Source organism: Megascapheus bottae, chromosome 34 (genome assembly GCF_031878675.1).
Source record: "Megascapheus bottae isolate mThoBot1 chromosome 34, mThoBot2.hap1, whole genome shotgun sequence".
In the NCBI taxonomy this organism is placed as follows: domain Eukaryota; kingdom Metazoa; phylum Chordata; class Mammalia; order Rodentia; family Geomyidae; genus Megascapheus; species Megascapheus bottae.
Genome location: NC_143542.1, coordinates 3,858,341 through 3,919,288, shown reverse-complemented (window position 1 = coordinate 3,919,288; position 60,948 = coordinate 3,858,341). Strand labels below are relative to the sequence as shown.

The window sequence follows — 60,948 nt, the reverse complement described above, 5'->3', positions numbered from 1 at the left end:
TAAATGTATGTATGTGTGTGTATGTGCATGTGTATGTGTGTGTGTATGTGTGTATGTATGTATCTGGAAAGCATTCGTGTACACAGGCACATTCTACTCAGCTCTCTCATGTTTTCTCTCTCTGAAGTGACCTGCTCCTTCAGCAGTGGCAAACGCAGACTCTGTTCTTTTTCATATAGTATGTTGGGAGCCAGAGTGGAATCAAACTGTACTTTGATTTGCATCAGATAATTGCTTGATTGTCTTAATGTTTTTTGGCCTTCTCCTGTTCAATTGATCTGAGATTTACCATATGAATGTAACCCCCAACAGTTCCCTGATTAACCATCTGGATGTAACACCTGGCAGTGCCCTGGTCTCAAGAAGGGATATAAGCTATGAGTTGAGAATAAACGAGGCTGCAGTTTTTTTTGCTTGGGCTGCAGACCTCCCGGACCCGATGTGTTTGTCTCTCTTCTATTTTTTCCAGTCCCTGCAGTTTCTGACATGATCCATCTCCCATCATGTGGCCAACTTCTATTCCTCCATGCCCTCCACCTCCACTGCGCTGTGCACACCCTCTTGAGGACAGGCTTCCCTTCTCCAGGCCGCCCATCTGCACGGCTCCACCTCACTCTGCTTGGGTTCCCACATCCAGGCCAGGCTGCCCCTGCAGGTGGAGAAGCTCCCAGTTCTACTTGACCTCCGACTTGAAGCCATCATACCTCCCTTCTTCACTGCTACCAATCCACCACCTTTGTGTGTGCTACAAGCTGTGAGACTAAACTATGAGGAAAAAAGGAAAAAAGAACAGAAAGCGCCAAAGAAAGTGATGGAGGAGAGGGGAAGAAAGGATACTGTTTGAAATATGTGAGTGCTTTAACATTGCTGTCGAATCAATTGACCATGGACACACCATGTAATCACTGATTCTGATGGTAAAAGTGGAAGGAAGATCCTCATCCAGGTCCCCATGTGAGTAGATGGCCTCATAATCACACTCTTTGGAGAAGCGAGTCGGATGTCAACTTTCTCAACACAATACTCATTGTAGAATGATGCAAATTAAACATTGGAGATAGGTCTTTGCCAACAATTACCACAGGAGCTCTCCTTTCCCTGACTAATTGTCCATCAGATTAGTGATAACTGTCTATATTCTGATCAGAGCTCTGAGAATGACAATAAAGACAGAGTAGAGAGAAATACCCCTGTGAGAACAGAAAGTCACTTCCTTTATGCCACACAGCAGATCAAAGCCCACCCAGCCCTTGAAGAAGCACGAAAATGTCCACAATTGCTGATCACAAACTCACTGCAGAAGACCACCCCACCTTCATTTCTCACAGGTTGTAAAAGGATAAAAATGCACAAACTCAGCCCCATCTTCAGTTCCTAGACCAGTCCACTGCTCTCGTTCCTTTAGAGCTTGACTGCAGCTCAGAAACCTGGCTGCAAGTCCAGATACACACAGAGTTGAAGAAGGCTTCCGAGCTTGCACTGTTGTACAGAAGTCCTCTCTGGAAGTGATAAGGAGATGCTCTTGTGATCTCATGAGCTCCCGTCCTCCCCAGGTGCCAAGCCCTCACCTTATTGGGAAAAGTCCTGTCCACTTCCTCTTGCAGCTTCTTTTGGACATCAGGGTGAAGGGCCAATAGATACATAATGAAGGAAAGAGTGATGCTGGTGGTCTCGTAGCCAGCGAAAATAAAGATAATCGATTGGGCTGCCATCTCCAAGTCAGTTAGAGCTAAAGGGAGAGAAACATATATTGTAGATAACTGCAGTCAGTACAGGATGCCACAATTAACCTCTAGAAAACTGGAAGTGAGGCTTGGCTCAAGGGTAGAGCGGTAGCCTTGAGCTGAAGAACTCTGACATTGCCCAGGCCCAGGGGTAGGGCTATAGCCTTGAGCTGCAGAGCTAGCTCAGAGACAGCACCCAGGCTGAGTTTAAGCCCCATACCCCCCGCCACACACAAAAAAATAAATGATGAGAGGAAAAGAAAAGTTTTGTGGTGTGTATGTATGTGTGCACGAGTGTGTGTGTGTGTGTGTGTGTGTGTGTGTGTGTGTGTGTGTGCACGTGCGCGCGTGCGCCAGTTCTCAGGCTTGAACTCAGGGCCTGAGCTTTATCCTTGTCTCTGAGTCTTTTAGCAGAAGGCTAATGCTTTGCCTCTTGAGTCATAGCTCCACTTCTGGCCTTTTGGCGGTTTATTTGAGATTAGAGTCTCACAAACTTTTCTGCCTGGGCTGGCTTTGAACTGTGATCATCAGATTTCACCTTCTGGAGTAGCCAGGATGACAGGCGTGAGCACTGCTGCCTGGCTGTCAGTGTAATATGTAAGGTCATGGTGATGCGTGTGATGCCCTGTGGCTGCAATGCATAATATCTTTCTGCAATTCTGCAGAAATATGCCTCTGTGCAAAACTGACTTCACATGACCCCGTGAATAGACTCCAAAGGAGTCCCCAGGACCTTTGTGAGACGCCATGTCTTTGGAATTCTGGGAGTTAATCACCAGCTGAAGTAAATACACTTGATGCTGGAAAGAAGACAGATGGATTTCAAGGGCAGAAGGTCATCCATGACATGAGAAACGAATCAGAAGAGCAGCGCTTAGCCTCCCTCTGTGAATATGACCCATGTAACTCCACAAGCCTTTCTTTTGTTCATTCTTTTTTCTTTTTATCAGTTATAGGGCTTGAACTCGGGACAGATGCCCTATCACTTGGAAATCAAAGTCTCACAGATTTTCCTTCCTGTGGCTGGCTTTTAGCCACCATTCTCATACATCAGACTACAGAGGGACAAGGCCTGAACCACTGGCACTTAACTAAGGTTTGGTGTTCTGTCTTTTTTTTTGTCAGTCCTGTGGCTTGAATTCAGAGCCTGGGCACTGTCCCTGAGCTTCTTTTGCTCAAAGCTAGCACTCTACCATTTAGCCACAGCAACACTTCTGGCCTGTTTATGTGATACTCCAGAATTGGACCTAGGGCGTCATGTATCCTAGGCAAGCACTCTACCCTAGGCCACCTTCCTGCCTGGTACAGGGTTTCTGATTGCAAAATCTTCTTCAATTGACAGTAGTAATGACTGCACGTTTCTTTAAATGGAGTGAAAAAAGTCATTGAGGTGTACAGTTAAGTGAGGTACTGAGGTGTCTGAATGAGTTATATATCAATGAAGTGTTTTATTAAATAAGGAAGGGGATGAGAGAGGGAGAGAGAGAGAGAGAGAGAGAGAGAGAGAGAGAGAGAGAGAGAGAGAGAGAGAGAGAGAGAGAGGGAGAATATCAACAAACCTGAAAGAAACAATGGATTGAAGAAATCCAATTTTAGAAGCCTCTTGACTTTTTCTACAAAGACATCCTGTGGGTTGTTGAGGGAATCGAGGTTCACCCCAAATGATGTCCCCGTGATCACATCCAAGCTGTAGGCTCCAAAGATGCTGCAGCAGAGAAAGACACAGCACAATGAAAACTTGCACTTCTCTTTCCCCTCTCTCGCTCCTTTCTGTTACACAGGCAGCACAAAGTGGAAGCGAAGCCCTGGGTCAGGACAGGCCAGTCACAACGTGTTCTTCGAGGACTCATTGGATGGGGCCAGACCTCTTCCCCAAGATATTTCCAAGACACCCATGGTCCCCCAACCCTTGTGTGAGGGTTGACAAGGAAGATTGGGTGAGTCAGACTCATCAGGGAGCTCTAGGTACTCAGTGTCAGAAAACAGAAACACCCCACCCCCACCACCACCAGACACATCACAGCAGTGCAAATACCATGTGGATGATACTAGACTGCTGTAGATAGTGATGGATCCTAAGAGGTCATAGAATGGGATTGGGGCAGGCCAAGCGTGGAACAATGATCTGGAATGCGCTTTCTCTCTCTCTTTCTGTGTGTGTGTGTGTGTGTGTGTGTGTGTGTGTGTGTGTGTGTGTGTCTCTTCTCTCTCTTTCTCTCTCTCTCTCTTTCGCTGTCTCTCTCTCTGTCTCTGTCATTTCTCTCTCCTTCCTTCCCCACCTCTCTCTCTCTCTCTCTCTCTGTCTCTGTCTTTCTCTATGTCTCTGCCTGTCTTCTTTCTTTCCCTCTTCCCTCCCTCCCCCACTTTTCTCTCTCCCTATCCTGGAGCTAAAATTTAGGGCCTGAACTTCTTTTGCTCAAGCCTACTCCTCTAGCACTTAAGCCATAGCTCCATTTCTGGCTTTTCTGAGCAGCATTTCACAGGCTCTTCTGCTGGCATAGAATCATTACCTTCAGATCTGAGTCTCCTGAGTGGCTAGGAGTACAGGTGTGTGCTACCAGAACCCAGCAATACTCACTCCTTCAGTGCCACAGGATTGCCTTTCTCTGCTCGTGGTCTCAGGTTCTTCACCAACCCATCAGAAAAGTTACGAATGACAGGGAACATCTAGACACAAAACAAGAGAAGACTGAAAACACAGAGGCCATGCCTCCCTCCCTCCTCCCCACGCACCCCCTGTGAGAAGTGAAACACGACATCCCACTTACGAGAAAGCATGGAATCTGTGGGCCATGAGGACAAAACGCCATTGTCAGGCCATTCAACCTTAGAGGATGTGCTCTTGGGAAAGGACTCTCATCTGCCTCTCACCCTGTCCCCTATTCATTCTGCAATGTTCCAGCCCCACGCTCTCAGGTTTGATTACTTCCTTTGGTTTCCCACTGGTGAAGGTGGGGGAAAGCACTGCTCTTATTCTCTTCCATTCTTTGTCCTCTGACATGGAGATGGCATTTTTCATAAATCCTGTTGGGTGGCCAGGAGTTTGGCCTAGTGGTTAAAGTGCTTGCCTAGCATGCACAAAGACCCAGGTTCAATTCCTCAGTACCACATACATAGAAAAAAGCTGGAAGTGGTGCTGTGGCTCTAGTGGTAGAGCACTAGCCTTGAGAAAGCCCAAGGAAGGTTTTCAGGCCCTGAGTTCAAGCCCCAGGACTAGCAAAAAAAAACTCCTGTTGGGCCAAGAGGCTACACTCAAAAAAAAATAGTTTTGTTCTCTGTCAATTGGAAAATCTTACTAAGTTGTATAAAATTGGTGAATTGGCAGCTTTGAGTTGATAATCCCCTGTCTATGTGAGCAGTTGTCCCTGTGAGAAACTCAACAAACCTTTATCCCAAATGTCTAGTTCCAAGTGAGGCAGCTACCTCATGTGATTTCAGGATTTCATATTCTAGATACTTTTCTTTCATTTGATCCATTTATTTATTAATTATGTTATAATCTGATTATCATGTATGTTAATTATCTTATTTATAGTTATTAACAGAAGGGTTTCAATCCAACATCTTGACTCATGAACCAAATGTATCTTGGCCAATATCACTACTGACAACATTCTTTCCCACTTTTCCCCAGAGCTTAAAATTATTTCATGATAAAACAGGATAAATATCTATTTTCTTGATTAATCTATAATGAGATGTTTAAAAAATGGGGGGGGATGAAGCCTACCTGGCACTTTGTGAAAGTAGTGTAGCATTTGAAACCAGCAGTGTTTTGTTATGTCTGGGTCTGTAATTGCCAGCACAGGCTTCTGACCTTCATACAACCTGTGTGTGCAAAACACAGCTGAGTGGAAAACCTAACCAGCCAGGAGCCAGAAAGAAGAAATCCAGACTGTGAAGATGCACTAGCTCCTCAATATCTGGCAATAATACCTAGGGATTTTGTACACAGAAGCCATGAAGTTTCACAAAATGCAGGCCAATGTAGCTGAGGCACAGAGGAGAGCCCTAAAGACAAAGAGCCCTTCCTAGAGTGCATGGACATTGAGACATTTGGTTAAGTCTTGGTGGGGCATTTGTGACTTTTGTTCAAGCCAAGTACCATGGCTTTTAATACATTTAAAATATTAAACATAATTGTAGCTATTCAGGAGGCTGAAATCTGAGGATTGTAGTTTAAAGACAATCTGGGCAGGAATGTCTATGAGATTCTTATCTCCAATTCACCACCAAAAAAAAATAATAATAAAATAAAAAAAGCCAGAAGTAGAGCTAGCTTTGAGAGAAAAAAACTCAGGGACAGTGTCCAGACCCTGAGTTCAAGCCCCAGGACTATCCACACACACACACACACACACACACACACACACACACACACACACACACACACACACAAATAGTGTTGCCAGATTGGTGAGACTCAAGAGGCTCTGGGCTGATAGTGTCCCAAGAAAATACATCGTCTCATCTTCACAATCTACCTCATGGAAATTCCCAGAATACGTACCCCCAAAGTGTTCCATATTTCATATAACATTCTGCATCAAAAAGTGTAATTCCCTAGGAAGAGAAATGACGGTAGGTATTACATGTTTAAGACCTCATCAAAGTGCATTCTCTTTGAATAAGTTAGAACAGGTTTGTACATGCAGTGTGTCACTTTGATGTGGCTTTCATTTAAGCATTTTTTTAGGGGGGAGAGAGAGGTGAGCCTGAGCTGACTTCAAACTGCAATTTCCAGGTTATTGGTTCTCTAGTAGCTAAGATTACAGATTTGAGCCACAGGACCCAGCTGACGTGTCCAGTCCTTTATCTTCTATCTCCTTGAGCAACATCTTTCTTGTTTACCAAATGAGGTCCCTGTAATTAAGACATTCAAGTCAGCTCCTTTGGTATAGGCAATTAATATATGGCTCTGGAAAATTCATATATGGCTCTGGTCAAGGTCAGAGAGTGAGTGAAAACAAAGTGAACTTGCCAATGTGAACAGATAAGAGCGATACCACTTCTACATGTACCTCACCACAAATGAAACCCTTCCTATGAGCTTGTACTTCTCAAGGTACCAAACAAAGAAAAAGAAAAAAGAAATCTTCCAGGTAGGAATTCTCAACTCTTCTATTTTAACTGTGCAAATAAGCGCACAGTGGCTCTTCCTGGATTTGGGTCTGGTAGGGAAAAAAATCTTCTTTGGTGCTCACAAAGTGTAAGCATCAAGTTCTTAACGTGAGTGCCAAGATACTGGGAATGTGGATGGAACCTCTGATACCCAGCACATGCTCAGGAGCACTGGACACAGAGCCCTGCAGTACATCTGCACATTCTCTAGGGGAAGTCCACACAGATTTTTCTGAAGGTGAGCACTTCCTCTCTACAGCACTTTCATGGATGGAAGGAAGCAAGGCTTTGCAATTATAAAAACAAAGCAATCTATAGAGCTCAAACAACACTCACCTTGCGATGAGAAAAACAGTTCTCCCAAAGGGCAGAGGTCTTGGGCCAGGAATTCCTAACTTCTTAAAAATTATATGGATAGCCCCCAAATCTGTGAATATTAAAAAACCCAGTCATACAAACACACACACACACACATATGCACATATATCCTGTACACATACGGTGGGTTGAAGAGATAGACCGTCAAAATGGACAGTAACATTAGGCAATAGTAACAGTAGGAGCTCAAATGGCAGTGATAACTCTTGCTCTTCAGTTTTTTTCTTACAGTTCTGAGAGAACTCCAGAATCACAACAAAGGAGCTAAAAATAGCTAGAGACTTTAGCCTCCCTAATTTAGAGTGGAGAGTTGGTTAAAGTCTACAACCTTCTTTTGAGGGCTCTCAAGTCTTTTCTTTGACACATGCCATCTGATATGGACAAGCCAGGGCCCATAAGTGTCTTGGAGCTCTGACCTGAAAGGAAAGGAATATTCTCTTGCTTTCTCCTGACTCCTACCTGGGCTTGTTGTTTCCATTATTGGCTTGCCTTCTTCCTGTTTCCCCCCCCACACACAGAAAGATTAAGATAACTTGCTGGACAGGACTGTCAATATACAAGGGAGATTGCTGCATGTGCATGATTATTACAGCTCTATTCACAATAGCAAGAGCTGTAGAATCAGCTGAGTGCACAATAACCAATGAAGAGACAATCATATGCATACACACACTATGGAATATTATTGTGCTAAGTGGAAATCATGTTATTTGCAGGAAAGTGGAAAGCATACCTTGAGGTATGTCAAGTTGTAAAAGCCAAATGTTGCCTGCTGTCACTAAGCTGCAGAATGTTGCTGCTGCTGCTGGTGAAGGTGGTGGTGATGATGATGATGATAGCACAATAACAGGACATAAATGAAAGGAGGATTGTCTGGGGTGATTTGTGGAATGGGGAGGGAAGAAAAGGAGTGAAGACTATGGAAATATGTTACATAAATGTTATATATGCTAGCTTGTGTGTGTGTAAAGATAACACAATGTGCTACACATTGTGTAAAGATGTTAACACTACACAGTTTAAAAAGATAGAGGGAGGGAGTGGAGGAGGAAGAATAGAATGGAGGAAGCAAATATATTCAAAGGTTATTGCTTCCATATATGATATTATAATAAAATCCCACTGAATTACTAACGTATGCTCATTCAAAAATAAATTTAAATAACCAATGAAGGCAATGTGGTTAGAACGCAGGGTTAAAAAATACGTAGACAGGACTCCTGTCTCTAATCAGAGCTACACAGGAGGCTGAGATCTGATGATCTGATGTGGTTTGAAGCCAGCTTGGCCAGGAAAGTCTGTAAGTCATTTTGTGAACTAGGGCCTGGCCACCGAAAGTCAATGAAAAACACTGCATTTCCAGTTGCAGCACCCTTTCCTTGTGCTAATTAAACTGAGCCGTAAGACAAAGTGAGAAACAAAGAGGAGCTGTCTAGAGCAAATGCCTGGGTGCCCTGTCTGCTACACAAGCACAAATAGAGAACTATATTCCAGAACCACCTCATACGAAACTCTCAATCTACTTTTAATCATCTGTTATATTCTTATAAATGGCAGTATTTCCCATGTGACTAAGACACGACCTGCAAACCAGAACCTGAACACTGACACAGCACTGCCACCTGGTGCCCAGATCTTAACATCGTCTGCCAGTCTGTCATAGTAGGGGTGTATCTGTGTGTTTATGGGTATGTGCCATCCTGAGCCTTGAATTGAGGACCTGGGCACTGGCCCTGAGCTTCTTTTACTCCAGGCTAGCACTACCACTTAAGCCACCACACCACTTCTGGCTTTTTGTCTGGGCTGTCTTCCAATGTGATCCTCAAATGGCAGCTTCCTGAAGACTTAAGATGACTGGTATGGGCCAAAGGCACCTGAGCACTTCAGCTCAAGGCTACCACCTGTTCCGGAGCCACAGCCCTACTTCCCGTTTTCTAGTGATTAATTGGAGATAAGAATCTCACAATCTTTAGTGCCTGAGCTGGCTTTGAACCATGATCCTCAGATCTCAGCCTTCTGAGATCTAGGATCTCAGCTAGGATATCTAGCTAGGATAACAGGCGTGAGCCACTGCAACCAGCTAGTATGTCCTTTTGTAGGAGAAATAAACAGCACTCATTTGTTTTTCCAAGACTTCCTTATGGTCCTGAAAACTTTTTTATTCAGTATTCAACTTTCTAAATATTCACTGTATAGAATATTATGAACTCAATAAAAAGCCAGGATTGGAATTTTTTCTTTTCAGTTTGGGTATGCATGATAATTTCTTGTGATTTTTTTTTGCCAGTCCTGGGCTTTGGCTCAGGGCCTGAGTACTGTCCTTGGACTTTCTCAAGGCTAGAGTTCTACCACTTGAGCCTCAGCACCACTTCCAGTTTTTTTGTATGTATGTGGTACCAAGGAATCGAACCCAGGTCTTTGTGCATGCTTGGCAAGCACTTTAACCACTAGGCCAAACTCCAAGCCCTTTCTTGTGATTTTTAATTAGGGTTGCCTTCTTGGTAGGAGAACCAAAAAAATGATGTGTATGTCTCCTGTGTTCTATCAGATGTCCCAAGCTTGAAGAATTCCACCTGAGACTTCAAACTATTTGATTTTTTGTGCCCATCTGGGGCTTGATTTCAGGGTCTGGGTGCTGTACCTGAGATTTTTTTGTTGAAAGCTATTGCTCTACCACTTGAGCCACAGCTCCACTTCTGGCATTTTAGTGATGAACTGAAAATCAGAGTCTCACAGACTGTCCTGTTTGGGCTGGCTTTGAACAACAATTCTCAGATCGCAGCCTCCTACTAGCTAGGATTAGAGGTATGATCCACTGGTGCCCAACTTATATTCTATATTCTTGATAATGGCCATTTTGAGTGTACTTTTGTTTTACACTTTCTTATTGAATAAAGACATAGCATAGTTTCTCATACAATGACCATCCATTGTTATTATTTTTCTAGAGTGTCTGTGTAGTTCATTTAGTCAATATCGAATAGATTTCCTGCTCTTCCAGAGTTAGAACTGTTAATAGATGTATAGTTAATGCATGCATGCTTGGTTATAAAAACATAATTATCTATCTATCTATCTATCTATCCTTCTATCTATCTATCCATCTATCCTGTTATCTGGAAAGCATTCGTGTACACAGGCACATTCTACTCAGCTCTCTCATGTTTTCTCTCTCTGAAGTGACCTGCTCCTTCAGCAGTGGCAAACGCAGCCTCTGTTCTTTTTCATATAGTTTCTGACATGATCCATCTCCCATCATGTGGCCAACTTCTATTCCTCCATGCCCTCCACCTCCACTGCGCTGTGCACACCCTCTTGAGGACAGGCTTCCCTTCACCAGGCCGCCCATCTGCATGGCTCCACCTCACTTTGCTTGGGTTCCCACATCCAGGCCAGGCTGCCCCTGCAGGTGGAGCAGCTCCCCGTTCTACTGGACCTCCGACTTGAAGCCATCATACCTCCCTTCTCCACTGCTACCAACCCACCACCTTTGTGTGCGCTACAAGCTGTGAGACTAAACTATGAGGAAAAAAGGAAAAAAGAAAATAGAAAGTGCCAAGAAAGTGATGGAGGAGAGGGGAAGAAAGGATACTGTTTGAAATATGTGAATGCTTTAACATTGATGTCGAATCAATTGACTAAGCAACTATTTTTATTCAGTGTTCATTGCATTATCACATGGGGGAGATGAAAAGAGATTACAAAGGAATATGCAGGGAGAGGGCAGAAGATGAGAAAGAAACATGACATCAAAACCAATACAACGCATCTCAGCAGAGTGGTAGAAAACATAAACGTAAACGTGGTGGCACCACACGATCAATACACCTTCAATGAGGAAGGTGGACTAACTCTGGATGATAAATAATCAAATTGGAGACTTGATTGCACAGGACACTCCATGTAATCACTGATTCTGATGGTAAAAGTGGAAGGAAGATCCTCATCCAGGTCCCCATGTGAGTAGATGGCCTCATAATCACACTCTTTGGAGAAGCGAGTCGGATGTCAACTTTCTCAACACAATACTCATTGTAGAATGATGCAAATTAAACATTGGAGATAGGTCTTTGCCAACAGAGTTACCACAAGACCGCTCCTTTCCCTGGCTAATTGTCCATCAGATTAGTGATAACTGTCTATATTCTGATCAGAGCTCTGAGAATGACAATAAAGACAGAGTAGAGAGAAATACCCCTGTGAGAACAGAAAGTCACTTCCTTTATGCCACACAGCAGATCAAAGCCCACCCAGCCCTTGAAGAAGCACGAAAATGTCCACAATTGCTGATCACAAACTCACTGCAGAAGACCACCCCACCTTCATTTCTCACAGGTTTTTTTTTTCTCCCCACAAAATCATTGATTTTCTAGTGCTTCCATTTACAACCTCCTTGTAAAACAGAAAAATCGTGGTAGAGAATCATGCTGCACTTATGGTCCCATCTCTTGACACCATCTTTAGGACAATGGGTTTTTCTGGTTGAAGAAGTCCTTGATTACCCAGTTTCAGAGGAATCTACAACAGTGGAAGAAGCACAATGAGAAAGCCATGGGCCATGCACCTCCAACCACAGCAGCACAGAAAGATATATTGAAGGTCATAATGACGACAAATAGTTTTGATATAGCCTGTCATGAAATCTTTCTACTCATTCATTAAGCTCTGTCAAGACTGGGATAGGAACAGTATTCTTCCATCCATTCACCAGGAAAAACTGTGTACCTAAGTTAGGTTACTTTACAGATATACGTTTTAATAAATCAAAAAAAAATTTAACCAGTCAGGGTTGGTGACTCAGGCCTGTAATCCTTGTTATTCAAGAGCTGAATCTGAGGACCACAGTTCAAAGCCAGCCCAGGTAAGAAAGCTTATGAGGCTCTTAGGGTTTAATAACCCTAAAGCTGCATGTGGGTCTGTGGCTCAAGTGGTAGAGCTCAAGTCCCAGGGCCAGCACACAAGCATACAAAATTTGAACCAGAGTCTTAGCCATTAAGGCAATATATTTTTGAACACTCAGAAGAGGTTTAATTTTGGATTTGTTGAATCTGTCAAGATAATCATGAGAAAATACTATACAATTTCAAGCAGTCTTTAAATTCTTTTCTAGTCACATCTTCCATTTGAACCAATTCAGTTTAATGATGGGAGAAACTTCAAGAGGACTTCTTTCTTTCTTTCTTTCTTTCTTTCTTTCTTTCTTTCATTTATTTTCTTTCTTTCTCTTTTTTCATCTCTCTCTCCCCACCCTTATCTTTTTCCTTCCTTCCTTCCTTCCTTCCTTCCTTCCTTCCTTCCTTCCTTCCTTCCTTCCTTCCTTCCCATTTTGGGGCAATAGAAGTCCTGAGGGTTGAAATGAAGGCCTGTGCTCTCCCTGAGTTTTCTGCTCAAGGCTACATGCTTTATCATAGCTCTACTTCAAGCTTTTCAGTAGTTAGTTGGAGATAATAGTCTCATGGGCTTTCCTGCCTGTGCTATCTTCCACTTCCATCCTCAGATCTCAGAATCCTGAGTAGGTGAGACTACAAGCATGATAACTGGTGCCTGGATTCTTCATTCTCCTCCCACCACCACCTCCTTCCCTTTCTTTTTGCATTCTAGCTTCGGTTTTCCTTCTTCCTAGTGTATCGAGAAATAGGGGATTTCTGAGTGCTGCACTAAGGACTCCATGCTGTGAGTGGGGCTTTCAGTGGTCATGGGCTAGCCTGACTAAGCCAGAACAGGAAAGACAAGCACATTGTTATGAAGATGAACACTCTCCAGTCTGGAAACATACTCTGGAGACTGGCAGAGCACCTGTCCCATTTCAAGTATGCCAGTGGCCCCTTTTTCCTAAAAATAAATTTGACACAGCTGCTCTAAAATCATCCAGGAAGCAGAAATATGCTACCTACCTACCTATCTATCTATCTATCTATCTATCTATCTATCTATCTATCTATCTATCTATCTATTCATCCATCCATGTTCCCAGGCAGGAATCCCACTGTAAGGAAAGAGCACAATTTTAAATATATGAGCCTTGGCAATAATCCTTTGTCCTTTGGGAAGCCTCCGTGAGCCTTGGCAGATGAGAACCTCTCACACATCACAACGACACCATCATTCTGTATCACCATCCTGCATACTTCACCCTAACACCAGCCTATAGGAAGTTCAAATGCACCCAGGTCCAAGACCCTCCACACAGACATGCCATACTAAGGTGAGCTGAGCAGAGTCAATCCAAGCTTCATGCTTGGATTCTATCAAACAAGAGATCTGGCTCCCTAATTGGGAAATCCAAGAAATGAAACAACAAAAATGACAAGGATTCTCTGCTTCATCAAATATTAAAAGATGTGTAAAAAACAAAACAGAGCAAAAAAAAATAAACCACAAACCCAAGTCATATGATCATTAAAATCCTAACTACTCAGGAGGCTCAGATTGTAGTTTAAAGTCAGTCCGGGACAGGAAAAGTTCCTAAGACTTTTTCCTTCAATTTAGCCAGCAAAAAGCAGGAAAGTAGAGGTACAGCTCAAGTGGTACAGCACCAGCCTTAAGTAAACAACCCAGGAGACAGTGAGTTCAGGGCCCAATATGCAGCTCCCAACAACTGCCACAAAGCATTGTTCATGTAGGAACTGACCTGGGTTTCCTTACAAGGTTGGAAGGAGAAGTTCTGCATGAGTCTCACAAGAGCAATTTTGATGTTCATGAGCGCAAACCTCATGCCGATGCAGTTTCTGGGCCCAGCCCCGAAGGGCATGTAGACGTAAGGATTGATGCTTTCCTTGTTCTTCTTGCTGAACCTGAGGCAACAAAATTGGGGGAACATGAACATGTCAAGGACCCAGATGTTTGAGGTTCAACTTCACACTTCCCTAACCAGTACTAGCCAGGATCAGTCAATGAGATCCTGCTAGGTTTGTTTTTATTGTTTGTCACTTCGGCAGCTTGAACTCAGGACCTGGGCACTGTCCCAGAACCCTTCAGCTCAAGGCTAGCACTCTACACTTTGAGCAACAGTGCCACCTCTGGTTTTCTGAAGATAAGAATCCCATGGGGGGGAAGGGAAATGGGTACCAAGACATGTGAAAGGGTATCAATGTATATGAATTAATGCACTTTCTATCTGGCAAATATCGTGTAACCCTTTTACTAATTACAATAAAAAATGCAAAAAAAAATCCCATGGGGACTTTCCAGCCTGGACTGGATTAAAACCCCGATCCTCAGATCTCAAACTCCTGCGTAGCTAGGATTCCAGGTGTGAACCACCAGCCCCTGGCTCCTGCTGTGGTTTTTGCAGTAAGAACTGCCAGCTATAGTGGATACTGAATGGCATGACTTCACTAGTTCACCATTCCTCCCTCCCTTTCTGCACCAACTCTAGGAAGAAAAAAGAAACCATAGGCAAAATGAAATACTTCAAGCACCATCAACAACAACCACTCAGAAAATGGCAGCCCTGCTGTACCACACCTTAGTACAACAATGAAATTATATTTAAAAATGTCTAACCAACAACAAAGGAATTGAAAGCTGGAGATCTTTTCCTATCCTCTCACCCCAGAAGAGTGATTTTCAGTCTGGCTCAGATGGGTGGGGATGTAGAAGTGACACATTACAGGCAACGCTGCAGTTGTGTGCAGCAGAGTGAGCAGAGGGTTCTCTGATCTGTACTTTGCTTTTTTCTCCCTCTTTGAACCAGAGCGAGGCGCACACTTCATGCTGGCTCTGGGGACAGCACAGACCACAAGACAAGGCTCTGCTACCAGGAAGAGGCAAGTTCCAGGACAACTGAGGTAAAGATCACATGTCTTTTGATTTTATAATAGTTGTTGCTGTGCAACGTAACAGTGAAACTCTTTGTAGAGTATAAACTGCACCCAAAGCCTGCTCTTGGCTCCATATTTCTCAGGGGACCTGAGAAAGGATATCCCAGGAACTGGCCCGGACAGCAGCCCCTCACGTGTCCATGAGGATACATACTCTCCTCTGGCTTCAGCGAGGTCCTCAGGGCTTCAGCCTGCCCTCTGTGATCACTCTGCAGGATCAAGGACTAATCAGTGGAGGGTGGCTATGTTTTCTTTTTCTTCAGAAATTTTAAAATGTATTTTATTGTGGGGGTAATGTATAGAGGGGTTAAAGTTACATTTGTCAGGTAGTGGGAATATAACTTGTAGAACATGAATAACCCTTATCATGTTTTTGTGGCCCTTTTTTTTTTTTGCCAGTCCTGGGCTTGAGCTTAGGGCCTGAGCACTGTCCTTGGATTTTCTCAAGGCTAGAGCTCTAACACTTGAGCCTCAGCACCACCTCCAGCTTTTCCTATGTATGTGGTACTGAGGAATCAAACCCAGGTCTTCGTCCATGCTAGGCATGCACTCTACCACTAGGCCAAAATCCCAGTCCCCCTTCTCATGTTTTTCTTCTCCTTTCCCTCCCTCCCACCCTCTCCGGAAGGCTAGGTTTTCTAAACGGAGAGGGAGGAAGGGAGTAAATTTACACAGCTAAAGGGGAGGGCACAGAAAAACAGAAGGAATAGAAGACTTAAACACCTAATGCACAGAGTACAGAATAAATGATGATAGGTACACACGTACATACAAAGATTCCAAATCCTTGCACATACACACACAACTGCTGAAGATCGACATTTATGCAAATCACTGAACAAGAGCCCACTATCCCCACCACATCAGGGAAGGCACCTTTCCTCCGGGTCTGCTTACCTCTCAGGGCGGAACTCCTCAGGCTCTGGCCAGTACTTGGCATCGTGATGAAGAGCATAGACTGGTACCATCACCACCATGTTTTTGGGAATAAGCATTCCACTGATTTCCACATCTTTCTTACAGACCCTCTCAACTCGGACAGCAATGGGGTACAGCCGGAGAACTTCGTTCACCACCATGTCCACATACTCCATCTCCATCAGGGCATCATAGGTGACAGGGGCCTGAAAGGGAGGAGCACATTTCCATCATTTCAGGTTTGGATACACGCTGAACTCAACCAGTGAAATTCTGCCAATGCTGCTAGGAGCTTTGAGGAATAACTCCTGTTGGTAAAGAACCTTCACTTTTACAAGGTATTTAAATAATGATCACATCCAAAGACCCTGCTCAAGAACCACAGAAGAACACACAAAGGAGAGATGGCTGTGCCAGTCCATTCCCTCCCCACTCCACACCCACCCCCCACCCTCCGCCTCTGGGTGTAACCTCATGGTTGTTGTGTGCTGTTTATTTTCTCTTGAGAAGGGGAAATGACTAATAGATGCAGACAATGAGTGACGCTCCAGTAAGATATACCAACGTCAGTGTTACATCTTACCAGAGACAGAACAGAGGCTATGGTGATTAGAAAACAGAATTCCTGTTCTGTTTAGTTGGAACAACCTGCATGGCCACTTTTGTCATTATATAACACACAAAGGTCCATTCTGGTACATATATGTATAAAATATCATATTTCATATACAACTCTATAATCACAGGAAAAACTAGTCCTTTATGACCAGAAATTAATGATTTTTTCAAACAGGACACTATCAGCACAAATCCTTTCAGTTCTAATAAAAGCTATAAAAAGCGGGGCTGGAAGTTTAGCCTACTGGTAGAGTGCTTGCCTAGCATGCACAAAGACCTGAATTCGATTCCTTGGTACCACATACATAGAAGAAAGCCAGAAATGGTGCTGTGGCTCAAGTGGTAAAGCTCTAGCCTTGAGAAAGCCCAAGGACAGCGCCCAAGCCCTGTGTTCAAGGCCCAGGACTGGCAAAAAAAAAAACTTGTAAAAAGGGTACAAATGCACAAACTCAGCTCCATCCTCAGTTGCTGGGCCAGTCTACCGCTTGTTCCATTAGAGGTTGACTGTGGGCTCAGAGGAAGAGGCCGTGTACCCTCCTGACTGCCAGTCCAGCTGCCCACAGGATTTATGTGTGGTCAGAGGTGACAATGTATGGCTGACACTCAGGGCTCCAATGAAGGTCAGCTTAGATGCCAGATGTCCTGGATCATAACTTAGCTTCCTCAACTCTAGCTCTGATCCAGGAGACATTTTTTTTTTGTCGGTCATGGCTACTGTCCATGAGCTCTTCAGATTAAGGATAGTGCTCTGTTGCTTGAGTCACAATGCCAATTCTCAGACTGTGTCTTGAGTCACTGTGCTGTCCTGCTAAGACCACCCTGGCTTGTGCATGGTCCATCCAGCACCTATTGTCACCTAAACACTTATTTCATGTGTGCTTATACTTCTGTGGCTCTGAGATTTTTGCCTTTTTAAAAAAATTTCTGATGCTTAATCTCTGGCTCTGGGAAATGGACCCCAGCTTCTTTTGCCCAAGGCTAGAGCTCTACCATTTGAGCAACAGTTCTACTTACAGCTTTTTGTGTTTACTTGGAAATTAGTGTCTCATCAACTTCTCTGCTTGGACTGCCATTGAACCCACATCCTCCCATCTTAGCCACCTAATAGCTTGAACAACAGGGGTGACTCAACAGTGCCTGCCTTAGCCACATTATTGTAATGACAGATCCTGGGTCCAGTTGGAAAAATGAGCTTTTTACAAATATCTTATATCCCACTGAGTAGCGCTTACTACCTTCTTTCCCTCACTGCCTTTCATTTTTCCCTTCAGACTCTTCCCAAATGGAATTGAAGAAGGCTTCTGAGCTTACACTGTTGTACAGAAGTCCTCTCTGGAAGTGATAAGGAGATGCTCTTGTGATCTCATGAGCTCCCGTCCTCCCCAGGTGCCAGGCCCTCACCTTATTGGGAAAAGTCCTGTCTACTTCTTCTTGCAGCTTCTTTTGGACATCAGGGTGAAGGGCCAATAGATACATAATGAAGGAAAGAGTGATGCTGGTGGTCTCGTAGCCAGCAAAAATAAAGATAATCGATTGGGCTGCCAGCTCCAAGTCAGTTAGAGCTGAAGGGAGAGAAACATATATTGTAGGTAACTGCAGTCAGTACAGGATGCCACAATCATGGTTTAAACAATCCCAACATGTAGTGATAAGACATAGAAACCCAAGGCAATAACATCTTGTCATCCCATCTGAGAGGAACCAAAGGGACAAAATAAGTTTAATCTAGTATCCCACGTGTTTGTGCTACCATTTCCCATCTTCTCCGTGTTCTACATTTTTGCCACTGAGATCTGGGTCATTGAAGAGAGCATATTCTATTTAACAGTGTGACCTCACGGCAGTGTGACCCCATCTGTCTTATTGGAGGACATTGCATGCACGCACATATGGAAATATCACGATGAAACACCTTTGTACAACTAGTATGACCTAATAAGAACTGAAAGAAAACATGGAGGAATCTTTTCCATCAAAACACATTTGAAGGCTCTAAGAGAACCATAGGCTCTAAGGATGCAGAAATCAACACACTGCCAGGTGCCAGTGGCTCATTCCTAGAATCCTGCTACTCAGGAGTCTGAGAGCTGAAGATGGAAGTTTAAAGCCAGCCTAGGCAGAAAAGTCCATAAGACTCTTATCTCTAATTACCCACCAAAAGGCCAGAAGTGGAGCTGCAGCTTAAGTGGTTGAGTGCCAGCATTGAGCAAAACATCTAAAAGATGGTGCCCTAGGCCCTGAGTTCAAACCCCAGGACTGGACAAAAAAAATAAAGAAATTAATATAATACGTTTGGATGTTAAGAGGTTAGCTATATGTAGGTAGAGGAGTAGAAGGAAAATATTTTTACATTCATCCCAATTTGAACATGAAGCCATAGTTTCTCTAAAATGCGGTCTACCCAAAAACTTGGAGAAGAAAGGACTCAAGAGTCCACTTGAAATGATTTTGGTGTGCAAACTTGAGAGAAATTAAGTTTCAAAATAAATGATAGGAAGAGAAAAAAGGTGTGTGTGTGTGTGTGTGTGTGTGTGTGTGTGTGTGTGTGTGTGTGCGTGCGCGTGCACGCATGCGAGCCTGAGTAAGTCATGGGGATTGAAGTCAAGAGCCTGAGCTCAGTCTCTTAGCCTGCTAGCACAAGACTAATGCTCTACCACTTGAGTCACATCTCCACTTCTGGTCTTTTGGTGGTGCATTGGAGACCACAAACTTTCCTGCCTGGGCTGGTTTTGAACCAGGATCATCAAATAGCACCTTCTTCAGTGGATGCCTGCATGACAGGCATGAGCCACTGCTGCCTGGCTGTAAACACAATATGTAAGACCATGGTGACGAGAAGGTGACTCCCTTTGGCTGCTGAATAGAATGCACTTGTGGAATTCTATAGAAATGTGCCTCTATGTGGAAAACTGACTTCACCTTAACCTCATGAGTAAGCTCCAAAGGACTCTCCCATACCTTTGTGGGACTCCGTGTCTTTGGAACTCTGGGAATTAATCATCAGCTGAAGTAAATCCACTCGGTGCTGGAAAGAAGACAGACAGATAGCAAAGGTCACCCATGACATGAGAAGTAAATCAGAAGAGCAGAGCTCAGCCTCCCTCTGTGAAAAAGACCCACGTAACTCCAGAGATCTTTTTTACTTTTATTTTTTGTCAGACACGGGGCTTGAACTCAAAGCCTGGGCACTATCCCTGAGTTTGGTGTTGTTATTGTTGAAGGCTGCCCTTTGAAACACAGCACCACTTCTGGTTTTCTAGTGGTTCACTGGAGATCAGAGTCTCATGGACTTTCCTGCCCAAACTGTCTTTGAACTACGTCCTGAGATCTGCTCTCAGCCTTCTGATTAACTAGGATTACAGGCATGAGCTACCCACATCTGGCAGCAAGTCTTTCTGGCACTGCCTGAATCACCAGTGAATGAGGGTGGCCATCTGTGAACTTTGGAAGGATCAGGATCTTTTCCTTTTTAAAAGAAAGCCAGCTGTCCCCATCAAAAGCTTTGGGCTTTGCTCTCCCCAGCTCTGACATTGCTCTGCCTGAGCAATGTCCTTGAGCTTTTCCCTCAAGGTTAGGGCTCCACTACTTGAGACACAGCACCACTTCTGGCTTTTCTATGTATATGGTACCAAGGAATTGAACCTGGGTCTTTGTGCATGCTAGCAAGCACTCAAACTCCTGCTCCTGGACATGCTTTTTAATGGATAGTCCACAGATTAAACTAGCGATTCCCATAGGTAATCTATGCCATTAGTGTAAGAGTCTGAGAACGGGTAACCTTTCAGAAATAGTAAATTTTTCAGGTGACACCTGGAGGAACCCAGCACTAACTTCCTTCCCTACAGACATTTTTCTTCTGATATATGAATCAGATATTCTGAGAGGCCTTCAGAGAGTCAAATTTAAGTTAGAGCACAGCAATACATGGCCTGTGTGAAACTTGGAAATAAACAATTCTGTGTGTGTGTGTGTGTGTGTGTGTGTGTGTGTGTGTGTGTGTAGTGTGTGTGTGTGTGTGTGTGTGTGTGTGTACAGTGTGTGCAGTGTGTCTGGAACTCAAGACCTGGATTTTGTCCCTCTCCTTGTTTGCTCAAGCCTGGCTCTGTACCACTTGAGCCCCTTCTGGCTAATTGGAGAGATGAGATGAGTCTTACTGACTTTCTTACCCAGGCTGGCTTCAAAATCATGATCTTCAGATCTGATCCCAGCCTCCAGAGTAGTAAGCATTACAGCCATGAGCAAATGGTGCCTGGCACTATTAATTTTAAATTCTTTTGTATATCTAGTCTCAACCACTACGTTCTTCATTCCCCCTTTCAATCTAAGAATTCTTGGTCTCAACCTAGAGTTTTTGCACCTACCTCCTGAAAATGACAGGTACATAAAACACATATACAGAGTCAAATAACATTGAACCATGAATAATATTAACTGTCACCAGCTTTTACCTTGGCTTTGTCCTTGAGGCGACTTTCTTTCATCTTTTCTACAGAAGCTCTTAGGAAATCTGTAACATCCTTTGGAAACATGCTGATATTTAATGCCTCATAAATGGGTGTGAGGAATGGAAACAGTACTACAGGGAAGAGAAAGAAAAAATAAAAACAGGATAAAATACAAAATGTGCTGTCTACACCATGGAATAGTATTCAACCATAAAAAAGAAATAAGGTACTACCAAATGCCTCAAGATGGACAAGACTTCAAAGCATAATAAAGAAGCCAGATATAAAACGACACACACTGTACATTTCCACTTATAGAAAATCCAGACTAGGCAGAGAGAAAATAGAGAAGAGGTCATTCAGTCCTTAGGGAAGGTAGAGATCCAGAATGTACAGGATTACTTCCTTCTTTTCTCCCTCCCTTCCTTTTTTCCTTTATCCCTCTGTCCCTCCTCCTTCCTTTCTCCCTCCTTTCCTTCACCTTTTTCTTCCTTTCTCCCTTCATTCAATTCTCCTCCTTTCCATCCTTCTTTCCTTCCTTCCTTCCTTTCAGTCAGTAGTAAGGCATGAACACCAACCTGGGCATTGTCACTGAGCTTCTTTTTTTATTGTTTTCTCACCTTTTTTATTTAATGTTATTGCCAGATGATGTATAGAGGAGTTACAATTACAGAAGTAAGGTAATGAGTACATTTATTGTTGAACATTGCTACCCCCCACGTTTTTCTTCCACTTTCCCTCCCCTACCACCTCTCCCCCAAGTTGCAAAGTTCATTCCCGACATGTTGTCTCGTGGACACCACTGCTACATTGGTTACCCCTTTGTCCTTTTCTATTTAATTTTTTTAGTAATGAATTGACTTTTGGGTTTTGAGTTAATACAAATAAAATAATAGTAAATTAGAAATTTAATAATGTTTTAACTGCCTGAAAAAGTTCACAAGTTCCTCCTTGCTCTCACTGAAATCTTTTCATGCTCGGTCTTCAGTCCCAATTTTCAAAAAGAGTTTATTTTCTCAAATACTTTGATGATTGAGCCCAGTCCTGTGCAGAGAACACAGTAATTCCGTTCAACGGGCAACCAAGCCCATTAGCTGACATTTCCTAGTTACTACTAAAAGACAAAGATAAAGGAAATGCACATCCATATCCTTTCATAATGAACACCCAAAGCTTTGAGTGCAGATGGCAGTAGTAATTATGAATACAGAATAAATATCATTTCAATCACTGAGCTTCTTTTTGCTCAAGGCTAGCACCCTACCACTGGAGCCACAGCACCACTTGCAGCGTTTGCTTTGTATGCAGTACTAAGGAATGGAAGCCAGGGCTTCATGTGTGCTAGGAAAGCAACCTCCCATGAAGCCACCTTCCTAGCCTGGTATAGGGTTTTTGATTTAAAAAACAAACAAACAAAAAACCTGCAATTCACAGTGGTAATGACCGCACATATCTTTACATGTGGTTAAAAAAGTCATTGACTTATCACAGCCTGAGTGAAGTATTCATGTGTATGAATGAATTATATATCAATGAACTGTTTTTCAACAAGGAAGGAAGAGAGGAGGTGGGGGGAAGAGACAAACCTATTGAGAGAAACAATGGATCAAAGAAATCGAATTTTAGAAGCCTCTTGACTTTTTCCACAAAGACATCCTGTGGGTGGTTGAGGGAATCGAGGTTCACCCCAAATGATGTCCCCGTGATCACATCCAAGCTGTAGGCTCCAAAGATGCTGCAGCAGAGAAAGACACAGCACAATGAAAACTCGCACTTCTTTTTCCCCCCTCTCTCTTCTTTCTGTTACACAGGCAGCACAAAGTGGAAGCAAAGTCCTGGGTCAGGACAGGCCAGTCACAAGCCATGTCTGTCAGAAGTGTTTGAGGGGTCATTGGAAGGGCCCCGCCCCACCCCAGATTTTTACCAGGCACGAATGGTTCCCTAACCCTTGTGTGAGGGTTGACAAGGAAGATTGGGTGAGTCAGACTCATCAGGGAGCTCTAGGCACTCAGTGTCAGAAAACAGAGGCACCCCACCCCCACCACCAGACACATCACAGCAGTACAGATACTATGTGGATGATACTAGACTGCTGTAGATAGTGATGGATCCTAAGAGGTCATAGAATGGGGTTGGGGCAGGCCAAGCGTGGAACAATGATCTGGAATGTGTCTCTGTCTCTGTCTCTGTCTGGTATATCTCTCTCCTTCCTTCCCCACCTCTCTCTCTCTGTTTTTCTCCCTGTCTCTGTCATCTCTCCCTCCTTTCCCACCCCCCACTTTCTCTCTCCCTATCCTGGAGCTAAAATTTAGGGCCTGAACTTCTTTTGCTCAAGCCTACTCCTCTAGCACTTAAGCCATAGCTCCATTTCTGGCTTTTCTGAGCAGCATTTCACAGGCTCTTCTGCTGGCATAGAATCATTACCTTCAGATCTGAGTCTCCTGAGTAGCTAGGAGTACAGGTGTGTGCTACCAGAACCCAGCAATACTCACTCCTTCAGTGCCACAGGATTGCCTTTCTCTGCTCGTGGTCTCAGGTTCTTCACCAACCCATCAGAAAAGTTACGAATGATAGGGAACATCTAGACACAAAACAAGAGAAGACTTAAAACACAGAGGCCCTGCCTCCCTCCCTCCTCCCCACGCACCCCCTGTGAGAAGTGAAACACCACATCCCACTTACGAGAAAGCATGGAATCTGTGGGCCATGAGGACAAAACGCCATTGTCAGGCCATTCAACCTTAGAGGATGTGCTCTTGGGAAAGGACTCTCATCTGCCTCTCACCCTGTCCCCGATTCATTCTGCAATGTTCCAGCCCCACGCTCTCAGGTTTGATTACCTCCTTCAGTTTCCCACTGGTGAAGGTGGGGGAAAGCAGTGTTCTCAATCTCTTCCAGTCTTCATCCTCAGAGATGGAGACGGCCTTTTTCATAAACCCTGTTGGGCCAAAAGGCTATACTCCAAAGAAAAACAGAGTTTTGCTTTCTGTCAGTTTGAAGATCTTGGACAGTTGTATAAAACTGGTGAATTGGCAGCATTTAAAAAACTGTCTCCTGTCTATGTGAGCATTTGGCCCTCTGTGAGGGCAGCCAGCTACCTCATGTGATTTTAGGATTTCATATTCTAGACACCTATCTTATCAGCCAGTTCATTTAGTTTTTATCTTCTCAATAAATTACCTTCTATATTCGTTATCTCATTTGTAGCTATAAATGGGTTTACTATAGCTATAAATTGGGTTTTACTCCAACATGTTGACTCATGAGCCCAATGTGTCTTGATCAATATCACTACTTTCAACATTCTCTCCACACTTTCCCAGGAGCTTATAAATATGTCATGATAAAAACGAAAATACTTATTTTGATAATAAATAAATTATAAGATGTTTTTTTAATAAAGGGGGGGAGTGAAGCCTACCCGGCGATTTGTGAAGGTAGTGTAGCATTCTTTCACCAGCACTGTTTTGATCACATCTAGGTCTGTAATTGCCAGCACAGGCTGTCGACCTTCGTATAACCTGTGTGTACAAAACACAGCTGAGTGGAAAATCTAACGAGCCAGGCTCTGCGCTGGAGCCAGAACGAAGAAATCCAGACTATGATAACGCACTAGCTCCTCAACATCTGACAAACAGAGCCTCTCCTTCAAGCTCGGGATTTGGAACACAGAAGCCATGAGGGGCTATAAAATGAAGGCCAAACTAGCTGAGGCCCTAAACACAAACAGCCCTTCCAAGAGCTTGTTATTATTGGGATATTTGGTCAAACTGTGTCCATGCCAGTCACCACAGTTTTTAATAGGTGTATTATTTAATATTAAACATACCTAGCAATGGTGGCTCACGCATATAATCCTAGCTATTGAAGAGGCTGAGATCTAAGGATTGGATTGTAGCTCAAAGACAAACAGCTAAGGAAAGTTATGAGACCCTTATCTTCAATTAACTACCAAATAAGTCAGACTTAAAGTGGCAGAGTGCTAGGCTAACATTGAGAGAAAAAGCCCAGGCCCCGAGTTCAAGCCCCAGGACATCACAACATGTACATACACAAATACCGGTGACAGATGAAACTTTCATAAGGAAAAGCTTCTACTACATTCCATAATTCATTGGTGAGGCTCAAGAGGCTCCACACTGATAGTGTCTCAACATAATGCACTGTATCATCTTCACAAATCTTCCCCATGGAAACTCCCAGAATACGTACCCCCAATTGTTTCCATATTTCTTATAACAGTCTACATCAAAACCTCCTATGCCCTGGGAAGAGAAATAAAGGTAGGTATTACATGTTTAAGGTCTCATCCAAGTACATTCTCCTTGATCAAGTTCTAGAACATGCTGTACATGCAGTGTGTCACTTTGACTCCCTCTTCATAGGAGCATTTGTGGGGGTCAGGGTGAGCCTGGGCTCCCTTCAAACTGCAATTCCCAGGTCACTGGTCCTCTAGTGGCTAAGATGATAGATTTGAGCCACAAGACCCAGCTGTCATGTCCAGTTTTTATCTTTTATTTCCTCATGCATTCTTTCTTGTTTACCAAATGAGGCCCCTGGAGTTGGGATGTTCAAGTCACCTCTTTTGGCATAGAAAGTTCCTATATGACTTTGGCAAAAGTCAGAGGGTGAGTGAAGGCAAAGTGAACTTGTTCAATGTGAAAAGCTAAGAGCGATACCACCTCTACCCATACCTCACACAAAGTAAACCCTTCCTATGAGCTTGTACTTCTCAAGGGGGAAATAACAACAACCAAGTAAAAGAAAAAGAAATCTCTCTGGTGGGAATTCTCAGTTGTGGCATCTCAACTGTGCAAAATCCCTAGAGCTATGAGTGGCCCTTCCTGGAATTAGCTCTGATTGGGGAAAAAATCTTCTTTGGAGCTCACAATGTCTAAGTATCAAGTTCTCAACGTGAGTGCTGGGATGCTAGGAATCTGGATGGATCCTCTGAGGCCCAGCACATGCTCAGGAGCACTGGACGCAGAGCCCTGCAGTACACAGGCACATTCTCTAGGGGAAGCCCACATAGATTTTTCTGAAGGTCAGCACTTCCTTTCCACCAACAGCACTTTCTTGGATGGAAGGAAGCAAGGCTTTGCAATCATAAAAGAGGAGGAGGAGAAGGAGGAAGGAGGGGAGAGGGAGGGAGGTGGAAGAGGAAGAGGAGGAGGGAGGAAGAGGAGGAAGAGGAGGGGGAGGAAGAGGGGGGAGGAGGAGGAGAAGGAAAAGGAAGAAGAAAGTGGAGGAGGAGGAGGAGAAAAGGAAGGAGAAGAAGAAGAAGAAGAAGAAGAAGAAGAAGAAGAAGAAGAAGAAGAAGAAGAAGAAGAGGAAGAAGAAGAAGAGGCAGCAAAACATAGAAATCAAATACACTCACCTTGCGATAATGAAGAACAGTTCCAAAAAGGGGCAGAGGTCTCGGGCCAGGAATTCCCAACTTCTTAAAAACTCTGTGTGGATAGCTCCCATATCTGTAAAGATGGTAAAAACCAAAAAAGTCCAGTGTGTGCGCACACACACGCACACACACACACACGTACACACACACATGTACACACATCCTATACTCATATGGAGAAATGCCTGTTACTTAAGATGTAGAGCAGTTCAACTGGGATGGTAACATGCACACAGTAACACCAAAACTCAAATGGGGGCTAAAAGTGTCTGGAGTCTTTAGGCTCCCCAATTTAGAGAGAGTAGTTAATTAAAGTCTACTATCTTGTTTTGAGTGCTTTTGTGAGATCAAACTAGAAATTTCCAAGTCATTTCATTTGCATGTGCCATCTGATGTGGATAGCCAGGGCCCAGAAGTACCTTTTGGAGCTCTGACCTTACAAGAGAGAAATATTCTCTTCCTTCCTCCTAATTCCTACTGGGGCACTATTGCTTTAAGTATTGTCTTACCTTCTTCCTACTCAGCTGTACAGAAAGATTAAGATAACCTGCTGGACAGGAATATCAATATACAAGGGAGATTCCTGCATATGCATGCTTATTACAGCTCTATTCACAATAGCTGAGCTGTAGAATCAGCAGAGTGCACAATAACCAATGACCAATAATCATATGCATACACACTATGGAATATTACAGTGCTAAGTGAACATCATGTCATTTGCAGCAAAATGTCCCATTGAGTTAGATATGTGAAGTTCTAAAAGCCAAATATTGCACGTTGTCACTTATCTGTGGGTTGATGATGATGGTGGTGGTGGTGGTATTTATGATGATGATGATAGCAAAAATAATCCTACATAAATATTAGGAGTGTCTGGGGAGGTTTGTGGAATGGAGAGGGAAGAAAGGAAAGGATACCAAGGAGTGGAGAATATACAGGCTAGATTTTGTTGAGGGGCGTGGTAAAGATAACACGAACAAAGTACTAAACACTATTTAAAAAGGAAAAAGAGGATAGAATGGAGGAAGTGAATATTCAAAGTTTATTTCTTCCATGTATGAAATTCCTTTGTTTTATTAATGTATGTTCATTCAAAAATAAAAGTTTAATTTAAATAACCAATGAACTAAAATAATGTGCTTATAAGGTAAGTTTTAATGCTATATGTAGCTGGGGACTTGACAGCTCCTGTCTGTAATCCTAGCTACTCAGGAGGCTGAGATCTGAGGACTGTGGTTCCAAGCCAGCTGGGGCAGGAAAGTCTGTGAAACTTTTGTTTTTCTTTGAAATTGTCTAGCTTGAACTCAGGGCCTGGGCGCTGTCCCTGAGCTCTTTTGCCTCAAGGCTGATGCTCTACCACTTTGAGCCACACCGCCACATCCAGTTTTCTGGTGGTTAATTGGAGATAAGTCTCATGGCCTTTCCTGTTCATCCTTCCTTTGAACCATTGTCATCAGACCTCAAAGTCCTAAGTATCTAGGAGTTCAAGTGTGAGCCACCAGCACCTTGCTGTGAGACTCTGCTTTCCGATTAACTCCTAAGGGCTGACCTCAAGCAAAATAGCTCAGGGACCTAGTCATTGAGTTTTACCTCAGGTCCAGCACCAAAACAAAGACACAATAAAGACCTTCTACCCGAAGTGTTCTCGGATCTCTTCAAGGGTGAGCAAGTGATCACCTTCATGTTCTGCTTCTGCTGAATCTGAGGCATAAATTCAGGCTCAAACAACAACTGAGAAATCATTTCCAAACCATGACACTAACCCATCGCCCTCCACACGTTCATGCACAGCAATTTGTTAGTTTCAGGAAAGAGAAATATCTATTTCCCCTCTCACTGGCGCTCCACAGGGTAAACAAGAACCTCTTAAGGTGTTGGCTGAATCTGACTCTTGAGCAAGTTCCCATTCATTTTTCTCTTCTGATCGTCCCAGTGGATAGACCATAATAATCCTCACCCTGAATTTAGGTTACAGAGTCTGGGGGGAGAGCAGAGTCCAGTACAGCTACTCACAGGTACAGGAGCACCAGGCTGGTAGCCAAGAGGACCCAGGTTTCTGCGGAAAGGCTTGGGATCAAGTCCATGGTCACTCTCGTCCAGTATTCTCTCCTCTCACTTTTCCCTTCAGCCCTGGGTTGTGCTGGCTGCAGAGCAGAAGCTGCTGTGCTCACCAAAGTGGCCAGCTCAGATGAGGGAGAGGAGGCCCCAGTAATTTATGGGCTGGGAGAGGAGGTGGGACTGCTGGCACCACCAGTAGGAGCCTTACCTGTGCCCTGCCCGCCCCACGGGTATGAGGCTGAGGTCCTCTCCCTTCTGGAAGCCGACAAGGCATCATGAATATGTGTACTTTAAACTTTGAATTCGCCTTTCATAAACACACAGTAAATAAATGCAATCACTGTTATTGATAGGGCCAAAGGTAACAGATCACCTCCAAATAATCTACAGCAGACATTGCCTCCTCTATGCTCTTCTCTCCAAGGTGGCTCTTATTACAAAGTACTTGAAACTTCACCCCAAGAAACCACATCCACTGCTGTTTACCAAGGCAGCTTCTTCCACTGACATGCTTTGCCAAACGGCTGTTCTTTAAAGAATGGGTGATTTCTCCATGGGTTGAGAGAGCAAGCCCCAGGGACACTGGTTCAAGTGGTAGAGAGCCAGCCAGTGAGAGAAAGTATCAGATGATAAGTTCAAGTCTTGATTTCAAAAAAAATAATAATAGTAATACAAGGAACAGGCTAGAAAGGGCAACCACTACTTGTGAGCTCTCCTTCCTCCCTCCCCCGGGTCCTGATGGGAGAGATGTCACAACCAGTTGTATAAGAAATTACACGGACTCATGAACTTAACTACCCATATTCTATGGCTACTTACTCTGAGAATGAAGGATCAGGTGACAGGTAAAACCTCAGAGGTCCTAAAACACAGAAGAAATAGAAACCTTTGTACTTGGCATATATCTGTGTGTGTACACACACACACACACACACACACACACACACACACACACACACACACACACAATTTCCTTGTTTTCCTGCTGCATCTGTCAACTGGCAGACACTGATATGCACCCTATAGAATCCATTAGCCTAGGAATGACCAGGTTGGCCCAGCAATTACAGATTGGATGCGAAGTTGCTGCCCCAAAACTCATTGAAAGCTTGGTTCTCATCCCTGGTCGCTGAGGGGCTTGGTGGTGAGGACTCAGCTGGATGGGTCCCAGGGCGTGGGGCCTGTGTGGGAAGAAGATTGCTGGGTGGCATCCCAAGAAGACATACCACATCTCGACTTCTTTCTCTCTCCGTCTTTCTATCTCTCATTTCTCTCATTCTATCTCTCATCTCTCTTTCTTTGTTTTTGTGTCACTCAGTGTCTGTCTCTGTCTCCCTCTCTTCTTTCAGAGTTTTCTCTCTCAACTGGCTTTTTCTCTTATCTCTCCATCTCTCCCTCTTCTTTCTCTTCTCTCTGTCCCTCTCCTTTATCTCTGTCTCTCTCTCCTTAAATCTCTGCATCTGGCACTCTCCTGCTCTCTCATCTCTCCATCTTTTCAATTTCTTTAATCTGTTTCTTTCTTGTATCTCTCTCCTATGTCTTCACTTTCTCATCTCTCTCCCTATCTCTTCTCTCACATCTCTCATTTCTCTGTTTCTCTCTACTTTCTCACCATCTCTATCTCTCTCTCCTCCTTCCCATCCACCATGAATGAGCACAATTTACCATGTTTGAGATGTTTGTCTGTTGTTTATGTATTGAATTTTTTTTGCCAGTCCTGGGCTTGAGCTCAAGGCTAGAGCTCTACCACTTGAGCCTCAGCACCACTTCTGGCTTTTTTCTATGTATGTGGTACCGAGGAATCGAACCCGGGTCTTCGTGCATGCCAGGCAAGTACTCTACCACTAGACCAAACTCCCAGCCCTCATGTATTGAATTTTTTTTTTGCCAGTCCTGTGCTTGAGCTCAGGGCCTGAGCACTGTCCTTGGACTTTCTCAAGGCTAGAGCTCTACCCCTTGAGCCTCAACACCACTTCCAACTTTTTTCTATGTGTGTGGTACTGAGGAATCGAACCCGGGTCTTTGTGCATGCTAGGCAAGCACTCTACCACTAGGCCAAACTCCCGGCCCCTCATGTATTGAATTAGGGAAAGAGTAATTTTCTGACCTTCACTGGTGGCTCATGACTGTGAGCCAAGGTACTCAGGAGACTGAGATCAAGAAGCCTGGTTTGAAGCCAACAAAGGGAGGAAGGGAGTGAGAGAGGGAGTGAGGGAGGAGGGAAGGAGGGAGGGAAACAGAGAGAGAAATAAAATAATTAAGTTAAATTTTTTCTCTCTATAAAAAACAGCTCCATGCCCCAAACAACACAAAAGGATTTTACAACAAGGGCTTGGCAGTCCCCAAAGGCTGGCTCTCATCTTCCCTTTACCAATTCCTCCTATACTGCTGGCTTGCTGGCACCCCCTATGGGTGCCCAAAGCTATCCTTCAGAATGGTATGAATTCCTTCTAATTTTCACTCTTGTTTCAGCTTCCTCCCTAGGGGAGACGACTGAGTAGCCTGACATTACCACCATGACAGTCATTTGTCAGTGTGCGCGCACACTTTTTTTAAGCTAGATTCGGCAACAAGCACACATATGTCATATTTAGGTATGGTGCCCAGACTAGTGTGAAATCCACATAGTCTTTTCCATGCCATGATCCTCTTCAGGGACGATATGAAATCGCAACAAGCTTGAAAATCATGAAAGACGGACCTTGGAAATTAGAATACAACTCCTAGGGGGGAAAAAGATGAAAGGTTAGGGAATTCTGAGGCCATGTCTGCCATCTGTCATTGGTCTCCTGGATCCCGCCAAGCAGGACTGTGTGCAATGGCCCGCTGTTTCCAAGAGTAGAAACTGTGCACCATTCACTTCCAGTGGTTAACGTTTCTCTTCTCTATAGAAGAAAGATTAAGACTTCTTCTCCTGCTGGCTGTGCACCAGGGGCTCAGACCTGAGCTTTGGTGTTCAAAAGCACCCCAGGAAGATGAATTTGAGAGACATTTGTCTCCCATTAGCAAGCAAAATGCCAGAAGTGGAAATGTGGGTCCAATGATAGAAGAGTGCTAGCCTTGAATAGAAAAGCTAAACAAGGGGGGAGGGAAATGGGTACCAAGACATGTGAAAGGGTATCAATGTATGTGAATTAATGCACCTTCTATCTGGCAAATATCATGTAACCCTTTTACTAATTACAATAAAAAAATATAAAAAAATAAAACAAACAAACACACACACACACACACACAAAAACAACCAGAAATCTTGCAAAAAAAAAAAGAAAAGCTAAACAAGAGCATGAGGTCCTAAGATTAAGCTCTAGTAATCATACACACACACACACACACACACACACAAACACCCCACAGACATGCACACACATATATAGAGAATTATTAATGTTTCTTTATGCAGCTTCTAGAACACACCCAGTATAGTTGTAAAATAGTACATAACTGATTTGGCCACAAAGACAAGAGCTTTTAATCCTTTATTCATCCCCAGAACTGGTATCAAGAGAAAGAAAGAGAAAGCTGGGCATTGGTGGCTCTTGAATGAATGCCTAGATACTCAGGTGACTGAGACCTAAGGATTGAGGGGGCAAGACAGCACAGGTTGGCTTATCTCCAGTGAACCACGAGAAAGGCAGAAGTAAAGCTGGGCTCAAAGTGGTAGAGCACTAGCCTTGAGCCAAAGAGCTCAGAGACAGTGCCCAGGCCCTGTGTTCAAGCCTCATGACTGACAAACAAATAACAACCAGTGCAAAAAAAAATAGCTGGATCACACTGGGCTTAGTGGTACAGTGCTTGCCTAGCATACACAAAGCCCTGGGTTCTATTCCTTAGTACCACATAAACCAAAAAAGCCAGAAATGGTGCTGTGGCTCAAGTGTTAGAGTGCTGGCCTTAAACAAGAAAAGCCCAGGGACAGTCTCCAGGCCATAAGTTCAAGCCGTAGGACTGGTAAAAAAAAAAAATGACGGGGCCTAGGGACTGGAAATATTGCTTAATTGGCAGAATTCCTGCCTAATAAGTTATGAAGATCTAAGTTCAAATCCTCAGTTTCACAAAAAGAAAAAAAAAACGAGGCATCTGTCCTATAAACAGCAAGAAGAGATTCCCCCATGGCAGAATTTGCTATGCAAAGTCCCTGTGACTGGCTACAGCTTTGTGATAAGACATAGAAAGCCCCAGTGCCTAGCAGGTAGGCTAACATGGTTGTCCTGAGTGTAAATTGGGACATTGGTGGCTCTCTGGCAAGTCTGACTTTTATTATGTGCATGAAATAGTTAATTAACTGCATTGTGTGCCTTCTCCTTCCTCTCATCCTGTTTTAAAACAAATCTTACCCTAGATGAAGAGGAACAGGGATGAACTTTTGGGTTTTGGTGAGGTGAAGTGATTTCAAGATCTTAAGGGCAATGGAAACATTAGGCATTCCCAAATGTGTGGGTGCACCTACGCCACCCCAACTCAAGCCCAGGAAATCAAGTTCTGTCATATTTACGAATTCTGTGACCTCGACTGCAGGTGGTAAGATAGTTGACTCAATGGATGTCATAAAAGACCAGCAGTCCACGCTGAACAAATCGCCAAACTTAAACCACCTTTCCAGCAAAATAACATGAACTCAGCATGTGCCTTGTTGAAAAAAGAAATACGTTGTGCAATTTTGGCTTTACTGTGTAACTTGGTCCTCTCTGAGACGTTGGTTGAACTGATATCAAATGACTGTTTGTAGAATGACTGTCAAGAGGAGACACTAAGCTGACTACAAAGTTTTTTTTGAGGGTATAGGCCTGAGTCTGGACCTATCTTGGCTTTTGGTGGGAAAGACAGAATCATCAGCCCGTTTTACAGATGATACAACTCAGAGTATAGAGGTTTAAGTCATTCAGGGCCCACAAACATATCCCATTCACAGCAGATTCATACGATCATTATCCACTAAACAGATGTCTTCAGAGCCCACAGAAAGTCCTGAAACCCTGAGCTGCACCCATCCTCCCACTTCTCTGCTCCCCTTCTCTCTCTGGCATACCCTCATACATTCTTCACATTTGGTGGTTGCACAAAATCAAAATCTCAGAAAGGTTGATGGTCTGTACCCACGAGGATGGCTGTTTTAAGAATAGCTAAATCTGAGCTGGAAGTCTAGCCTAGTGGTAGAGTGCTCACCTAGTAAGCTGGAAGCCCTAGGTTCAAGTCCTAAGTATCATACACACGAAAAATACAGAAGTTGCACTGTGACTCAAGTGGCAGGGCAGTATTCTTCAAAAAAAAAAGTGTCTAAGGACAAGTATTCAAGCCTTGAGTTCCAAGTCCCAGAATTGGAAAAAAAGATTAAAAAAAAAAAGAATACCTAAGCAAAGTTGAATGATGTACTTCTGTAATCCCAGCACCCAGAAGGCTAAGATAGGTGGATCAGGAGTTGAAGTCTTGCGTGGAAGAAAATATGCATTGAGCAATTTCTGTCTCTCACCTAGCTCCCACGTAATTCTGCTTTTTCAACTGCTGAGTAGACAGCGGGCTCCAAGGATGTGCATGACACGTCATTGCAAATTCAGCTTTCCCTAAGCAGCTGTAAGGTGATACATAACACTGCATAGACAGAAGAGATAGTACAAACCAATTCTTGGTTGTCCAGTTTCTTGCACCCATCAAATGTGTCCATTACTTATAAAATACACAGCAGGTAACTATAGCCTATGATATACGACACTGGAGCTTATACTAAGGGTGTTTTGGTCACTGTTACCAGCCTGCTACCCCCATTTCCATCCTCTAAAAAACACTATTTGGCCCCCTTCTGGTTGTTAAAATTGTGGCTCACGTTGGGCCCTGGTGACTCATAGCTGTAATCCTCAGCTACTCAAGTTCTACCACTCCAGCCCCAGTTCCACTTCTGGCACTTTTTCTGGTAGTTAATGGGAGATCAAGGACTCATGGACTTTCCTGGCCAGGCTGACTTCAAACCCTGGTCCTCACATCTCAGCCTCCTGAGTACCTAGGATTATAGGCATGAGCCACCAGCATCTGGCTATACTTTCTTTTGCCATCCATATGGGAGAGAGAACATAAAGAATTGCTCTTTCTATACGAGATATTTTGTTCAATGTAGTGTCCTCCAATTCCATCTGAATGTTGTAATCAACCACATATTACTTTGCAGAAAAATAATATTCTATTGCATATTTATAGTACAGGGTATCTACCATGCAGTGCTGGAATCGAGATGAGTCTTTATCTAAGCTGTGGTAAGCCACTTTTTTGCATCTGTCCTGATCCTGAAGCTTGAACTCAGGGATTTGGGTGAACCTGAGCTTTTGCTTGAGCCAGAGCTTGACTTTGGTATTACAGAGAAATTAGAACACCTGTGAATTTGGAGGCAAGGTATAGACAGATGAAACAGTATTATGGAGAATCAGTCTTACATCATGGAGGTACAGACCCTGGTATCTGACTCTAGATTCCTCACTAGCACCCTTGACCATGGAACGCTGCTTTGCTGTGTGGCTCCCCTGTCAGCTTCTTAGAACTTCATGTCCTTGGCTTCTAGGTGCTCACATTGTTTGCATGAAGTTAAAAACTTCCAGCACTGCAGATAAAGAAGAAGAGATTAAAGGGAGGTGATGGAATCAGCCAGCTAGAATGTGTTGTAATTTATGAAAAGCCATCAACAACAGCAGGAATCTTCTGTTCTCTATGGCCCTGGCTTCCCTGCTTACTCTTCACTGAATATTAAACAAAGAACTCAAGTGACTTCATGAAGCTCAGGAACTCTAAGTTGCAATCAAGCTACATTTGGTAGATTACAAACATGAGCAGGCACAGTCCAGGAGGGCACTCTGCTGGTATTTGACATAGATGCCAACATTTTCTTGTACATTTTCAATCCTCTGACAATAATCTACCAAAAGAAAAAATAATCATAACCAGGACACGATAGCATAAAACGCCAATTATTTGCAGGTCAAAAATGGTAACATTTTCTGGGCCCTGGTGCCTCATGCCTTTAATCCTAGCTACTCAGGAGAGACCATGAGATTCTTATCTGCAATTATCCACTAAAAATCCAGAAGTGAAGCTGTGCCTGAAGTGGTAGAGTGTATGCGTGTGGGGGAGGAGGGGATCTTGGGCACTGTGCCCAGACCTTGAGTTTAAGCCCTAGGATTGGTGTGAGTGCAGACACAGGCACACAGACACACACACAGACACAGACACAGACCCAAACACAGAGGTAATATTTACCTGGGAGTTTCCTAACATTGGCTGACATAAATCCTTGTTAACCATTAAACAAAGACCTTAACTGACCACACAAACTTAGGAAGTTCAAGTTACTATCAGACTTCATGCAGACAGGTTAAGAATATGAAACTGAAGGAGTCTATTAGTTCTAATTGTTGAATGCAAGGTGACATAAATTCTTTCCCAAAAATTGTATATATACACTTGTTGCAGTACCTTGGAAACTCTAATTGATAAAAACCCAATGCTAACAAAATTACTTTAATAATAACAAAAGCCAGATTCTTTTAAACCATATGAAAGCATACACTTCTCTGATGATAGCAAATACATGACTAGTTCTGTATATAATGTAATTTTGATGTGTTTTCCACTTGTTTTCCTTTTTTTATGTCAATCCTGGGACTTGAACTCAGGCCCTGGGGCAGGTCCCTGAGCTTTTTCATTCAACTCTGTTGCTCTACTACTTGATCCACAGCTCCACTTCTGCATTTTTGGTGGTTCACTGGAGATAAGAGTCTCTCAGACTTTCCTGCCTACATTACCATAGAACCACCATCCTTAGATCTCAGCCTACTGAGTAGGTTGGATTACAGGTGTGAGCCACCAGTGCCTGGCAATAGCTCCATTTTTTAATGTGAAAAACAGAAGCAACAATAACAAGTATATTTAATAAGTACATGATGTATAAAGACACAGCTTTGGATATCACAAGAATAAAGAAGGAATGTGGAACAAATGAAGAAACAACCAGTTTCAGCTGGGCACAGTGGCTCATGCCTGTTATCCTAGCTACTCAGGAGGCTGAGATCTGTGGATCAAGGTTCAAAGCCAGCCCAGGCTTGGCTTGGGACTCTTGTCTCCAATTAACCTCTAAAAAACATGAAGTGGGCTTGGCTCAAGGGGAGGGTGGTAGCCTTGAGCTGAAGAACTCAAGGACAGCACACAGGCCAAGCTCAAGCCCCGTGACCCACAAAAAAATAAAAAACCTAAAGAAAGAACCAGTTTCAAATACTGTTCTTCATAGAGAATGTCTCCTGTAGTTGGCCATAATGACCAAAATGAAAATAACTACAGCATATACACAACAGGCAACAAAAAGGAAATCAAAGCATGCCACCAGAAAATGTTAACAGAAGCTGGTACTGTGGGGGTGGTTCACACCTGTAATCCTAGCTACTCAGGAGGCTGAGATCTCACAGTCGTGGTTCAAAGCCAGCATGGACACTAAAGACAATTAACAACTACAAAAGCAGGAGTGATTCCTTGGCACCAGGGGTAGGGTGGTAGCCTGCAGATGAAAAGCTCAGGGACAGCACCCAGGCTCAGAGTGTAAGCACCACAACCAACCAAACAAAAAAAAAGTTAACAGAATACACATCTAGATAGGGGGTAAGGATTGAGGGATTACAAAGTTATTGGACACCCAGACAACAAATGAAAAAATTACAATAGTATCTAGTAACTTTTTACCTATTAGTATTTCTCATTTAAAATAGATTGTCTCCCGTGTGCAAGACTCTGAATTCAAACCTCATTACCAGAAAAAATACAAAGGAAATTAAGAGAATGGAATAGAAAAAAATCACTAGCTAGTTACATAATCATAGTGGAAGATTTCAACAGGAAAACAGAGCAAGAAGGCAAACTAGGGAACTGAAGTCTTGGTCAACAGAAAATGGATCTCAAGTGCCCAGGAGTTATTCTGCAGAAGAGATCATGGGTAAGGCCACCAAACAAATCTTTACAAATCTTAAAGATGCTTTGAATGAATACAAGGAAGCCAGTACTTGAGTTGTGGAGGGAGGTCAATGAAAAAAGAGAGAAAAGGGGGGAGAATGCAGTCATGCTATTCAGTGGAACTAGGAAAATCCAGGGTATCAGGGCAGTGAGAGACATGGAGGAGAATAAGGGGTGATGCTGATTAAGATGCACTGTATCCTGAATTGCAACTCCATTGGACACCTACTTAAAAGAGAAAAAAATATATAACTCAAATAAAAAGAAAATAATGCAAAGATCCCTAGACTGATTTCTAGCCAAATTTTCCAAATACATCATATTTTAGAATAATAAGGAAAATAACAGAGTAAAGAGATTGTTTAGAAAGAGAAAAGGAAGGTCAGATAGTGTAAGAAATATTTGTATCTTTTTTGTAAAATGAAGTAAAGCATCTATTAATTATATCAAGTAGTGGGTTTCATCTGGCAGAGTGTCATCTCACTTGAAACACCACTCCTTGCGAGATTGAGATAGGAGGATCATGGGTTTGAGATTACAGTGGGGTATGTAGTCAGGTTGAAGGCAGCCAAAGCTACACACAGAGACTTTTTTTTTAAGTTTTCATTATGACATTTTTATGTATATGTGTGTGCCAATTCTGGAGATAGAACTCAGGGCACACAGTCTTTCTTGCCTGGTTTGGCTTTGAACCAAGATCCTCAGATCCTGGAATTGGTGGAAAATGTCCCTAGTTTCTTCTGGCATCTGACAACTGGCTAAGGGAGAGTATGGTAAATTGGTAAAGAATAAGCAGTCAGAAGCAGGTGCTGGGTTGGAGAAGTTAAGGGCCTGACTGGAGGCCTTCATAGATATCTGGATTACACACACACACACACACACACACACACACACACACACACACACACACACACACACACACACGGGAGTCCCAGGAAACTGCCAATGCTAAGTCTTGAGTCTCAGACTCATTTTAGGTTTCTGTCCAGTTAGGCTGCTCATGAAAAATTTTCTTTTGATCTCCAAGCTCGGGTTAGCTTTGAAAGTACAGGCACAAAGTGACTTTATTTAGGATGTGACACCATCTCCTCTTACTCTTTTCCACAGGCCCGCATTGTAAAGACTGGCTTTGTCACAGGGGTCTAGGTACTCCTTTCTAGCATGGCTTGTCTCCAGTTGACAGTTTTCCTTATTGATAAATCTCATGGATTTTCCTGCCCAGGTTGACTTTGAACTGCAATCCTCAGATCTCAGCCTCCTAAGTAGGTAAGATTACAGACATGAGCCACAGGGACCCAGCTAGGCCCAATTAGATTATTGCAAATGTTAGGAAAATGGAAGAGAAGAGAAAGAAATAGGCTGGACTCGATCTTCCACAGGTGAAGACTGTTTATTGAACAATAACGAGGGAGAGAAACCTTCATAGGAATGGAGGTTGTGGGAGGCAGGGGGAAGATTAAAGGCTTTTATGGGGTCTGACCAATGATCTAGAGGTTACTTGAGCTCAGTATAGGAAAGATGACTGCAGGTGAGTGCAGAGAATATGGTAAATATAGTGGTAATTGACTCTGTTATCCAAGATCTTAAGCTTGTGCAAACAGCTCTACATGTGTCTTACCTGGATGGTTTGAACTGCACAGGGTCCAGCTCTCAGCCCTCAACCCTTTCCTGATCTCACAGCTCCACATCAGAGTTCCCGACAGGTTAGGTCCACAATTGAATGTTTACAGCCATGCTTTGGCTGGACTGTCCTGCTGCTTCAAGCATATTCATGCATACCTGGGATTTGGGATTTATGGTATAAACTGTCCCATTTGGGCTTTTATTGTGGGGGTTATGGGGCTTGAACTCTGGGCCTGGATGCTGTCCCTGAGTTCTTCAGCTCAAGGCTATCACCCTATTCCTGGGCCTGGGTGTTGTCCCTGAGCTCTTCAGCTCAAGGCTACTGCCCTATCACCTTGTGCCACAGTGTCACTTCCAGTTTTCTTGTGGTTAATTGGAGATAAGAGTTTCACAGACTTTTAGTGCCTGGGCTGGCTTTGAACCTCGATGCTCAGATCTAAGCCTCCTGAGTAATTCTAGGATAACAGGCCTGAGACCCCGCGCCAGACCCTGTTTGGGCTTTTGTGGTAGGGTTAGCATCCTGACGCTGGCAGTCCTGTACTTTTGGATAAGGCCCATCCTGTAAGGACCATACCTTTTAGATGAGGTTAGGGGTGAAGTCTTCCTGAAAACCATTAGGGATCTCCAGGAGAGGGTGGGCAGTTAGGCCATGGAGAGATGGAGAATTATGAGAACAAGGCAGATTCCCATCATCTGAAACCCTGAAGGGATATAAAAAGGTGAGGGATGGGCTGGGAGTTTGGCATGCTAGGTAAGCACGAAGATCCAGGTTCAACTCCTTAGTTCCACACACACAGAAAGAAAGCTGGAAGTGGTTCTGTGGCTCTAGTGGTAGAGCTCTGTCCTTGAGAAAGCCCAAGGACAGTGCTCAGCACTGAAGGTCAAGGCAGGACTGCAGGACTGGCAAAAAAAAAAGAAAAAGGAAAAGAAAGAAAGGAACAATGACAGAACTGGCCAATGAAATAAAAGGGAGATGCAGGGGCCGGGAGTTTGGCCTAGTGGTTAAAGTGCTTGCTTAGCATGCATGAAGACCCGGGTTCGATTCATCAGTACCACATACATAGAAAAAAGCCGGAAGTGGTGCTGAGGCTCAAGTGGTAGAGCTCTAGCCTTGAGAAAGTCCAAGGACATTGCTCAGGCCCTGAGCTCAAGCCCAGGAAAAAAAAAACAAAAAACAAAAAGGGAGATGCAAATACAAGTTGAATGGCAGACCTGAAACTCTGAAACTACTGCAAGAAAAACAAGGCAGACATTAGAACTTGAATAAAGTCCTAGGGCACAACCGATAGACAAGAGACTTAACAAATGGGACTAAACTAAAATAAAAAGGTTCTAGACAAAGATGGATAGTTACTAGAAAGACAGCCAAACAATTGAGAAACAATCTTTACCAGCAATACATCAGAAAAAGGCCTAAGGGCCAATATATACAAGGAGCTCAAGAAAAACTAACCCCTCCCAAACTTTATATACCAATTACTAAACAAAGGAGCTAAAAAGAAACTTCTTAGAAAAAGAGGTAAGAATGGGGGAAAAAATCACATGAAGAAATGCTAAATTATCTCTGGCCATAAGAGGAAATACAAATCAAAACAACCTTGAGATAACATCTTCCCCAGTTAGATTGGCCAACACGTTGAATTCTGACAAGAGATACTGGTAGGGATGAGGTGAAAAAGGAACTTTACTGTAGGGCTAGTGGGAATGTAGACTAGCACCCTGGACAGCAGTCTGGAGGTTCCTCACATAGACCTTCCCTACCACGCAGCCGTACCCCTCCTAGGCATCTACCCTGAGCATCACGAGCCAGGATCTAATGAGGACACCTGCACACCCATGTTCACTGCTGCAGTATTCACAACAGCCATGATAGGGAAACAGCCCAGAGGCCCCACAATAGATGAGTGCATCCAAAAAAGGTGGTACCAACATACACACTGGAATTTACACAGCCTTTAGAAAGAATAAAATAGTATCATTTGCAGGGATATGTTCTCTCTGAATTGCAGAAATTAGATCTTAAAGGCACTGGGATATAACAAACTACACAGAATTCTAGATACTCACATAGAGTGGACGAAATGAGCATAATGTTATAGAGAATCACAAAGGTGCAATATACCAGCGCCTCCACCTATGTATATAAAATATACATAAACAACTCCAAAGATCTGGAAACAAAGGACTTTTTTCTGCAGTCGTTTCCTCCTCTTCTTTCTCTCTCTCTTCCCCCCTTCTCCCCCTCTCCCTCTTCCCCTCCTCCTCCTCTTCTTCTTCTAATTCTTCTTCTCCTCCTCTCCTTCTCCTTCTTCTTCTCAAAGCACCAGCTTTGAGCAGCAAAAGCTGAGACCCAGTGCCCAGACTTTAACATGAAGCACAGGGAAGAAAGAGGAGGAAGAAGAAGATGAGGCCTTACCAAAACAAAAAGGCTAAAACTAATTTAAGACAAAAGAAGTCAGTGAAAAGCATTGTATCTACCAATTTAGCACCCTCTCCTTATACTGAGTGAGTGGAGCAGGTAAGGCCAAGTGAGAGACAAAGGGGAGCTTTCTAGAGCAAGTGCCCATGTGCCCTGCCCACTGCACAAGCACAAATGAACTATTTTCCAGAAGCACCTCAGAGTAAACTCTCAACCCACTTGTAATCCTGTTATATTCTTATAAATTGCAATATTTCCCCATGTGACTAAGATCTGCAAAACCAGGATCTGATCACTGCCACAGCACTGCCACCAGGTGTCTGGATCTCAACACCTTCCCCCAGTCTGTCATAGTGAGGTTTTGTCTGTATTTATGTGTGTGTCTGGGTGTGATATGCTAGACCTTGAACTGAGGGCCTGGACACTTTCTTGTGCTTCTGTTGCTCCTGGCTGGCACTGTACCACCTGAACCACAACTTCACTTCTGGCTTTTCGCCTGAGCTGCCTCCCAACGGTGATCCTCAGATCCCAGCCTCGTGTGGATTCAGGATGACAAGCGTGAGCTGCAGGCACCCCACTTACACCATGTTCTTTTGTGGTAGAATTAAAGCTCAAATTAGATTATTTTCCCAAACCTTTCTTAGGCCTTCCTTAGAGAATTGATTCTGCCATCAACTTCCTAAACATTGACTGGTTTGAATATTATGAACTCAGTAAGAAGCAAAGATGGGGATTTTCTTCAGTTTTGGTATGCTTGGTGGCTTCTTGATATAGTTAATTAGGGATACCTTCTTGGTAGGAGAACCCAAAAACAATCCTTTGCATTCTCCATGTGTCTTGTCAGATGGTACAAGCTGCACAGACGCCATTCAGAGACAGTTATTCTTTGATTATTGTGCGTATGTGCATCCTGGGGCTCGATTTCAAGGCCTAGGTGCAGTTCCTAAGTCTTTTTTGCTCAAAGCCAATGCTCTATCAGTTGAGCCACAGCTGCACTTCTGTCGTTTTGGTGATTAATTGAAAATAAGACTCTCACAGACTGTCCTGTTTGGGCTGGCTTTGAACAACAATTCTCAGATCTCAGCCTCCTACCAGCTCGGTTGCTAGGTATGATCCACTGGTGCCCAACTGTATTCTGTATTCTTGATAATGGCCATTTTGAGTGGACTTTTGCTTTCCATTTCCGTGTAAAGATGCTGCATCGTTTCTCATACAATCACCATCCATTTGGGTTGTCTTTCTTTTGAGTGACTGTGTAGTTCAGTTATTCAACCTTGATTGGATTTATTGCTCTTACAGAATTACAACTGTTCACAGACGCATCGCGAATGGATGGTTATGAAAACATATCTATCTACCCTTCTTTTTATCTCTATCTATCCTTCTATCTATCTATCCATCTATCCTGTTATCTGGAAAGCATTCGTGTACACAGGCACATTCTACTCAGCTCTCTCATGTTTTCTCTCTCTGAAGTGACCTGCTCCTTCAGCAGTGGCAAACGCAGCCTCTGTTCTTTTTCATATAGTTTCTGACATGAGCCATCTCCCATCATGTGGCCAACTTCTATTCCTCCATGCCCTCCACCTCCACTGCGCTGTGCAAACCCTCTTGAGGACAGGCTTCCCTTCTCCAGGCCGCCCATCTGCATGGCTCCACCTCACTTTTCTTGGGTTCCCACATCCAGGCCAGGCTGCCCCTGCAGGTGGAGAAGCTCCCAGTTCTACTGGACCTCCACTTGAAGCCATCATACCTCCCTTCTCCACTGCTACCAACCCACCACCTTTGTGTGCGCTACAAGCTGTGAGACTAAACTATGAGGAAAAAAGAAAAACAGAACAGAAAGCGCCAAAAGAAAGTGATGGAGGAGAGGGGAAGAAAGGATACTGTTTGAAATATGTGAGTGCTTTAACATTGCTGTCGAATCAATTGACCAAGCAACTGTGTTTATTCAGTTTTTATTGCATTATCACAGGGTGGAGATGAAAACAGATAATGAAGGAGTATGGGGGTGGGCTGGGGGTTTGGTCTAATGATAGAGTGATTGCCTAGCATATATGAAGCCCTGGGTTTGATTCCTTGGCACCACATATACATGGAAAAAGCCATAAATGGTGCTGTGGCTGAAGTGGTAGAGCTATAGCCTTGAGAAAGCCCAAGGACAGTGCCTAGGCCCTGAGTTCAAGGTCAAGAACTGACAAAAAAAAGGAGTATGGGGGGAAATGAGATAGAAACATGACAAGACCAATGCAACAAATCTCAGCAGAGTTGTAGAAAACATGAACTTAAACATGGTAACACCACACGATCAAGACTCCTTCAATGAGGAAAGTGGATTAACTCTGGATGATAAATAATCAAATTGGAGACTTGATTGCACTGGACACTCCATGTAATCACTGATTCTGAAGGTAAAAGTGGAAGGTCCTCATCCAGGTCCCCATGTGAGTAGATGGCCTCATAATCACACTCTTTGGAGAATCAAGTCGGTTATCAACTTTCTCAACACAATACTCATTGTCGATTCATACAAATTAAACATTATAGATACGTCTTTCACAACAGAGTTACCACAAGACCTCTCCTTGCCCTAATTGTCCATCAGATTAGTGATAACTGTCTATATTCTGATCAGAGCTCTGAGAATGACAATAAAGACAGAGTAGAGAGAAATACCCCTGTGAGAACAGAAAGTCACTTCCTGTATGCCACACAGCAGATCAAAGCCTACCCAGCCCTAGAAGAAGCACGAAAATGTCCACAATTGCTGATCACAAACTCACTGCAGAAGACCACCCCAGCTTCATTTCTCACAGGTTTTTTTTCCTCCCCACAAAATCATTGATTGTCTAGTGCTTCCATATGCAACCTCCTTGTAAAACAGAAAAATCGTGGTAGAGAATCATGCCGCACTTATGGTCCCATCTCTTGACACCATCTTTAGGACAATGGGTTTTTCTGGTTGAAGAAGTCCTCGCTTCACCAGTTTCAGAGGAATCTACAACAGTGGAAGAAGCACAATGAGAAAGCCATGGGCCATGCACCTCCAACCACAGCTGATCTGAAATCATACAGGAGGCACAAATAAGCTACCTACCTATCTACCTACCTACCTATCTATCTATCTATCTATCTATCTATTCATCCATCCATCCATGTTCCCAGGCAGGAATCCCACTGTGAAGAAAGAGCAAAATTTTAAATATATGAGCCTTAGCAATAATCCTCTGTCCTTAGGGAAGCCGCCTTGAGCCATGGCAGATGAGAACCTCTCACATATCACAACACCATCATTCTGCATCACCATCCTGCATAGTTCACACAAACACCAGCCTATAGGAAGTTCAAATGCACCCAGGTCCAAGACCCTCCACACAGACATGCCATACTAAGGTGAGCTGAGCAGAGTCAATCCAAGCTTCATGCTTGGATTCTATCAAACAAGAGATCTGGCTCCCTAATTGGGAAATCCAAGAAATGAAACAACAAAAATGACAAGGATTCTCTGCTTCATCAAATATTAAAAGATGTGTAAAAAACAAAACAGAGGAAAAAAATAAACCACAAACCCAAGTCATATGATCATTAAAATCCTAACTACTCAGGAGGCTCAGATTGTAGTTTAAAGTCAGTCCGGGACAGGAAAAGTTCCTAAGACTTTTCCTTCAAGTTAGCCAGCAAAAAGCAGGAAAGTAGAGGTACAGCTCAAGTGGTACAGCACCAGCCTTAAGTAAACAACCCAGGAGACAGTGAGTTCAAGGCCCGATATTCAACCCCCAACAACTGCCACAAAGCATTGTTCATGTAGGAACTGACCTGGGTTTCCTTACAAGGTTGGAAGGAGAAGTTCTGCATGAGTCTCACAAGAGCAATTTTGATGTTCATGAGCGCAAACCTCATGCCGATGCAGTTTCTGGGCCCAGCCCCGAAGGGCATGTAGACGTAAGGATTGATGCTTTCCTTGTTCTTCTTGCTGAACCTGAGGCAACAAAATTGGGGGAACATGAACATGTCAAGGACCCAGATGTTTAAGGTTCAACTTCACACTTCCCTAACCAGTACTAGCCAGGATCAGTCAATGAGATCCTGCTAGGTTTGTTTTTATTGTTTGTCACTTCGGCAGCTTGAACTCAGGACCTGGGCACTGTCCCAGAACTCTTCAGCTCAAGGCTAGCAGGCTACACTTTGAGCGACAGTGCCACCTCTGGTTTTCTGGTGGTTTACTGAAGATAAGAATCCCATGGGGACTTTCCAGCCTGGACTGGATTAAAACCCCAATCCTCAGATCTCAGCTTCCTGCGTAGCTAGGATTCCAGGTGTGAACCACCAGCCCCTGGCTCCTGCTGTGGTTTTTGCTGTAAGAACTGCCAGCTACAGTGGATACTGAATGGCATGACTTCACTAGTTCACCATTCCTCCCTTCCTTTCTGCACCAACTCTAGAAAGAAAAAAGAAACCATACGCAAAATGAAATACTTCAAGCACCATCAACAACAACCACTCAGGAAATGGGAGCCCTGCTGTACCACACCTTAGTACAACAATGAAATTATATTTAAAAATGTCTAACCAAAAACAAAGGAATTGAAAGCTGGAGATCTTTTTCTATCCTCTCACCCCAGAAGAGTGATTTTCAGTCTGGCTCAGATGGGTGGGGATGTAGAAGTGACACATTACAGGCAACGTTGCAGTTGTGTGCAGCAGAGTGAGCAGAGGGTTCTCTGATCTATACTTTGCTTTTTTCTCCCTCTTTGAACCAGAGCGAGGCGCACACTTCATGCTGGCTCTGGGGACAGCACAGACCACAAGACAAGGCTCTGCTACCAGGAAGAGCCAAGTTCCAGGACAACTGAGGTAAAGATCACATGTCTTTTGATTTTATAATAGTTGTTGCTGTGCAACGTAACAGTGAAACTCTTTGTAGAGTATAAACTGCACCCAAAGCCTGCTCTTGGCTCCATATTTCTCAGGGGACCTGAGAAAGGATATCCCAGGAACTGGCCCGGACAGCAGCCCCTCACGTGTCCATGAGGACACATACTCTCCTCTGGCTTCAGCGAGGTCCTCAGGGCTTCAGCCTGCCCTCTGTGATCATTCTGCAGGATCAAGGACTAATCAGTGGAGGGTGGCTATGTTTTCTTTTTCTTCAGAAATTTTAAAATGTATTTTATTGTGGGGGTAATGTATAGAAGGGTTAAAGTTACATTTGTCAGGTAGTGGGAATATTACTTCTAGAACATGGGTACCCCTTCTCATGTTTTTGTTGCTTTTTTTTTGCCAGTCCTGGGCTTGAGCCTTTGAGCACTGCCTTGGATTTTCTCAAGGATAGAGCTCTAACACTTAAGCCTCAGCACCACTTCTGGCTTTTCCTATGTACGTGGTGCTGAGGAATCAAATCCAGGTCCATGCACTCTACCACTAGGCCAAAATCTAGTCCCCCTTCTCATGTTTTTGTTCTCCTTTCCCTCCCTCCCATCCTCTCCTGAAGGCTAGGTTTTCTAAACGGGGAGGGAGGAAGGGTGTAAATTTACACAGCTAAAGAGGAGAGCACAGAAAACCAGAGGGAATAGAAGACTTAAACACCTAAATGCACAGAGTATAGAATAAATGAGGACAGGTGCATACATACATGCAAAGATCCCAAATCTTTTCATATACACACACAGCTGCTGAAGATAAAGACATTTATGCAAATCACTGAACAAGAGCACACTACTAAGCCCACCACATCAGGGAAGGCACCTTTCCTCCGGGTCTGCTTACCTCTCTGGGCGGAACTCCTCAGGCTCTGGCCAGTACTTGGTATCGTGATGAAGAGCATAGACTGGTACTATCATCAGCAAGTTTTTGGGAATAAGCATTCCATTGATTTCCACATCTTTCTTACAGACCCTCTCAACTCGGGCAACAATGGGGTACAGCCGGAGAACTTCGTTCACCACCATGTCCACATACTCCATCTCCATCAGGGCATCATAGGTGACAGGGGCCTGAAAGGGAGGAGCACATTTCCATCATTTCAGGTTTGGATACACGCTGAACGCAATCAGTGAAATTCTGCCAATGCTGCTAGGAGCTTTGAGGAATAACTCCTGTTGGTAAAGAACCTTCACTTTTACAAGGTATTTAAATAACGATCACGTCCAAAGGCCCTGCTCAAGAACCACAGAAGAACACGCAAAGGAGAGATGGCTGTGCCAGTCCATTCCCGCCCCACTCCACACCCACCCCCACCCCGCCGCCTCTGGGTCTAAGCTCATGGTTGTTGTGTGCTGTTTATTTTCTCTTGAGAGGGAGAAATGACTAATAGATGCAGACAATGAGTGACGCTCCAGTAAGATACACCAACGTCAGTGTTACATCTTACCAGAGACAGAACAGAGGCTATGGTGATTAGAAAAAAGAATTCCTGTTGTGTTCAGTTGAAACAACCTGCATGGCCACTTTTGTCATTATATAACACACAAAGGTCCATTCTGGTACATGTATGTATATAATATCATATTTCATATACAACTCTATAATCACAGGAAAAACTAGTTCTTTATGACTAGAAATTAAGAATTTTTTCAAACAGGACACTATCAGCACACATCCATTCAGTTCTAATAAAAGGTGTAAAAAGTGGGGCTGGGAGTTTAGCCTACTGGTAGAGTGCTTGCCTAGCATGCACAAAGACCTGGATTAGATTCTTTGGTACCACATACACAGAAAAAAGCCAGAAATGGCACCGTGGCTCAAGTGGTAAAGCTCTAGCCTTGAGAAAGCCCAAGGACAGCACCCAAGCCCTGAGTTCAAGGCCCAGGAGTGGCAAAAAGAAAAAAAGTTGTAAAAAGGGTACAAATGCACAAACTCAGCTCCATTCTCAATTGCTGGGCCAGTCTACTGCTTCTTCCATTAGAGCTTGACTGTGGGCTCAGAGGAAGAGGCCGTGTACCCTCCTTACTGCCTGGCCAGCTGCCAACAGGATTTATGTGTGGTCAGAGGTGACAATGTATGGCTGACACTCAGGGCTCCAATGAAGATCAGCTTAGATGCCAGATGTCCTGCATCACAATTTAGCTTCCTCAACTCTAGCTTTGATCCAGGAGACATTTTTTTTTTGGTCGATCATGGGGCTTGATCTCCGGGCCTGGGTACTGTCCATGAGCTCTTCAGCTTAAGGATAGTGCTCTATTGTTTGAGCCACAATGCCAATTCTCAGACTATGGCTTGAGTCACTGTGCTATCTAGTAAGTCCACGCTGGCTTCTGCACGGTCCATCTAGCACCTATCCTCACCTAAACATTTATTTCACGTCTGCTGATACTTCTGTGGCTCTGAGATTTTTGCCTTTTTAAAAAAACTTCTGGGCCGGGAGTTTGGCCTAGTGGTTAAAGTGCCTACCTAGCATGCACAAAGACCCGGGTTCGATACCTCGGTACCACATACATAGAAAATAGCTGGAAGTGGTTCTGAGGCACAAGTGGTAGAGCTCTAGCCTTGAGAAAGTCCAAGGACAGTGCTCAGGCCCTGAGCTCAAGTCCAGAACTGGCACAAAAAAAAAATTCTGATGCTTAATCTCTGCCTCTGGGAAATGGACCCCAGCTTCTTTTGCCCAAGGCTCTACCATTTGAACAACAGCTCTACTTACAGCTCTTTGTGGTTAATTGGAGATAAGTGTCTCATCAACTTCTCTGCTTGGACTGCCATTGAACCCACATCCTCCCATCTTAGCCACCTAATAGCTTGAACAACAGGGGTGACTCAACAGTGCCTGCCTTAGCCACATTATTGTAATGACAGATCCTAGATTCAGTTGGAAAATGAGCTTTTTACAAATATCTTATATCCCATTGAGTAGCGCTTACTACCTTCTTTCCCTCATTCCCTTTCATTTTTCCCTTCAGACTCTTCCCAAATGGAATTGAAGAAGGCTTCCGAGCTTACACTGTCGTACAGAAGTCCTTTCTGGAAGTGATAAGGAGATGCTCTTGTGATCTCATGAGCTCCCGTCCACCCCAGATGCCAAGCCCTCACCTTATTGGGAAAAGTCCTGTCTACTTCCTCTTGCAGCTTCTTTTGGACATCAGGGTGAAGGGCCAATAGATACATTATGAAGGAAAGAGTGCTGCTGGTGGTCTCATAGCCAGCGAAAATAAAGATAATCGATTGGGCTGCCAGCTCCAAGTCAGTTAGAGCTAAAGGGAGAGAAACATATATTGTAGGTAACTGCAGTCAGTACAGGATGCCACAATCATGGTTTAAACAATCACCAACATGTAGTGATAAGACATAGAAACCCAAGGCAATAACATCTTGTCATCCCATCTGAGAGGAACCAAAGGGACAAAGCAACTTTAATCCAGTTTCCCACATATTTATACTGCCATTTCCCATTTGCTCCATGTTCTCCATTTTTGCCACTGAGAGCTGGGTCATGGAAGAGAGCATATTCTATTTAACAGTGTGACCTCACGGCAGTGTGACCCCATCTGTCTTATTGGAGGACATTGCATGCACGCACATATGGAAATATCACGATGAAACACCTTTGTACAATTGGTATGACCTAATAAGAACTGAAAGAAAACATGGAGGAGTCTTTTCCATCAAAATACATTTGAAGGCTCTAAGAGAACCATAGGCTCCAAGGATGCAGAAATCAACACACTGCCAGGTGCCAGTGGCTCATTCCTATAATCCTGCTACTCAGGAGTCTGAGAGCTGAAGATGGAAGCTTAAAGCCAGCCTAGGCAGAAAAGTCTACAAGACTCTTATCTCTAATTACCCACCAAAAGGCCAGAAGTGGAGCTGCAGCTTAAGTGGTTGAGTGCCAGCATTGAGCAAAACATCTAAAAGACGGTGCCCTAGGCCCTGAGGTCAAACCCCAGGACTGGACAAAAAAAATAAAGAAATCAATGTATACGTTTGGACGTTAAGAGGTTAGCCATATGTAGGTAGAGGAGTAGAAGCAAATATTTTTACATTCATCCCAATTTGAACATGAAGCCATAATTTCTCTAAAATGCGGTCTACCCAAAAAAATTGGAGAAGAAAGGACTCAGGGGTCCACTTGAAATGATTTTTCGTGTGCAAACTTGAGAGAAGTTTCAAAATAAATGATAGGAAGAGACAAAAAGTGTGTGTGTGTGTGTGTGTGTGTTTGTGTGTGTGTGTGTGTGGGCGCGCGCGCGTGCGTGTGTTAGGGGAATTGAACTCAAGAGCCTGAGCTCAGTCTCTTAGCCTTCTAGCACAAGACTAATGCTCTACCACTTGAGTCACATCTCCACTTCTGGTCTTTTGGTGGTTCATTGGAGACCACAAACTTTCCTGCCTGGGCTGGTTTTGAACCATGATCATCAAATAGCACCTTCTTCAGTGGATGCCTGCATGACAGGCAGGAGCCACTGCTGCCTGGCTGTAAATACAATATGTAAGACCATGGTGACGAGAAGGTGATTCCCTTTGGCTGCTACATAGAATGCATTTGTGGAATTCTATAGAAATGTGCCTCTATGTGGAAAACTGACTTCACCTTAACCTCATGAGTAAGCTCCAAAGGACTCTCCCATACCTTTGTGGGACTCCGTGTCTTTGGAACTCTGGGAATTAATCATCAGCTGAAGTAAATCCACTCGGTGCTGGAAAGAAGACAGACAGATAGCAAAGGTCACCCATGACATGAGAAGTAAATCAGAAGAGCAGAGCTCAGCCTCCCTCTGTGAAAAAGACCCACATAACTCCAGAGATCTTTTTAATTTTTATTTTTTGTCAGACACGGGGCTTGAACTCAAAGCCTGGGCACTATCCCTGAGTTTGGTGTTGTTATTATTCAAGGCTGCCCTTTGAAACACAGCACCACTTCTGGTTTTCTAGTGGTTCACTGGAGATCAGAGTCTCATGGACTTTCCTGCCCAAACTGTCTTTGAACTACGTCCTCAGATCTGCTCTCAGTCTTCTGATTAACTAGGATTACAGGCATGAGTTACCCACATCTGGCAGCAAGTCTTTCTGGCACTGCCTGAATTACCAGTGAATGAGGGTGGCCATCTGTGAACTTTGGAAGGATCAGGATCTTTTCCTTTTTTTTTTTTTTTGCCAGTCCTGGGCTTGAGCTCAGGGCCTGAGCTCTGTCCTTGGACTCTCTCAAGGCTAGAGCTCTACCACTTGAGCCTCAGCACCACTTCTGGCTTTTTTCTATGTATGTGGTACCGTGGAGTCGAACCCAGGCCTTTGTGCATGCTAGGCAAGCACTTTAACCACTAAGCCAAACTGCAGGCCCCCAATCTTTTCCTTTTTAAAAGAAAGCCAGCTGTCCCCCCCAAGAGCTTTTGGGCTTTGCTCTCCCCAGCTCTGACATTCTCTGCTTTCTCAACTCAGAATCCTGGCCCAGGTTGCATCTGCCTTTTTCTCCTATCACATCTCTTTAATCTCTTTAATGACAGCTGGAATTCAGTCAGTCTTTTCTTCTGGGAACATACTTTTTTTTTTTTTTTGCCAGTTCTTGCGCTTGATCTCAGGGCCTGGGCAATGTCCTTGGGCTTTTCCCTCAAGGCTAGGGCTCCATTACTTGAGACACAGCACCACTCTGGCTTTTCTATGTATGTGGTACCAAAGAATTGAACCCGGGTCTTTGTGCATGCTAGCAAGCACTTAAACTCCTGGTCCTGGACTTACTTTTTAATGGACAGTCCACAGATTAAACTAGCGATTCCCACTGGTAATCTATGCCATTAGTGTAAGAGTCTGAGTACGGGTAACCTTTCAGGAATGGTAAATTTTTCAGGTGAGACCTGGAGGAACCCAGCACTAACTTCCTTCCCTACAGACATTTTTCTTCTGATATATGAATCAGATATTCTGAGAGGCCTTCAGGGAGTCAAATTTAAGTTAGAGGACAGCAATACATGGCCTGAAACAGCCAATGTGACACTTGGAAATAAAATAATTCTGTGTGTGTGTGCCCATGGGCACACGCACAGTGTGTCTGGCACTCAAGACCTGGATTTTGTCCCTCTCCTTGTTTGCTCAAGCCTGGCTCTGTATCACTTGAGCCCCTTCTGGCTAATTGGAGAGATGAGATGAGTCTTACTGACTTTCTTACCCAGGCTGGCTTCAAAATCATGATCTTCAGATCTGATCCCAGCCTCCAGAGTAGTAAGCATTACAGCCATGAGCAACTGGTGCCTGGCACTTAGTATGAATTTTAAATTCTTTTGTATATCTAGTCTCAACCACTATGTGCTTCATTCTCCCTTTCAATCTAAGAAATCCAGGTCTCAACCTAGAGCTTTTGCATCTAACTTCTGAAAATGACAGTTACATAAAACACATATACAGAGTCAAATAACATTGAACCATGAATAATATTAACTGTCACCAGCTTTTACCTTGGCTTTGTCCTTGAGGCGACTTTCTTTCATCCTTTCTACAGAAGCTCTTAGGAAATCTGTAACATCCTTTGGAAAGATGCTGATATTTAATGCCTCATAAATGGGTGTGAGGAATGGAAACAGTACTACAGGGAAAAATAAAAACATGTTAAAATACAAAATGTTCAACCATAAAAAGAAATAAGGTACTAACACATGCCTCATGATGGATGAAAGTTGAAAGCATAATATAGACACCAGACACAAAAGGACACACATTGTACATTGTACAATTCCACTTATACAAAGCCCAGTATTGGGAGTAGGAGAAAAGTGATCATTCAGTCCTTAGAGAAGGTAAAAAGTAGAGAGCCAAGAGCTATCAGAGTTTCTTTCTTCCTCTTCTCCCGTCCTTCGTATTCTTCCTTCTTCTTTCCTTCTTCCCTCCTCCCTTCCTTCTCTTCCTCATTCCTATCTTTCCTCTCTTTCTTCATTCCTTCCTTCCCTTTCCTTTCTTTCTCTTATTCCTTCTTTAGTTCTTTCCTTTCTTTTGTCAGTAATGGGGAATGAACTCAGGACCTGGGCACTTTCTCTTGGGTTTGTCTTCTTCAAAGCACATGCCTTAACACTTGAGTCATCTTTCCATTTGGAACGCAAAGTCTCACAGCATTTCTTTCCCAGGGCTATGTTCAAATCACCATTCTTAGAACACAGATTGACTAGGATTGTAGGCCTGAGCCAAAGGCATCCAATGAAAGTACAAGGGTTTTTTTTTTGTTATTTTGCTTTGTTTTCTTTTTTTCGGTTCTAGGGCTTCAACTCAGGGCCTGGGCACTGTCCCTGAGCTTCTTTTGTTCAAGGCTAGCACCCTATCACTGGAGCCACAGTACCACTTGCAGCTTTTGCTGTGAACCCAGGCCTTAATTGATGCAGGGCAAGCACTCTAACACTAAGCCACCTTCCCAGCCTGCTACAGGGTTTCAGACGACAATATTTTCTACAGTGGTAATCACTGCACCTATGTTAAAATGTAGTGAAAAAAGTCATTGAGTTATACAGTTTGAGTGAAGTACTGACATGTATGAATTAATTATATATCAATGAACTGTTTTGTTTGTTTGGCATTATTTTGCCAGTCCTGGGCTTGAATTCAGGGTCTGAACACTGTTCTTGGACTTTCTCAAGGCTACAGCCCTACCACTTGAGCCTCAGCACCATTTCCAGCTTTTTTCTATGTATGCGCTACTGAGGAATCGAACCTGGGTCTTCATGCATGGTAGGCAAGCACTTTACCACTAGGCAAAACTCCTAGGCCCAATTAACTGTTTTTTAAAGAAGGAAAGAAGAGAGATAGGAGGTGGGGGGGAGAGACAAACCTATTGAGAGAATGAATGGATCAAAGAAATCAATTTTTAGAAGCCTCTTGACTTTTTCCACAAAGGTGTCATGTGGGTTGTTGAGGGAATCTATGTTCACCCCAAATGATGTCCCCGTGATCACATCCAAGCTGTAGGCTCCAAAGATGCTGCAGCAGAGAAAGACACAGCACAATGAAAACTCGCACTTCTCTTTCCCCTCTCTCTCTCCTTTCTGTTACACAGGCAGCACAAAGTGGAAGCGAAGCCCTGGGTCAGGACAGGCCAGTCACAACGTGTTCTCCGAGGACTCATTGGATGGAGCCAGACCTCCTCCCTAAGATCTTTACCACACACCCATGGTCCCCCAACCCTTGTGTGAGGGTTGACAAGGAAAATTGGATGAGTTGGACTCATCACGAAGCTCTAGGAACTAAGTGCCAGAAAACAGAGACACCCCACCACCACCACCAGACACATCACAGCAGTACAAATACTATGTGGATAATAGACTATAGTAGATACAGATGCATTGTAATAGATGGTAGACTAGGGCATGGGGTAGGCCAGAAGTGGCATAGTGATCTCTCTGTCTGTCTCTCTCTCGGTCTGTCTATCTGTTTTTCTATCTCTCTGTCTCTGTCTTTCTCCCTCCCTCCCTCCTTCCTTCTCTCTCTCTTCAAGCTTACCACTCTACCACATGAGCCACAGCTCCATTTCTGGCTTTTCCTGGGGTAGTTCATTGAAAATGAGTTTCACAGACTTTTCTGCCTGGGCTGGCATTGAGCCACAAACTCAGCCTCCTGAGTAGCTAGCATCACAGGTGTGTGCTACTAGAACCCAGGAAGTACTCACTCTTTCAAAGCCACAGGTTTTCCTTTCTCTGCTTGTGGTTTTAGGTTCTTCACCAACCCTTCAGAAAACTCGTGGATAATAGGGAACATCTAGGCACAAAAGAAGAGAAGTTAAGAAAAGACTGAAAACGCACAGGCCATGCCAGGCACGGTGGCTCACACCTGTAATCCTAGCTACTTGGGAGGATGAGATCTGAGAATCAAGGTTCAAAGCCAGCCGAGGCATAAAAGGACCTGTGACTCTTAGCTCCAATTAACCTCTAGAAAACAGAAAGTGAAAAAAAAAAAAACAAAAAACAGGACTTGCACTGAAAGGAAGGAAGGAAGGAAAGTAGGAAGGAAGGAAGGAAGGAAGAAAATTAAGTATGTGTAAAGAAAATGGAAAGTGGGCCTTGGCTCAAGGGGAGGGTGGTAGCCTTGAGCTGAAGAGCTCAAGCCTGACTTCAAGCCCTATAACCTACAACAAACAAACAAACAAAAAAATAAAACCACAGAGGCCTCCCTTCCACTCCAAAAGATGAAACACAACATCCCATTTATGAGAAAGCACAGAATCATAGGCAATAAGGACAAAACACCACTGTCAGACCATTCAACCTTAGAGGAAAGGACTCTCATCTGCCTCTCACCCTGTCCCCGATTCATTCTGCAATGTTCAAGCCCATGATCTCAGGTTTGATTACCTCCTTTAGTTTCCCACTGGAAAAGGTGGGGGAAAGCAGTGTTCTCAATCTCTTCCATTTTTCATCCTCAGATACTGTGATGGCTTTTTTCATAAATCCTGTTGGGCCCAAAAGCTACACAAAGAAATACAGAGTTAATCAACTGGAAGATCTTTCACAGTTGTATAAAATTGGCGCATTGGCAGTTGGCCCTCTGTAAGAAACTCAACAAACCTTTATCCCATGTGAGACAGCCAGCCACCTCATGTGATTTCAAGATTTCATATTCTAGACACTTATCCTATTTGCCAATCTATATATTAATTATCTTAATTAATTATCTTATAAATGAATTATCTTACTAATAGTTATAAACAGAAGGGTTTCAATCTCACGTTGACTCATGAACATAATGCGTCTTGATCAATATCACTACTTTCAACATTCTTTCTCTCTTTTCCCCAAGCTTATAATTATTTCAGGATAAAAACAGGATAAATACCTATTACGGTGAAAAATTAATACTAAGATGTGCTTTAAAAAAGAAGGGGGGGTGGTGCCTACCCGGCGGTTTGTGAAGGTAGTGTAGCATTCTTTCACCATCACTGTTTTGATCATGTCTAGATCTGTAATTACCAGCAGAGGCTGTCGACCATCGTACAACCTGCGTGTGCAAAACACAGCTGAGTGGAAAACCTAACCAACTGGACTCTGTGCTGGAGACAGAATGAAGAAATCCAAACTGTGATCACTCCCAAGCTGCTCAACAGCTGGCCATAATAGCCACTCATTCAAGCAGGTGATTTAAAACCCCACAGCAAAGGGGCCCGCAAAATCAATGCTCTGTAGCTAAGGCACAGAGGAGACCCCCAAACACAAACAGCTCTTCCAAGAGGTCAGCTTCATTGGGACATTTGGTTAAGTCTCAGTAGTACATACATGAGTTCTGTCCATGAACACCCCACGGTTTTTAATATATTTAAAATATTAAACCATCTGGCACTGGTGGCTCATGCCTATAATCCTAGTTAACACAAGAGGCTGAGAGCTCATAGTTTGAAGCCAACCTAGGCAGGAAAGTCTCTGAGACCCTTATCTTCAATTAACAACCAAATAAGCCAGACTTAAAACTGTGGATTAAATGGCAGAGTGCTAGGCTAACATTGAGAGAAAAAGCCCAGGCCCCGAGTTCAAGCCCCAGGACATCACAACATGTACATACACAAATACCGGTGACAGATGAAACTTTCATAAGGAAAAGCTTCTACTACATTCCATAATTCATTGGTGTGGCTCAAGAGGCTTTACACTGATAGTGTCTCAACATAATGCACTGTATCATCTTCACAAATCTTCCCCATGGAAACTCCCAGAATACGTACCCCCAACTGTTTCCATATTTCTTATAACAGTCTTTATCAAAATCTGCAATGCCCTGGGAAGAGAAATAAAGGTAGGTATTACATGTTTAAGGTCTCATCCAAGTACATTCTCCTTGATCAAGTTCTAGAACATGCTGTACATGCAGTGTGTCACTTTGACTCCCTCTTCATAGGAGCATTTGTGGGGGTCAGGGTGAGCCTGGGCTCCCTTCAAACTGCAATTCCCAGGTCACTGGTCCTCTAGTGACTAAGAGGATAGATTTGAGCCACAGGATAAAGTTTTTATCTTTTATTTCCTCATGCATTCTTTCTTGTTTACCAAATGAGGCCCCTAGAGTTGGGATGTTCAAGTCATCTCCTTTGGCATAGAAAGTTCATATATGGTAAGATACTGTAACAATATGAGATAACCAAGGGACAACAAAAGAGATTAGAAATAATATAGTACATTAAGAACAACAATCACACATTATATGGCTCTTGATTCCATATCCTGGACGTCCTTTCATTTAGCCTCATCCAATATGGCCTTATGTATCTAGATTTTGCCCTACTGTAATCCTCTACTAGGAAAGTCCAAGGTTTCTACTAATTATGACAAATGAGGGGAACCATTGAGCCTATGTTCCTTTGGGTCTGGCTTGCTTCACTTAATATGATTTTTTCCAAGTCTTTCCATTTCCTTACAAATGGGGCAATGTTGTTTTTTCTGATGGCAGCATAGAATTCCATTGTGTATAAATACCATATCTTGTTGATCCAATCATCTACTGAGGAGCATCTGGGTTGTTTCCCTATCTTCGCTATGGTAAACTGTGTATGTTTACTTGTTTATTTGAAATAGGATAGGGAAGGGGGGAAAACAAGATGAAGGAAGGGCGTGGGGGGAGGGAAATGGGGATAAAAACATGAGAAGGGATACCAAAGTTTGTGAAGAAATGCACCTTCTATCTGGAGAATATAATGTAACCCTTCAATTAATTACAGTTAAAAAAAAGAAATGTAAAAAAAAATTATATATGGCTCTGGCAAAAGTCAGAGGGTGAGTGAAAACAAAGTGAACTTGCCAATGTGAACAGATAAGAGCGATACCACTTCGACACATACCTTACCACAAATGAAACCCTTCCTATGAGCTTGTACTTCTCAAGGTACCAAACAAAGAAAAAGAAAAAAGAAATCTTCCAGGTAGGAATTCTCAACTCTTCTATTTTAACTGTGCAAATAAGTGCACAGTGGCTCTTCCTGGATTTGAGTCTGGTAGGGAAAAAAAAATCTTCTTTGGTGCTTACAAAGTGTAAGCATCAAGTTTTCAACGTGAGTGCCAAGATACTGGGAATCTGGATGGAACCTCTGATACCCAGCACATGCTCAGGAGCACTGGACACAGAGCCCTGCAGTACACCTGCACATACTCTAGGGGAAGTCCACACAGATTTTTCTGAAGGTCAGCACTTCCTTTCCACCAACAGCATTTTCATGGACGGAAGTAAGCAAGGCTTTGCAATCATTAAAAAAAAAAAAAAGGCAATCTATAAAGCTCAAACAATACTCGCCTTGTGATAATGAAGAACAGTTCCAAGAAAGGGCAGAGGTCTCGGGCCAGGAATTCCCAACTTCTTAAAAACTCTGTGTGGATAGCTCCCATATCTGTAAAGATGGTAAAAAAAAATCCAGATCATGTATGTGCACATGAGCATACATGAACACACGCACATGCACACACATGCGCACACACACATACATGTACACACATCCTATACACATATGGAGAATTGCCAGTTACTCAAGAAGTAGACCAGTTAAACTGGGATAGTAACATGTAGACAATAACACCAAAACTCAAATGGGCGCTTAAAGTGTCTGGAGTCTTTAGGCTCCTCAACTTAAAGTGGGTAATTAGTTAAAATCTACCATCTTGTTTTGAGTGCTATTGTGAGAATCAAGCTAGAAATTTCCAAGTCATTTAATTTGCATGTGCCATTTGATGTGGATAGCCAGGGCCCATAAGTATCTCTTGGAGCTCCATCCTTACAAGAGAGAAATATTCTCTTGCTCAGTATTGGCTTACCTTCTTCCTACTCACCTGCACAGAAAGATAACCTGCTGGACAGGAATAGCAATATACAAGGGAGATTCCTGTATATGCGTGCTTATTACAGCTCTACTCACAATAGCTGAGCTGTAAAATCAGCAGAGTGCACCATAACCAATGAAGAGATAATTGTATGCATACACACACTATGGAATATTACAGTGCTAAGTGGAAAATCATGTCATTTGCAGGGATATAAAACTGAAACACATTCTATTGAGTGAGATATATAAAATTGTAACAGCCAAATATTCCATGCTGTCTTTATCTGTGGGATGATGATGATGATGATGATGGTGATGGTGATGGTGATGGTGGTGGTGGTGGTGATGGTAGTGGTGGTGATAATGACTAAGTAGATTATATCAATAATAATAGGACATAAACAATAAGAGGAGTGTCTGGGAGGGATTTGTGGAATGGGGAGGGACTAAAGGAAAGTATGCAAAGGAGTGGAAAGTATTGAAAGATGTTACATATGCATTACACATGCTAGATTTTGTAGGGGGTGAAAAGTAAAGCTAACACAATGAAAGCACTAAATACTGTTTTAAAAAGTAGAGGGAGGGAGGACAGAATGGAGAAAGTCAAGCTTATTGCATCTCTGTACAAAATTACAATAATAAAACCTCTTTGTATTACTAATCTATGGTCATTCAAAAATAAAGAAAATTTAATAACCAATGAATTAAAATGTGTTTATAATGTAAGTTTTAGTAGATATATAAGTGGCGCTGTGGCTCAAAGTGGTAGAGTGATACCTTAAGCTGAAGAGCTCAGAGACAGAGCGCAGGCCTAGAGTTCAAGCTCTACTATCAACTAATACACACACAGACACACACACACACACACACAGGTGGGTATGTAGAAGCTCTGTAGTCTTAGCTACTCAGGGGACTGAGATCTGAGGATTATGGTTTGGAGGCAGCTTGGGCAGGATACGCTGTAAGGCTTTTTTTTTTTTTTTTTTTTTTTTTTTACATCACAAGGCTTGATCTCAGAGTCTGGGCAATGTACTGAGCTCTTTTTGCTCAAAGTTGATGCTCTACCATTAGAGCCACAGTACCACAGCCAGTTTTCTATTGGTTAATCCTGTCCATATTGGCTTTGAACCATGATCATCAGATTTCAACCTCCTAAGTAAGATTTCAAGTGTGAGCCACCAGCGCCTGGCTGTGAGACTCTTTTCCTATTAACCAACAAAATATTCAGAAGTGGATATTTTAAGCAGTTCCTTAAGTGGTAGAGTGCTGATACTAGGCCATGAGGCCAAGTCCCAGGTCAAGCACCAAAACAAACACACAATAAAGACCTTCTACCCCAATTATCCTCAGATCCCTCTCCAAGGGTGAGCAACTGATCACTTTCATATTTTTCTTCTTCTGAAATAGGATCATTAATTCAACCCTGAATTCTAGGTTACAGAGTCTGGGGGTAGAGCAGAGTCCAGTACAGCTACTCACAGGTAGAGGAGCACCAGGCTGGTAGCCAAGAGGACCCAGGTTTCTGCGGAAAGGCTTGGGATCAAGTCCATGGTCACTCTCGTCCAGTATTCTCTCCTCTCACTTTTCCCTTCAGCCCTGGGTTGTGCTGGCTGCAGAGAAGCTGCTGTGCTCACCAAAGTGGCCAGCTCAGATGAGGGAGAGGAGGCCCCAGTAATTTATGGGCTAGGAGAGGAGGTGGGGCTGCTGGCACCACCAGTAGGAGCCTTACCTGTGCCCTGCCCGCCCCACGGGTAT

General features: G+C 43.5%; 3 protein-coding genes across 3 annotated transcripts; all 3 read right to left on the bottom strand.

Annotated features, from left to right (window-relative positions):
* Nucleotides 1-516: 516 nt before the first annotated feature.
* LOC150042663 (cytochrome P450 3A9-like) lies at nucleotides 517-10,676 on the bottom strand. The gene is made up of 6 exons (XM_090324075.1): nucleotides 10,592-10,676; nucleotides 4,651-4,748; nucleotides 4,303-4,391; nucleotides 3,284-3,429; nucleotides 1,569-1,729; nucleotides 517-765 (listed from the first exon to the last, which is right to left on the bottom strand). The coding sequence occupies exons 1-6, from the start codon at nucleotides 10,674-10,676 to the stop codon at nucleotides 517-519; spliced, it is 828 nt and encodes a 275-aa protein (XP_090180201.1).
* A 181-nt stretch (nucleotides 10,677-10,857) lies between these two features.
* LOC150042662 (cytochrome P450 3A9-like) lies at nucleotides 10,858-28,616 on the bottom strand. The gene is made up of 13 exons (XM_090324277.1): nucleotides 28,442-28,616; nucleotides 26,405-26,498; nucleotides 25,240-25,292; nucleotides 24,449-24,548; nucleotides 23,868-23,981; nucleotides 23,520-23,608; nucleotides 22,614-22,762; nucleotides 21,031-21,158; nucleotides 19,541-19,607; nucleotides 17,984-18,144; nucleotides 15,944-16,170; nucleotides 13,855-14,017; nucleotides 10,858-11,741 (listed from the first exon to the last, which is right to left on the bottom strand). Exons 1-13 carry the CDS (start codon nucleotides 28,510-28,512, stop codon nucleotides 11,646-11,648), a joined length of 1,512 nt encoding a protein of 503 aa, XP_090180403.1. The 5' UTR covers nucleotides 28,513-28,616; the 3' UTR covers nucleotides 10,858-11,645.
* Nucleotides 28,617-43,449: 14,833 nt separating this feature from the next.
* Nucleotides 43,450-60,831, bottom strand: LOC150042661 (cytochrome P450 3A9-like). The gene is made up of 13 exons (XM_090324314.1): nucleotides 60,673-60,831; nucleotides 58,671-58,764; nucleotides 57,115-57,167; nucleotides 56,297-56,396; nucleotides 55,754-55,867; nucleotides 55,072-55,160; nucleotides 54,238-54,386; nucleotides 52,880-53,007; nucleotides 51,064-51,130; nucleotides 49,527-49,687; nucleotides 47,271-47,497; nucleotides 45,324-45,486; nucleotides 43,450-44,505 (listed from the first exon to the last, which is right to left on the bottom strand). The coding sequence occupies exons 1-13, from the start codon at nucleotides 60,741-60,743 to the stop codon at nucleotides 44,410-44,412; spliced, it is 1,512 nt and encodes a 503-aa protein (XP_090180440.1). The 5' UTR covers nucleotides 60,744-60,831; the 3' UTR covers nucleotides 43,450-44,409.
* Between the last annotated feature and the right edge of the window lie 117 nt (nucleotides 60,832-60,948).

Bases quoted from the DNA above. Each gene is read 5' to 3' on its own strand.
- LOC150042663 (XM_090324075.1), bottom strand. From the start codon at position 10,676: ATGGCTTCAAGTCGGAGGTCCAGTAGAACGGGGAGCTGCTCCACCTGC. The intron at 4,749-10,591 runs GTGAGGTGGAGC...GCCACCCAACAG, and splicing joins GATGTGGGAACCCAAGCAAA to GATTTATGAAAAATGCCATC. The intron at 4,392-4,650 runs GTAATCAAACCT...TTTTGTGTCTAG, and splicing joins CCAGTGGGAAACCAAAGGAA to ATGTTCCCTGTCATTCGTAA.
- LOC150042661 (XM_090324314.1), bottom strand. From the start codon at position 60,743: ATGGACTTGATCCCAAGCCTTTCCGCAGAAACCTGGGTCCTCTTGGCT. The intron at 55,161-55,753 runs GTAATCAAACCT...TTTTGTGCCTAG, and splicing joins CCAGTGGGAAACTAAAGGAG to ATGTTCCCTATTATCCACGA. The intron at 51,131-52,879 runs GTAAAAGCTGGT...TCTTCTTTCCAG, and splicing joins GCCTCAAGGACAAAGCCAAG to CACCGAGTGGATTTACTTCA.
- LOC150042662 (XM_090324277.1), bottom strand. From the start codon at position 28,512: ATGGACTTGATCCCAAGCCTTTCCGCAGAAACCTGGGTCCTCTTGGCT. The intron at 21,159-22,613 runs GTTTGTCTCTTC...TCTTCCCTGTAG, and splicing joins TCCATTGTTTCTCTCAATAG to TACTGTTTCCATTCCTCACA. The intron at 19,608-21,030 runs GTAAAAGCTGGT...TCTTCTTTCCAG, and splicing joins GCCTCAAGGACAAAGCCAAG to CACCGAGTGGATTTACTTCA.